This window comes from Camelina sativa, chromosome 5 (genome assembly GCF_030686135.1).
Source record: "Camelina sativa cultivar CO46 ecotype springtype chromosome 5, ASM3068613v1".
NCBI lineage: Eukaryota > Viridiplantae > Streptophyta > Magnoliopsida > Brassicales > Brassicaceae > Camelina > Camelina sativa.
Window position 1 is genome coordinate 30,957,612 of NC_141884.1, and position 60,948 is coordinate 31,018,559.

At 41.1% G+C, this 60,948-nt stretch overlaps 2 protein-coding genes, 1 long non-coding RNA gene and 1 other non-coding gene across 4 annotated transcripts; all 4 read right to left on the minus strand.

Annotated features, from left to right (window-relative positions):
- Positions 1–25,952: 25,952 nt before the first annotated feature.
- On the minus strand, positions 25,953–26,565 carry LOC104787536 (serine rich endogenous peptide 17-like). Its single transcript, XM_010513143.3, has 2 exons — positions 26,419–26,565; positions 25,953–26,214 (listed from the first exon to the last, which is right to left on the minus strand). Exons 1-2 carry the CDS (start codon positions 26,537–26,539, stop codon positions 26,069–26,071), a joined length of 267 nt encoding a protein of 88 aa, XP_010511445.3. The 5' UTR covers positions 26,540–26,565; the 3' UTR covers positions 25,953–26,068.
- Positions 26,566–29,842: 3,277 nt separating this feature from the next.
- On the minus strand, positions 29,843–31,018 carry LOC104787537 (uncharacterized). The gene is made up of 3 exons (XR_767958.2): positions 30,894–31,018; positions 30,456–30,618; positions 29,843–30,256 (listed from the first exon to the last, which is right to left on the minus strand). It is a non-coding gene; the product is annotated as an uncharacterized LOC104787537 (long non-coding RNA).
- An 18,433-nt stretch (positions 31,019–49,451) lies between these two features.
- On the minus strand, positions 49,452–49,558 carry LOC147944522 (small nucleolar RNA R71). The gene has a single exon (XR_015558731.1). It is a non-coding gene; the product is annotated as a small nucleolar RNA R71 (small nucleolar RNA).
- Positions 49,559–58,828: 9,270 nt separating this feature from the next.
- Positions 58,829–60,213, minus strand: LOC147944523 (uncharacterized). The gene is made up of 3 exons (XM_087512623.1): positions 59,317–60,213; positions 58,960–59,208; positions 58,829–58,894 (listed from the first exon to the last, which is right to left on the minus strand). The coding sequence occupies exons 1-3, from the start codon at positions 60,211–60,213 to the stop codon at positions 58,829–58,831; spliced, it is 1,212 nt and encodes a 403-aa protein (XP_087368749.1).
- Between the last annotated feature and the right edge of the window lie 735 nt (positions 60,214–60,948).

Consider the following 60,948-nt stretch of genomic DNA (forward strand, 5'->3'; position numbering starts at 1 on the left):
AAGAGGAAAACACCCAAATACACCAAAAACAAAATGTGTGCATCGATGAAAGGGATGAATGAAGAAGGATAACAAGCATCAAATAAATAGTTTCAAAACTCTTATTGTCTTGTAGATCGCAAAAATGACTTCTCTGCTATCCCTTCACGAGGCATTACATTTTCTAAGGGAACAAAATCATTCCAACCTCAATAACATACCACTAAATACCCAATAGACCAACACAATTTTAAGGCTTACAGAAAATAAGGCCAAACGGCAGAAGCATAAAAAAAAACAAAAAAAAACAATGAAAACAAAATTGTAAGTAACTGAAACTTTTAAACATTTTTAATCGAAAACCACTAACTAATCACTACAAACACAAACGTATTGACAAAAAAAGCTACTTGCACAGGTGACTAATTAAATAATTAAATAATTAAATAATTAAATAATTAAAAAATTACCTACAACTACATATAATAATACCAAATAACAATCCAACGACAAAATAACAATTTTTTAATTAAAGTAACAACTAAAGCGGGACAACAACTATTACTATACAAACTTAACTTCTAATTCTATATTTTTTGGGAAATTGCAATCTGTACCCCCAGAAGAATCGATAATTAACTGACACAAACAAACACTGTTCTGTCAGTATTTGTGCAAATAATTTTACGTTATTGTCCCTCCCATTTTCTTTTCATAATTTGTTTTAACTTCTCATCTCTTCTCTCTCCTTGCCTCTTTCTCCGACGAAGAGTTTGTTTTTTTCCCCAAGAAATTGACAGCAACAAATGTTTCAAGGCAAAACAAAATTAAGTTAAATCAAAACTGATTTTCAATGATGGTTCCGATTTTGACAGTGGACTAGTGGTGGTTCCGATTTTGATTCTGTTGATGTGATGATGGGGTGGTGATACAATTTGGATTCCATGAAAATCAAGGCCAAGCGGTGGCCGTGGCGAGTTCAAATCTCGGTGGTGGTTTCAATTCTGATTGAAATCGTGCAGAGAGATGGCGACGGAGGAGTTGTGATGGTTGAATATTATGACGGTGGTGGTCTCATAGATAATGTATGTGATACTCTTCTTTGTTTTTTTTAAATTATTTCTTATAAAAACTGAGAATGAGATTATTGAGATGTTATTTTCATCACCAGATTTTATGGGTTTCTTTTGGCTGCTTAATCTCTGATCGGTTTGTTCAGGATTCAGTGCATCCATGGTTAAATATGATAACTTGTTTAACATGATAATTCTGTATTTAACAAATAGAATTTTTACGCTACAATAATTGTTATTTGTTAACATGTTAATCTCAGTGAACCCAATAAATATGAGTTTATCACATAAATCTAAACTTATCGCAATATAAAATAACTTAACATGATATATTTATAAACTTATTTACATATATGTATATATATTGTTAACCCAATGTAACATCCGTGAACCGGAATATGCGTTTTTGGTTGGGGTGTCGATCGATACCCTTGTAGCATCGATCGACACCACTAATTCCGGGTTCGTTGGGTTGTTTTAATCGTCGATTTGGTTTGGTTTGGTTTAAGGAAACCATTGAACCGGGTCTTAAAAGGAAGAAAACGACCTAGGTCGTGTTTCAGAGGTTGTTGTGTCGCCGTTGGTGAGTTTTTGAGGAAAAAGAGAGAAAACCTTGTTCTTGAGCTTTTAAGAGAGATTGGTGAGATTCCTTGCTGTTCTTGGGAGATCTAAGGCTGGGAAAGAGCTAGAAGCTTGCTAGGAGTGAGGGAATTCGTTCCTTTGGTCTAAATCTTCCTTCAAAGAAGTGAGTGCATGACCATGGCTTATCTAAGCTAAGATCTCTAGATTTTATGTGATTTGGTGCTTATGTGGTTGTTTCTTTGAGTTCTCTATGGTATTTCGTTGCTGTATTGGCTGGGTTTGGCTTCTGGGAGTGCAAGAAGCGGATTGGAGAAGATTGGAGGCGAGACTCGGAGTTTTTGATCGAAGGAAATCGCTGCTCGGCAACGGTGTCGGTCGACACCAGTTGGGGTGTCGGTCGACACCAACGCGAGGACGGCTCGAGACTTTGGCGAGGGTCGATCGATGCCATGTGGAGGTGTCGGTCGACACAAACTAGAGTTTTCGGGAGTGTCGGACAGGGTGTCGGTCGACACCAGTGTGGTGTCGGTCGACACCAGATTGTCAGTGTCGATCGACACCATCTGGTGTCGGTCGAAACCCTTCTTTCAGCTACGACGGATTGTTGTATGCTTTGTATATTGCCTGGTTTGTTTATTTGATTATTGATTGTGGCTTGTAGAGATCTTATTGCTTGTGTGTATAGCCCAGTAGATGGGAGGATTGCCTCACTAAGTATTTGTGATAATACTTACGCATCTCAATTGTTGTTTGTGGTGTGCAGGTAAAGGCAAAGTGTGATCGTGGAATCAAAGGCAATGAAGGGGAGGATGTTCTAGGGACTCGATTGGATGTTGTCTGGCATTGCTAGGTTGCTAGAGTTGAGTCATTAGAAACATTGCTAGGTTGCTGGTTCCTTGTTTCTGGATTGTTTGGTATTTGATCATTGTTGATGTTATGGTTATTGGATTGTTGTTGGATTATTATTGGTTTATTGGATATTGGTTGTTATTTTTCCGCTGTTGATGGTGAATGATGTTAGGTGGCTAGTGGATATGGGACCACTAGTTGTAGTTTATTTATATATTATATTAATTATTATTTATTAAAAAAAAAAAGGTTGGTCGTTTCATTTTGGTATCAGAGCTCTTACGGTTCTAGGTTTGGGTTCACTAGGTTTCTGTTGTAGATGTTTGGGATTTGCATGCTTGATTGATTATGTGAGTTAGTCAATTGTGTGTGGCATGGAGTCCTAGAACATCCTCTTCGAGCCGATTGTGTGATTCCACGGTGAGTTTATGTTTCCTGTGTTATAATAGAAATTGTTTTGCTTAGCCTTCTGTTCATGGTAGTGCAGATGGTTAGAGATGAGGCTGTGGCTGGTCGAGGTCGTGGGCGCGAACGTGGTCGTGGACGCAGACGTGGTCATGGTAGGGGCAGAGTCCCAGTGGTTAGTGAGACCGAGGACCAGAGTGTGACAGCTGAGGGTGTTGGCGAGTCGCAGGGTGTTCCGGGGGATTCCGTGAGTGTGGCAGGAGGGGGCGGTGTTGATGCTCCAGTGGCCGGTGATGCTAGGGTCCCGAGTGTGGGAGTCCCAGCGGGTGGAGTCCCTGGTACTGACTTTGCGGCTATGCTAGCAGAGGTGTTGGCGCGGTTACCACCAGTGGTACCGGCTCAGGCTCAGGTAGTGCCACCAGTGGTGGCGGAGGAGCGGCAGCCAGTGGCTGCGGATGTGGAGGTCCATGCTCGTTATCTCAGCATGTTGACAGAGATGGGTCGGTTGCATACTGAGCAGTTTTCAGGAGGTGTAGATCCTACTGCTGCGGATGCGTGGAGGACGAGGGTGGAACGTAACTTCCATACTCTGAGATGTCCTGAGGAGTTCTGGGTGGACATAGGGGTCTACTTTTTGAGTGGTGATGCTGAGTTGTGGTGGAGATCTGTGGCTGCTAGGAGGGTGCAGCGGGAGATGACTTGGGCTGACTTTGTTTTGGAGTTCAACCGCAAGTATTTTCCTAGAGAGGCATTGGATCGTTTGGAGGTGCAGTTCCTTCAGTTGTCTCAGGGGACACGGTCAGTGCGGGAGCTGGACTTGGAGTTCAGTCGACTTCTGTGTTATGGGGGTCGGGCTATGGAGCCTGAGGAGGCTCAGGTCAGGAGATTTATGAGGGCTCTACGTGATGATTTGAGAGTTCATTGTAGAGGGAGGTATTATGCTACGCGTGCAGAGCTGGTTGAGACTGCAGCAGAGATTGAGGAGGATATCCGGGCACAGTCAGTGGCGGTAGCTCCAGCAGTTCAGCCTAGTAAGGCTCAACAGCAGGGTGGTTCGAGCAGGGGCGGTAGGCCTGCACAGGGAACCAAGAGGAAGTGGGAGGCTACGTAGAGGCCGAGTGGTGCGAGTTGCTTCGGTTGTGGGAGCAAGGATCACAAGGTTGCTAGTTGTCCCAAGAAGAGTGCTCCGTCGGTAGCGGCCCGTGTATGCTATCATTGTAGGGAGACAGGGCACATCAGGCTTTTTTGTCTCAAGTTGCAGCCGGCAGCAGTGGCAGCGTTGCAGCAGGTGCAGCCTGGAGGTCAGCAGGTGGCACGGATTGAGCAGGGGCCTCGGGTTTACACGACAGTGGAGACTGGTGGAACCAGTGCCGGGGCGATCACAGGTATAATTTCTGGTACTTAATCTTTGTGAATTTTAATAGGGTCAGATTTTATGTTTCCTGTGATAAAGTGTTAGGTTCTCAACACATGAGGTTTGTGTAGGGACCTTGTTGGTGGGCGGGTTTAAGTCCCATGTTATGTTTGATTCTGGAGCTTCGCATAGCTTCATTACTCTAGAGTTTGCAGAGTGTGCGGGGATCCTGGAGAGCATGCAGGAGTTGTCAGGGTTCCGGGAGGTGAGTTCCTGAGAGTGATTGGACGGGCTAGAGGAATTGATATTCAGATCGCAGGAGAGTCATGGCCAGCAGATTTGCTTATCAGTCCAGTGGAGCTGTATGACGTTATTCTCGGGATGGATTGGTTGCATCGACATAGGGTGCACTTGGATTGCCATCGGGGTAGAGTGGAGTTTGAGCGTTCAGGAGGGAAGTTGGTATTCCAGGGTATTAGACCGACTTCGGGGAGTCTCGTGATCTCAGCCATTCAGGCTGGGAAGATGATCGAGAAGGGCCGTGAGGCTTATTTGGTTACTATATCTATGCCAGAGTCAGTGGGGAAGTCTATGATTAGCGGTATTCCGGTAGTGGAGGAGTTTGAGGATGTGTTCAGTCTTTGCAGGAATTACCACCATCTTGGTCGGATCCTTTTACCATTGAACTGGAACCGGGGACGACACCGTTATCCAAGGCTCCTTACAGAATGGCTCCAGCAGAGATGGCAGAGCTGAAGAAGCAGCTAGAGGATCTGTTGAGTAAGGGATTCATCCGTCCTAGTGTATCACCGTGGGGAGCGCCGGTGTTCTTTGTGAAGAAGAAGGATGGGAGTTTCAGGTTGTGTATCGATTATCGGGGTTTGAACCGGGTCACTGTGAAGAACAAGTATCCTCTTCCTAGGATCGATGAGTTGTTGGATCAGTTGAGGGGTGCTACTTGGTTCTCTAAGGTGGATCTGGCTTCAGGTTATCATCAGATACCGATAGATGAGGCAGATGTGAGGAAGACTGCTTTCAGGACGAGGTATGGGCACTATGAGTTTGTGGTAATGCCTTTCGGATTGACTAACGCACCAGCAGCGTTTATGAGATTGATGAACAGTGTGTTTCAGGAGTTTCTGGATGTATCTGTCATCATTTTCATCGACAATATCATGGTTTATTCTAAGAGTCCTGAGGAGCATGCAGTGCATTTGAGGGCAGTTATGGAGAAGCTGCGGGAGCAGAAGTTGTTTGCCAAGTTGAGCAAGTGTAGTTTTTAGCAGCGTGAGATGGGCTTTCTGGGTCACATTGTTTCTGCAGAGGGGGTTTCTGTAGATCCAGAGAAGATTCAGGCTATCAGAGATTGGCCTAGACCGCAGAATGCCACAGAGATCAGAAGTTTCCTTGGATTGGCAGGTTACTACAGGAGGTTTGTGCAGGGGTTTGCAAGCAGAGCACGTCCTATGACTAAGTTGACAGGGATGGATGTTCCTTTTGTCTGGTCAGAAGAGTGTGAGGAAGGCTTTGCAAGCCTGAAGGAGATGTTGACTACTGCGCCAGTGTTGGCTTTGCCTGAGCAGGAAGAACCCTATGTGGTTTATACAGATGCATCTAGAGTTGGTTTGGGGTGTGTTCTGATGCAGCATGGGAAGGTGATTGCCTATGCTTCGCGGCAGTTGTGGGTGCATGAAGGCAACTATCCTACTCATGATTTGGAGATGGGTGCTGTAGTTTTTGCCCTGAAGATTTGGAGATCTTATCTTTATGGTGAAAAGGTACAGGTGTTTACATATCATAAGAGCCTAAAGTATATATTCACTCAGCCTGAGCTGAATTTGAGACAGAGGCGGTGGATGGAGCTTGTGGCAGATTATGATTTGGAGATAGCCTATCATCCTGGTAAGGCTAACATGGTTGCAGATGCTCTGAGTCGGAAGAGGGTAGCTTCGGCTCAGGAGCAGGAGATGGAGTCTCTGGTAGGGGAGATCAGTGCTTTGAGCTTGTGTGCTGTTTCACAGGAACCGTTGGGTTTGGAAGCAGTAGATAGAGCAGATCTTCTGAGTAAGGTGCGGTTGGCTCAGGAGAAGGATTTGGGGCTGGTGAATGCCTCTAAGGATGTGGATTCAGAGTATTAGGTCTCAGATAATGGTACTATCTTGGTGCACGGTCGGGTTGGTGTGCCCAAGGATGAGGAGTTGAGACAGGAGATCCTGAGAGAGGCTCATGCGAGCAAGTTGTCCATTCATCCAGGAGCGACTAAGATGTACCGTGATCTCAAGAGGTACTATCATTGGGTCGGGATGAAGAAGGATGTAGCGGGTTGGGTTTCGAGGTGTGATGTGTGTCAGCTAGTGAAGGTTGAGCATCAGGCTCCTGGTGGGTTACTAAAGAGTTTACCCATTCCTGAGTGGAAGTGGAATATGATCACCATTGATTTCGTGGTAGGATTGCCAGTGTCACGGACTTTTGATGCTATTTGGGTCATTGTGGACCGGTTGACTAAGTCAGCGCACTTTCTGGCCATTAAGAAGACTGATGGAGCAGCAGTCTTCGCTAAGAAGTATGTGAGGGAGATAGTCAGATTGCACGGGGTGCCAGCGCGCAATGTGTATGATAGGGATTCTAAGTTCATTTCGGTGTTTTGGAAGGCATTTCAGGCAGAGATGGGCACTAAGGTGCATATGAGTACAGCTTATCATCCCCAGACTGATGGACAGTCAGAGAGGACCATCCAGACGCTGGAGGATTTGCTGAGGATGTGTGTCTTGGATTGGGGTGGCCATTGGGCAGATCACCTGAACCTGGTAGAGTTTGCTTACAACAACAGCTATCTGGCGAGTATTAAGATGGCTCCTTATGAGGCTCTGTATGGGAGACCATGTTGTACACCATTATGCTGGACTCAGGTGGGGGAGAGGAGCATGTTTGGTGCTAGTTTGTTCAGGAGACCTCAGAGAAGATTCGGGTTCTCAAGCTGAACATGAAGGAGGCTCAGGATAGGCAGAGGAGTTATGCTGATAAGAGGAGGAGAGATCTTGAGTTTCAGGTAGGGGACAGAGTGTACCTCAAGATGGCCATATTGTAGGGTCCGAACAGGTCATTGTCAGAGACTAAGTTGAGTCCGAGGTATATGGGTCCATTCAGAGTGATTGAGCGGATTGGACCAGTGGCATATAGATTGGAGTTACCTGAGGTTATGCGTGTATTCCATAAGGTTTTCCATGTGTCTATGTTGCGGAAGTGTCTCCGTGAGGGTGAGCAGGTGTTGGCTAAGATTCCTGAGGATCTTCAGCCTAACATGACTGTGGAGGCGAGACCAGTGAGGGTTCTTGAGAGGAGGATCAAGGAACTTCGGAAGAAGAAGATTCCTTTGATGAGACTCCTGTGGGACTGTGATGGTGTTGAGGAGCAGACTTGGGAGCCTGAGGCAAAGATGAAGGCAAGGTTCAAGAAGTGGTATGAGAAGCAAGCCGCGTCTTGAGCTTGTTTAGCCTGGTCCCATCTGTAATCCGTGGCTGGAGCGGGAATGGAGTATTCCAGCCCATCTCTCTTGTTACTCGGTCGCTTAGGGTGGTTGGTTGTGCGACTCAGTAACAAGATGAGGTAGTGTTTGGGGTACAAAGTTTCCGTGAGGCGGGGTTGTGAAGAGAAGTTTCCAAAAGTGGAAAGTTTCCAAAAATGGAAAGTGCTAAATATGGAAAGTTTTGCGGGAGTCAGAATTTGTCCATTTTAGCGGTGGGAAGCCTTGGAGGGGCTTTTGTGGCCTTTGTGGCGGACTTTCGAGTCAGTGTGCCTGTGTGTGGCGGTCTTTTTAGACATTGTGTGGCCTTTGTGGCGGGCTTTTAGCCAATTGTTGGCCTTTGTGGCGGGCTGTTTTAGCCAGACTGTCTTTGTGACGGTCCTTTGGGACGGATGGTCTTTGTGACGGTCCTTCGGGACGGATGGTCTTTGTGACGGTCCTTCGGGACAGATGGTCTTTGTGACGGTCCTTTGGGATAGATGGTCTTTGTGACGGTCCTTCGGGACGAGTGGCCTTGGTGGCGGTCCTCTTTAGGACATTTGTTTAGCCTTGGTGGCGGTCCTCGTTAGGACATTTTGTGAGCCTTTGTGGCGGCCCTTGTGGCGGGTATATGATCCTTGTGTGGTCTTGGGGTATCCCGGAGAGGGGGATATGTGGTTGGTAGGACATTGAGATGTTTTTACGCAAGCCACGGGAAGGAAACCTGGATAGGGATAGGACTCAGACGTGTTCAGAATCGTTTGCTCGCAACTCTTAGGGGACTTAGGTTCTCTTAGTACTGCCATATTCAGAGACTTTGTGGCTCGGGAGTATGGTTGGTATATCGACTTCGGATGACGATCATGGGGCGCGCTGTAGGGTGGCAACCCGAGAGACGAGTTTGGACTCTTCCTTATATATTTTGGCATGCAGACTTAGGTCTGATGAGGAGCCAATAGAACTCAAGGTTTAGGCCTATGAGTAAAGGAAAGTCCAAAAAGTCAAGAGCAAATGACGCCTGGAGCGTGAGTCTATTGCCTAGAGGTGACCTTCTGTAGATCGGTCGGAGGAGTGCAGGCCGTGGAGATGGTTGCACGGGAGTCCTTGGCTGATGGTTGTTCGAGATTCGAGGACGAATCTAGATTGGTAGGGGAGAATTGTAACATCTGCGAACCAGAATATGCGTTTTTGGTTGGGGTGTCGATCGATACCCTTGTAGCATCGATCGACACCACTAATTCCGGGTTCGTCGGGTTGTTTTAATCGTCGATTTGGTTCGGTTTGGTTTAAGGAAACCATTGAACCGGGTCTTAAAAGGAAGAAAATGACCTAGGTCGTGTTTCAGAGGTTATTGTGTCGCCGTTGGTGAGTTTTTGAGGAAAAAGAGAGAAAACCTTGTTCTTGAGCTTTTGAGAGAGATTGGTGAGATTCCTTGCTGTTCTTGGGAGATCTAAGGCTGGGAAGGAGCTAGAAGCTTGCTAGGAGTGAGGGAATTCGTTCCTTTGGTCTAAATCTTCCTTCAAAGAGGTGAGTGCATGACCATGGCTTATCTAAGCTAAGATCTCTAGATTTTATGTGATTTGGTGCTTATGTGGTTGTTTCTTTGAGTTCTCTATGGTATTTCGTCGCTTTATTGGCTGGGTTTGGCTTCTGGGAGTGCAAGAAGCGGATTGGAGAAGATTGGAGGCGAGACTCGGAGTTTTTGATCGAAGGAAATCGCTGCTCGGCAACGGTGTCGGTCGACACCAGTTGGGGTGTCGGTCGACACCAACGCGAAGACGGCTCGAGACTTTGGCGAGGGTCGATCGATGCCATGTGGAGGTGTCGGTCGACACAAACTAGGGTTTTCGGGAGTGTCGGGCAGGGTGTCGGTCGACACCAGTGTGGTGTCGGTCGACACCAGATTGTCAGTGTCGATCGACACCATCTGGTGTCGGTCGACACCCTTCTTTCAGCTACGACGGATTGTTGTATGCTTTGTATATTGCCTGGTTTGTTTATTTGATTATTGATTGTGGCTTGTAGAGATCTTATTGCTTGTGTGTATAGCCCAGTAGATGGGAGGATTGCCTCACTAAGTATTTGTGATAATACTTACGCATCTCAATTGTTGTTTGTGGTGTGCAGGTAAAGGCAAAATATGATCGTGGAATCAAAAGCAATGAAGGGGAGGATGTTCTAGGGACTCGATTGGATGTTGTCTGGCATTGCTAGGTTGCTAGAGTTGAGTCATTAGAAACATTGCTAGGTTGCTGGTTCCTTGTTTCTGGATTGTTTGGTATTTGATCATTGTTGATGTTATGGTTATTGGATTGTTGTTGGATTATTATTGGTTTATTGGATATTGGTTGTTATTTTTTCGCTGTTGATGGTGAATGTGGTTAGGTGGCTAGTGGATATGGGACCACTAGTTGTACTTTATTTATATATTATATTAATTATTATTTATTAAAAAAAGGGTTGGTCGTTTCACCCAATAAATCTCAGTGAACCCAATAAATATGAGTTTATCACATAAATCTAAACTTATCGCAATATAAAATAACTTAACATGATATATTTATAAACTTATTTACTTATATGTATATATATTGTTAACCCAATAAATATGAGTTTATCACATAAATCTAGACTTATCGCAATAGAAAATGATTTAACATGGTACATCTATAAACTTATTTACATATATGTATGTATATATATATATTCATATATATATTTTTAACCCAATAAATATGTGTTTATCACATAAATCTAAACTTATTGCGATATAAAATGACTTAACATGATATATTTATAAACTTATTTACATATATATATATATATATGTATTGTTAACCCAATAAATATGACTTTATCACATAAATCTAAATTTATTGTGATATAAAATGACTTAACATGATATATTTATAAACTTATTTACATATATATATATATATATTGTTATCGTGTTAATCTAATAAATAATTATCTAACAGACTCATAATGTATTCTTACAGATGCATTTGATGAAAATATTGTCAAAATTTGATTTAAAATTTATGAATATTAACATGTAATCTTATCCTGATAACATATTATTTAACATGATAAATAAATAATTATACATTTGTGTTGGCAATCTCATATGAAAAAAACGGTTCCAAACAGTGTTTGTTGATGGGAACAAAGTTTCTGATCGGTATATGAACAGTATCACCAATGGCAGTTTTGTAGTTAACATAGAAAAGAAGGATAACTATGGAAAGAGAAAATTAATGGCAGGAGAGAGAACTAATTATCAAAGATAGAGGGGTACAGATTTAATTTTCCATTCAACTGTGTGTACAGATTAATATAGCCCTATTTTTTTAAACGAAAAAGAGATCATGATTATTTAAATTAATTAAAAATAAAAAATTGACTACATTGTACTAGCTGAAAAAACATACAGAAAAAAATAAATCAACTAAAGAGCAAAGGAAAACATACGGACAACCTAACCAGACGAAAAGATGAAAAATACATACCAAAAAATCAAATTAATAAAACAACCGAAAACACCCTTATCTAACTTCCGCGCGTAGCACGGGTCAAATTCTAGTATATATATATGTTCTTCTTTTGTGAACAGTTGTATTTTTTCGTTATACCTTTTCATAAAATATTTTATTTATTTATAATAAATTCTAAGGTTACATCTCTTTAAAAAGTTGCATTTGTTGAATGTAAAATTGTGTCTTTTACAAATAGTTGTGTCTATTCAAAATGTTCACATCTTTAAAAATATAAATATATGTATATATATATTTATATATGTTCTTCTTTTGTGAAAATTCGATATTTTCTTTTCAATTCACAGGTACACATCTTTAAAAATTTATATATTTGTTTTTCTTTTACATAATTTTCAAACTTCCTATTCAACAATGATTTTTCATAAATTTGAATAAATACGAAGAACAGTTGCATCTTTTATACATTTTCATAAATATTTTATTTATTTATTTTTAGACAGAAACTTCTACAGTTGTGTCTCTTTACAAAATTTGCGTCTGTTGAATGTAAAGGTGTGTCTCTTACAAAGAATTGTGTCTATTCAAATGTTCACATCTTTAGATATCTATATATTTGTTCATTTTTAATAAATCTTTAAACATCTATATATATGTTTTTCTTTTGTTAAATTTTCAAACTTTCTTTTCAATTTAAAGGTACACATCTTTAAAATTTTATATATTTGTTTTTCTTTTAGAAAATAATCAATCTTTCTATTCAACACAGATTGTTTTCATAAATCTGAATAAATGCAAATAACAATTGCATCTTTTCGTTATACCTTTTCATCAAATATTTTATTTATTTACTTTTTGACAGAAACTTTTACGGTTGCGTCTCTTTAAAAATTTACGTCTCTTCATAATATGATGAATCAAAATAATTTGAAATTCAATTTTCAAGGTCATTCTCTACTCTACAAATTATTTATCAACATACATAACTTTAACAATGATGTAAAAATGACTTCTCATCACTGTGAGAAATCTATTGCAATTTTGATTTATTTTATGAATCGTTGTACTCCCTATGTCTCTAATAGATTGATGTTTTGACCATTTCACATATATTAAGAAAAATTAAATTTTATCTATAAGTTCATTTATAAATACTTTTTGATAGAAAGAAAAAATATAAACCTTAGATAACATGTTATGTGGAGAAAAATATAAAGTAAAAAAATTAATTTAGTATCTTAATGTACAACATCAATCTTTTAAGAATAAGGAAAATATTAAAACATCAATCGACAGATGAAATAATTATTAATTATATTCAGTATCTGAGTATAATTCTTCATAAACTATGAATTTTTATTTATTAAAATATATTAAACTAAATTTTTCTAACCTATTTAATTGAATCATTGCAACATTTTCTATATTTAATATTTAAGATCATATCACTTGGATAAAATCTTCATAAATTATTATTTACTATATTTTAATTACAAAAATATATTTAAATGAATTATTTAACACCAGAGGGGTGTCGGTAGACACCAACCTTTTCAGCAGGCAGCTGATATTTGTTTTCCTGGTTTGTTTGTGTTTGTTTGTTGTTTGTTAAACATTGGTTTCTTAGTTGCTTGTGTGTATAGCCCAGTAGATGGGAGGATTGCCTCACTAGGTATTTATACTTACGCATCTCAATTGTTTTTTATGGTGTGCAGATATGTGATGTGGAATCATAGCGATGAGGAGGAAGATGAACTAGGGTCTCAGTTATATGTTGTTGGTCTTGGCTATGTTTACTAGTGTTGGAACCTGGTCTAGTAGCATGCTAGGTTGTTGGTTAGAATGAATAGGAATGTTGTATTGTTGGTATGTTTCCGCTGTGCATATTGGTTGTTGTTGGTTTAATGATGATTTGTGATTTGGTGGGTTTAATTAAGCCGACACCGACTCCGCAGACACATTCTGCTCGAAGCCGAAAGTCGAAGAACCATTTTCCATCTGCCTCAAATCATCCAAAAGCCCTGGAAACTTATGGGAACCACAATCCAACCAAAAGCATACAAAAACACACCACAAACAACCATAAATCAAGCAAAACAAAGGATTCTCAGGTTTAGATCAACCATGGTCATGCACTCACCTCTTTTGTAGAAAGTTTCTGACCCAAACTGACAAATCCAACACTTAGAAGGATTCTCCTTCGTTCCTAGCACCAAATCTCCTCTCCACAGGAACATATCTCACCAAACCAGCTTAGAATCTCCAAAATCTCCAAAGAACACTCTCTCTTCTCTCTTTTCTCTCTAGAAACGGCAAAACAACTTCTTTCCACGACCTAGGTCGAGTTCTGCCTTAAATACGATGGTTAGGGGTTTCCAATTAAACTAAACCAAACCAAAACGACAATTTAAATCAACCTGGTCGAACCAGAATTTATGGTGTCGATCGACACCGGAGTGTCAATCGACACCCACTCAAAAAACCCTCAATTTGGTTTGCAGATGTTACAATTCTCCCCCTCTAACAAAAGATTCATCCTCGAATCCGCAAAACACTATCACTGAAACACCGTCTGGGGGGTCAAGTCGAATGGGAAGTGGTGTCCAAATGTACACGGCTTCTGGCTCGATCAAGTGCTCGATTACTGCTCGGTCGAGTGGTGGTCGAGTGACTGGTCGAGTGGTACCTGAAATGGAACTTCAACCCAGGAACAGAAGATTCAAGTGTATAAACGAACTTAATCTTAGACTAATATGGATCCTAAATGTCACAAAAACACACTCAAATGGGCAACGGCGCCAAATTGAAACAAGGTTTATTATGGTGGTGTATGATGATGAATGTATGCAATGGTGAGATATGAATGGAATGATGGATGGGTGTTTCAATTCCCCTTATGCTGTTGCAGTATAAGAGGTATCAATCCTAAATGAGTGTTTGTGAACAATTAAGATATGCATATGAATCTAAGTTAAGACAAATGTAAAGATTGCTTGTCACTAACAATCCTAAGATGGAAATGTAAAGATGCAAAGAGTAAACTACAAGAACTAAGAACTAAATGCAAATGAAACTGAATGATTGTAACAGTAATGAAGCAAGAACAGAAATAGAAACTACTACTAATGAACTAATGCAAGACAATTAATGAACTGAAAACTAAATGAATGCAACTAGAATGATACAGGAATGAAACAGGAATAAAACAGGACAATCACAAATCATAAACCAGAGTTCTGGGGATGAACTCGAGCAAGCACTCGACCGAGTGTAGGTCGAGTGGGAGGTCGAGTTGGTTAAATCCGGAAAACAGAGCAACACAATAAAAACAGAGCAATGCAAATACGAATCAAACAACAAGCAAGCAACATGATTAAGACTTTAAAATCAATAAACAAAGAAGGTCCTGAGGATGGATTCATGGGATGAACTAATCATTGTGGTTATCTAACTTGGTCAACAAATCTCAAGCAAACTTTGAGCTAACCTCTAGACATATAAATCTAAGACAAGTTTCTCCCACTCTCATGGTCAAGAAACAATCAAACCTATGCAATTCTAGACTTGTTCTCACACAGTAAAGAATCTACACAAGCAGGCACTAAGCAATACATCTCAAACCAAACAAGACCTCTAATCTCTTAGCAAGCCTAATGGTAAGCTCTAGATCTAGCCTTATCTATGCTTCTTAAACATTGGTGTGATGCTAAGAAGCTTGAAATCAGATCCTACCCTCTCAGATATAGGATCAGCATTAAGAACATCTAGCCTAGAAGAGATCTACAACAATCAAGCTTGACCAAATCACACAAACCACAAGATCAATCCATCCTAACCCATCCTCAAGATCCTAAGCAAACTACTCACAACAATACATGATGAACAAAGTCAAAAACCCAGAAAATATTGAAACTTGCATTATTAGAAAGATAAAACAAAGATCTTCAATATTGATGAAAGGATCAAACTCAAATTCTCAATATTAAGAAAGTTATGAAACCAACAATATTGAGGAATTTAGTCTTTTTCAAGTACAAGATCTAAGAAAAATAAAAGTGCAAAAAAAATAATTTCCAAAAGGGTAAAAACTAGGTTTAGAGAATATCTAAAAAGCTGGACTCTTTTGGTGGCTGCAGGTACAAGGCTTTATATAGTAGGGGAGTGGAAGCCCTAAAAATACAAAAAGTCAAAGTAGTCAACGGCTCGGTCAACTCGACCAGTGCTCGGTCGAGTGGCTGGTCGAGCTGGCTTCTCTCGTGCAATCTCCACTCGGTCGAGTCCTCCTCAGCACACGGTCGAGTGTCTGGTCGAGTGTGTGGTCGAGTTGGACTCTAGACCTTGGTTCTTCAGCCTTAACTCCCTTGTTTCCTCCTCATGATTGCTTCACATCTCTCCTCCATTGCTTCCATGCTCCTTAAGCTCCAAAATCACCTGTTTATGCATGAAAAGATGCAAATGCAATGCAACTAAACTCTAATGCATGATTGGTCCTAAAGCTATGCAATAATGGTTAAAATGGATAGCAAAAGATGCAAAAGATGTGAATAAACTAAGGGAAAACAAGGTAAAATATATGAACATCAGTCACTCGTCTACAACACTCATCCAACCACCGTCGCAAAAATTCTCACCATCCAACCATCCGGTCTGCCGCAACCAGGACTCCACTGGTCCAAACCACCCTAACCCCACTGGTCAACACAAACCTGACTCTTCAAATCACCACAACTCTGCCCCCCAGCCAGCATAAACCTGACCCTCCCGGTCAACACACAGAAACCCTCGAGATTGAACCCCCATCATTCCCGATATCCACATCCAGTCAAAACATGAAACCTGAGATTGAACGCCCATCAATCTCCTAAATCCACATCCGGTCACACTACTTATCCCCACGTTTGTGACACTTTTGCCCCCAAATCATCTGCTCTTAGGTCGCAACATTCAAGCCATATCGATCACACTCTCAGATCCCCCATCTTTGAGCCATACCGTCTCACCCTCGGGTCGTCACCCTCGAGATCTCAGTACCAGGATAACCCCCATCTCCTCAGGGGAACCCCCATCTCCTCTGCCACCCTCAGAACTGCAGTCCCTCAAGCTATCGGTATCTAGGAACCCCCCGTCCCAGTGACAACCCATCCCGTGGACCCCACTAGCCTCACTGCTAGCCCACTAGCCTCAGTGCTAGCCGCCCCAACGGACCCCAAGCTGGCCCTGCAGGGCATCGATCCTAACCCATCACTGTGGATATCCCAATCCACCAGTAGGTTATTGGTGCGTCAGGCGTTCCTCAAACCATGGTCCCCACCAATTGACCTGTAGATCAATTGGTGACAGCTTGTCATGTGGGAAGGTTGTTAAAGGGTGAGGACCAGAGTTCATGGAACGCCTGGCGCACCAATAACCTACTGGTGAATTAGGATATCCATAGTGATGGGTTAGGATCGATGCCCTGCAGGGCCAGCTTGGGGTCCATTGGGGCGGCTAGCACTAAGGCTAGTGGGCTAGTAGTGAGGCTAGTGGGGTCCACAGGACGGGTTGTTACAGTCCCCCTAGGAGAACTCCCTTCTCCTCATGAGTTGTTCAGGACCCTCCGCTTTTACAGCAAACGGTCATAATGTCTATACGCATTTTTTCAACCAGGAACACCCATGTGTTCCTCGTAAAAACTTGCAATGTTTTACCAACCACCATATTCCCTCCCGGAATATAACCACCGCCATGGCCACCCCCAGGCCTCACTCCAAAACATCCCAACCACTTGGATGTCCCCACGCATCCTTTAAAAAAATAGACATGTTCTGACTATTCATAAAACTTCCTATTTTTGCAACCGAACTTTCCAAAAATAGCAAAGCTCTAACTCACATAAAACTTTCCATATTTAGAAAATATCTATTTATGGCAACTTTCCATATATAGAACTACTGAGCAATTTCCTTTTCCACGAGACCCACAAATCACACGTCCCAAAGAACTCCATCTTTATTAAAACCTCAAATGCAATAATCGTTTACAACTCCACTTAGGACAGAAAGGCCTGATATGCCCTCCTCCCCACAAATGATGATATTCTTGCGGGTCACTTTTCTTGGGACAGTCTGCCAACCTGTGATCCCTGCCTCCACATCCAAAACACCCTCGTGCCCCTTGCCGCATACCTGATGTGACTTTCGGCTTCCTCTTTTGTCCCTGTGCCGGTTTCCTGCCTTTGATAGGGACAATCTTCTCTGGCGTCTCCTCTGTCCGAACTGTTGGGCTAACCACCACGATCTACTCCCTTAGGTCTTCCTCGATCTCAGCTGCGGTCTCCAGTAGCTCCGCCCTCGTGGTGTAACTCCTCCCTCTGCAATGGACCCTCAAGTCCTCACGAAGCGCCCTCATGAACCTCCTAACTTGAGCCTCTTCGGACTCCATCACCCGACCCCCATACATCAGAAGTCGACTGAACTCCACATCTAACTCCTGCACCGACCGAGTCCCCTGAGATATCTATAGGAATTGCACCTCCAACCGGTCTAATGCTTTTCTAGGAAAGTACTTCCGGTTAAACTCCTCTACAAAATCCACCCAAGTTATCTCCCTCTGCACCCTCCTGGCCGCCACTAATCTCCACCACAAGTGAGCATCACCTATCAGGTTGTGGATCCTTATGTCCACCCAAAACTTCTGAGGACATCTAAGAGACTGGAAGTCACGTTCCGCTATCGTCCTCCATGCATCTACAGCAGTAGGGTCGGTACCATCCAAAAACCACTCTGTACCGATCTTGCTCATCTTCCTTAGTATGGTCACGTAAAGGGAATGAGCTCCCTCACCCGCAGCCACTGGCTGCTGCCCCTTCTCCACCACAGGTGGTACAACCCGGAGCCTGCGCTGGTACCACTGCCGGCAACTGCTCCAACATCCGCGCCAACAAGTCCGCAATCACATCATCTCTACCAAGGGCTCCACCTACTGGAACTCCCACACCCGAAACTCCAGTACAACCGGCCAACCCGGCACCGACACCGCCCACACCGACCCCCTTAGTGCCAACGGTCATATCGACACCACCACCAGCCACACTCACAGACCCCTCCTAGAATGCATGCGACTCTCCAAGGCCCTCTACCGTCACACTCGGGTCCACGGTAACACTAGCAACTGGGCCTCTGCCCCTACCACGATCACGTGTGCGTCCACGACCATGTCCGTGTCCCCGACTAGTAACAGCTCCACCTCTAACCATCTGCACTACCCAGAATATATTAAGATGGTCGTTATTACAAACATTTATTCGAACATCGCATGCAAATTGCTTACGCAATCCTCCACAATAGAAGAAAGAACGATGAACACCAAATAATTAACGTGTTTTTTGAATTCACAAAACATGTTTTCTAGTACATATGAAAATAAATTTGGTGTAACATCCCGGTTTTATATTGGTAATTGGGCTAATTTGTTTTTTTCAAGCCCATTAAAGTGTGCATTACGTTAAACGACAAAGGCCATGTCGTTTGTGTAATCGTGGATGTATACACTACTTCAGCCGTAAAACAGAAAGACTCGCAAACTAAAACCCTAAAACTAGACCAGCAGCCACCGAGTGTGGGAGAGAGACAGCTGAGCCATTGTGGTTGTTGTTGTTGTTCTGTCATGGTGTTGTGTTCGAAAGAATCCGAGAACGTTGAGAAGCGAGACAAGATTGTTGCCGTCGACACCACCGCCACCGTGAGTTGCGCTAGAGGTTGCAACCATGAGTCACCGGATGACCGCCGCTGTCATCGGCGTAGTCGTGGTCCATCGGAGATGTCGTTAAGGGTAAGGAAACCTAATTAATTATGTAGCTTGCGGAATAAGTTTATGATATTGTCTTGATGGATCTGTTGCTTTGTTGTTGTTTATTTGTTGAGAGATGAGGACGTGACAACTATGGACTTGAAGCTTTGTTGATCGGCGTTGCTGATCCGTCAAGAATCATTGAGTGTAAACGTCGAGAAAGGTAAACGGCGAAACTCTTTCTCGTGTCTGTCGTTGTGTTGCATTGATTATTGAACCGAGAAGCTTAACCAACTAAACCAGAGGATTTAAGTCCAGAACCGAAACTTGTTTATCGAACGTGCATGAGTTGATTTGTGGTGTCATGCATGGTTAGTGGTTACGTACGTTGTCGATGACGTTGTGTATTGTGGCTGGTTGAGGAATTGGTATTGTGGGAGCATGTGATCGTAAGTGGACTAAATTGTGGTGTTATGAATTATTAGACTGTTGGTTTGATTTAATTATTAAACTACATCTAATTAATTTATTTGAGAAACATCAGCACATTAAATCGGGTTTGATAAATTAGATTAATTCATAGATTATTATTGGAAAATAATCTTTGATTGTTTAATCTAAACCGTTGCAGACCATGATTATTCTTGAAGCGATTTCTGTTGGAGCTTGTACTAAATCGAGGATTCTATTTATGTGGCAAAGGTGAGGACTAGTTAGTGTCTTTTTCATATGTCGATATGTTTAGATAGTTACTTAATTTAAGGTTAAGCCAAGTATACCTATGGATTATATATAAATAATCTTAGTTGATTGTTGAGTGTATAATAATACATATATATATATATATTATATATTTACTAAATAAAATGTAAGGAAAAAGAATTAGTAATAGGATTTGAAAGTTAAAAGAACTAGATGTTTTAAAACGGATTGCGTGGTGTGTGATATGCATGTTTGTATGATTAAATAAATTGTTTAAGTGTGAGGAGAAAATGTTCCAAGAGGCACGAGAGTCCTACAAGGAATTTTTCCTTGTAGTTGTGTGGTGATCTACGGGCGCGGAATGCGGGTAGATCAGGATTGGCTGACGAGCCAACGCGTTGTGCGTGGAAGAAGTGCGAGAAGCATGAAGAATCCGGATACGCAAGTGAAAATGTGCAGGAAGAAGTGCGAAAGCATGAGGAATCCCGTAATGCACGGTAATGAAAATGTGCAGGAAGAAGTGCGAAAGCATGAGGAATCCCGTAATGCACGGCGACAAAAATGTGCAGGAAGAAGTGCGAAAGCATGAGGAATCCCATAATGCACAGCATTGTCTATGGGACGTAGTCTCATTTGTTTGATGTTTGAGTGTCGTTGACACGTGATTGATTGCTTGTCTTAGGTTTAGACTTTGTGATGGTCTAAGCATGTTTGTGTATGAACACTTTGTGAGCCCTAAGGCTTGCCCTCGCTGAGTAATCTTAGATTACTCATCCCTCTCTTTCTCTTGCAGGTAACCATGAGGAGTAGATGATAGAGTTGGTGTTGGTGCTAGGAGCTGGAGATTATTCTTTTATTTTCCACTGTTGGTTTATCGAACTGGTTGTTAGTTTCAGTTTAACGTTTAAATGATGGTTTGAAAGACGTTTAAATTGAATTAATGGATTTTTCGGTTATTTTCGGTTAAGTATGGTTTACTTGTGGTATAAGTTAACCTGTGACTTGCCATGGAAATTGGGTGTTACAATTTTGGTATCAGAGCCCATGGTTATTTCAAACCGGTTCCGACCCGGGAGGCAGTCCTGAGGGGCGTGTAGACTTAGTAGTTGAAGTGATAAGTTGACTTGGAGAAGTTAACGTTGATGGATAAGAATGCTACTAAGGTCCGTAGTTTTTCTTGGAGTCGTATGTAACAGCTGGAAGTTGGTAAAGTGTTTGCTAGTATTGTTAAACCAATTACTTGACACACATGGAATGACCTGTTGTTCGAGTGGACGAAGGTGTGGGATACTAGCTTCTAAATGTCAAATGGACATTTGACGAATATCCAAGTTAATATTTTTGAATAACGCTTATCGGGATGGGCCACAAAGTTTAAAGATGAGTTATTGTATAACGATCACCAGTCGAGATTATTCTAGTGCTTGGAGAGCACAAAAGAGAATTGCAGCGGAGGAAGTGAAAAGGAGCAGTGTGGGAGGATACCACACATTAATGTAGATTATTGGCTTCTACATAGTATTGTGTGTAAGCGTTGTTAAAGATTAAAAAAAAAAGGGGAATGTGTCGTGACAGTGGAGATATATATGTTGCTTATAATTTGAAGTTATCTTAAACCGAATGGAAAAAGTGTGGTGATCATGGAGATTGTCGGACTACTATAGATGACTAGAAGTAAGGACGCAACTTGGATAGTTGTAGAATATGATGAGTCAAGACGGAAGATGTTTAAAAGAAAAAAAGGGAGATGGATAATTCCTATATTGTGGCTTTGGAGGAGTCTTAGAAAATAGATATTATTTCGGAGGGGAAAAAATGGTTTGAAGAATTAAGATAGGGTGAAGTGTTCACAAATCATTAATTCTGTTATGTGGTAATGGAACCCACTAAAGATAGTGAAATGGAGATCACTAGGAACGAGGAGGAGGCATTACTATTTGGTGTTCGATAAATGAAGAACTATGTGGTGAATGTGGATTACATGAGAAGTACTACTTAAAAAAAATGCATGGAAGTGTGAAACCCAAAATGAACAAGAACCGTAAGAGAGTGTTAGGAAAACACTATGTTAATTTTAAAATTGGGAAACCTTCAAAGGGATGTTAACTTTACAGAGTGAGCGCAGCGGAAGCTTGGTGGATTATGTAACTAGGTGTTGGAAAAAACCGTAATGGTCACGGTTAATGTGCACACTTCATAACATTATTAGACAAGGTCGTATGTTGGTGAATAGGTTATTTTCACAAGTCTAAGGTAATGGAAAAACCTTTGTTGGAAATCGGAATATTCTTTCAAGTTTCATAATTATTTGAGGGATGTATATTATGCCTAAGCGATGGAAAGCTAAAGGAACTATGACACTTGGCGTCCCATGTTGTCATACGGTTAAGCGTGGATTAAATCATAATAAGTAAAGAGTTGGGTTTCATTGAATCAAAAGCTAAGAATGAGGAGCAAGGAGAAATTATTTCTAGTAAATGGAAACTAGAATATTGTATCCAAACCAAGTGGAAACTTGTGATTCGTTGTTGATAAAAAAGTGCATAAAAGTGAACAGAGCATCTCAGAGAAGGATACTACAAGTTAGGACGAAAACTAAGTGCGGGAAAAACAAATTCGCAAATTCGAGGACGAATTTATTTTAAGTGGGGGAGAATTGTAACATCCCGGTTTTATATTGGTAATTGGGCTAATTTGTTTTTTTCAAGCCCATTAAAGTGTGCATTACGTTAAACGATAAAGGCCATGTCGTTTGTGTAATCGTGGATGTATACACTACTTCAGCCGTAAAACAGAAAGACTCGCAAACTAAAACCCTAAAACTAGACCAGTAGCCACCGAGTGTGGGAGAGAGACAGCTGAGCCATTGTGGTTGTTGTTGTTGTTCTGTCATGGTGTTGTGTTTGAAAGAATCCGAGAACCTTGAGAAGCGAGACAAGATTGTTGCCGTCGATACCACCGCCACCGTGAGTTGCTGCTAGAGGTTGCAACCATGAGTCACCAGATGACCGCCGCTGTCATCGGCGTAGTCGTGGTCCATCGGAGATGTCGTTAAGGGTAAGGAAACCTAATTAATTATGTAGCTTGCGGAATAAGTTTATGATATTGTCTTGATGGATCTGTTGCTTTGTTGTTGTTTGATTGTTGAGAGATGAGGACGTGACAACTGTGGACTTGAAGCTTTGTTGATCGGCGTTGCTGATCCGTCAAGAATCGTTGAGTGTAAACACCGAGAAAGGTAAACGGCGAAACTCTTTCTCGTGTATGTCGTTGTGTTGCATTGATTATTGAACCGAGAAGCTTAACCAACTAAACCAGAGGATTTAAGTCCAGAACCGAAACTTGTTTATCGAACGTGCATGAGTTGATTTGTGGTGTCATGCATGGTTAGTGGTTACGTACGTTGTCGATGACGTTGTGTATTGTGGCTGGTTGAGGAATTGGTATTGTGGGAGCATGTGATCGTAAGTGGACTAAATTGTGGTGTTATGAATTATTAGACTGTTGGTTTGTTTTAATTATTAAACTACATCTAATTAATTTATTTGAGAAACATCAGCACATTAAATCGGGTTTGATAAATTAGATTAATTCATAGATTATTATTGGAAAATAATCTTTGATTGTTTAATCTAAACCGTTGCAGACCATGATTATTATTGAAGCGATTTCTGTTGGAGCTTGTACTAAATCGAGGATTCTATTCGTGTGGCAAAGGTGAGGACTAGTTAGTGTCTTTTTCATATGTCGATATGTTTAGATAGTTACTTAATTTAAGGTTAAGCCAAGTATACCTATGGATTATATATAAATAATCTTAGTTGATTGTTGAGTGTATAATAATACATATACATATATATATATATATTATATATTTACTAAATAAAATGTAAGGAAAAAGAATTAGTAATAGGATTTGAAAGTTAAAAGAACTAGATGTTTTAAAACGGATTGCGTGGTGTGTGATATGCATGTTTGTATGATTAAATAAATTGTTTAAGTGTAAGGAGAAAATGTGCCAAGAGGCACGAAGAAGCGGGAGAACCGCAGAGAGTCCTACAAGGAATTTTTCCTTGTAGTTGTGTGGTGGTCTACGGGCGCGGAATGCGGGTAGATCAGGATTGGCTGACGAGCCAACGCGTTGTGCGTGGAAGAAGTGCGAGAAGCATGAGGAATCCGGATACGCAAGTGAAAATGTGCAGGAAGAAGTGCGAAAGCATGAGGAATCCCGTAATGCACGGCGACAGAAATGTGCAGGAAGAAGTGCGAAAGCATGAGGAATCCCGTAATGCACAGCGTTGTCTATGGGACGTAGTCTCATTTGTTTGATGTTTGAGTGTCGTTGACACGTGATTGATTGCTTGTCTTAGGTTTAGACTTTGTGATGGTCTAAGCATGTTTGTGTATGAAGACTTTGTGAGCCCTAAGGCTTGTCCTCGCTGAGTAATCTTAGATTGCTCATCCCTCTCTTTCTCTTGCAGGTAACCATGAGGAGTAGATGATAGAGTTGGTGTTGGTGTTAGGAGCTGGAGATTATTCTTTTATTTTCCACTGTTGGATTTATCGAACTGGTTGTTAGTTTCAGTTTAACGTTTAAAGGATGGTTTGAAAGACATTTAAATTGAATTAATGGATTTTTTGGTTATTTTCGGTTAAATATGGTTTACTTGTGGTATAAGCTAACCTGTAACATGCCATAGAAATTGGGTGTTACATTTGGTATCAACCGTTATATATGAACTTGAAGAAATTGCGTCCTACACTCCTACTAGGATATAGTCACCTCTCCATGGCCCTCAAACCTTAAAGTGTTGATGATGATTTGGAAAATTTAAAATGCAGGATTTGCTTTCCAATCTGTAACTCTTTACATTTTGATAATATCTATCTGAGTTTGTTAGCCCTTATTTATTATTTATTATTTATGTTGGCATAATACGACACTGGAATTAATTACGAAATAAAGTTAAACATGCTCTCTCTGTAACTCAAAATTATTGCAGAAAAATATAACCACCCTTGACAGTTGATCCACTTCTTGGCAGAGTGGGTACTGCCACAAGATATAAATATTCATCAAAATAGCAGAACTTACAAAGTACAACATATATCTAAGCAAAAGAGAAGAAGCTACCTATGGGTGTTTGGTGTATACTGATCCGAACTACATAAACATATTACAAGAAAAAAGAGTCACTACTCACTCTCTTTGATCGAATATTCACCAGGCCAAAGAAAAGCTTTGACCCTTACCAATTTTTCATATATAAGAACCATGTTTAAAATTTTTTCACTTGGAGCTCTAGAATACTGAGATTATATGCCTTCGGGGTATTGTAACATCTTGGAACAAACCTCTTAAACCGGTCTGGTTTCTTTTGGCTAGTTTAGGCCTAATTTTAGTCTAAAGTCTAAACCTTAAATCTCAATAGTTCAAACCAATCATATATAGTTTTAAATGAAACGATTAGGTCGTCCTCCTCTTCACTTTCGTGCCTCCTAGACCTATATAAAGAGAGGAAAATTAAAATCATATGAGGAAAGAAGAGAAGGAACCGTTGGTGAGATCAAAGAAAAATATGATCAGTCGTTTTTTAGATGATGTAAACGGAGGAGAAAACAAACTCTTTTAAGGACGATATATTTGGCGGGTAGTTTTCCAACTCATAGATCTAGGTTTTCTCCAAATTGTTTAATTACTTTGTGATTGTTGAGATACAATCCAAGTCCCACATCTGAAGTTTAAAGGGATTATCATTAATATATAAAGGTTAGGGTCAATCTACTAATTGCCAATTGGTTTTTAGTTAGAAACCCAAGATAAGCCCAAATTTAACATGGTATCAGAGCCCAAGGTTAAAATTCTGGTGGACCTAGAAAAGTGGATACAGACATGCCTCTTGTTAACCCGAGTAAAAGGGACCCAAGAAGGGGTTTATTGTCGGTCTAAGTGGGATCGGTTCCAGATAGAGTTATCATCTCGAGGAGGCGTGTTAATATCCCACATGTGGTCCTTGGTTTGAAGGGGAGATTGTTGGGATACAATCCAAGTCCCACATCTGAAGTTTAAAGGGATTATCATTAATATATAAAAGGTTAGGGTCAATCTACTAATTGCCAATTGGTTTTTAGTTAGAAACCAAGATAAGCCTAAATTTAACAGTGATCTCGATCAAACTTGTGATTCCTATGTATTATGAATTCAAACATAAGAATAGACAGTTACATAGATATTTTAGAAGGAATAAAAAAATAAACGTTTATTCTTCGGGTTGAAATTTCGTGGTATACATACGTTTGGTTGTTTTACTAAGTACAAATTCTAAAGAAAAAGGAGACAATATAATAGCCTAATGATGTCTTATGCTGGATGAGTTGGGGGCTTGCAAGGTGGCTTCTTATATGGTTCCTTCTTTTGGGGTCCCCTTCTTGACTTGCTTCGCTTCACTCTCGCTTTTATTTGGACAACAATTTCATTCCTCCTATTTCGCTCTCCTTCTGTATTCCCTAATTTATAATTTAGAGAAAGAAAAACATAGCACAAAAGAGTTAAGGAATTTTGATAAAAAGAAAATAATTAGGCCCCTTCACATGCGATTAAATGATCTTACTAAACCTAAAATTTCCTTAACATTCTAAGTGGATGTTATTCGTTCTGATCTAGCAAGCGTTCATGAAAAACAAAAGATTTAATAAACTGTTTCGACTTACTGAGCTTCCGATGCTCTGGTTGTTTGGTCGTTGTTGCTTCTAACTGTCCGAAGAAGAGAGGAGACAAAAGAAGCAACGCTACCGTGAAAATGACGAAGAATGGTGCCTTTACTAGCGTCATTGGATCTCTTAGTTCCTGTCTAAAAAGCATATGTCTTCTACCTTATCCAGTCTTATATCTTTATAGTTAAAAATAGCCACCAACCCAATTTGTTTTCACACTATATTGTTGAAAAGCAATATATATTCTGGCTCCCAACATTAAAAAAATGTCGAAATTATCACATATATCAATTACCAATCCAGTTGATATATATTAAGGTTTCTGATTTTTTGTAGTTCACTTTTTTCTTTACATACTTACGATTACTATATTCTGGCCACCATCATGAGAGTTTTATTTAATTTTGTTTTGGATTTTGCTGTTTGTAATCTTTGTTTGCTTCAATTTCTGATTTATTGTTTAACTAGGTAGTAACCCGTGCTATAGCACGGACAAAATATTTTATATAATTATATTATTTTAAATATCTAATTTATGTTTGGTTTTACTTTGGATTATTACACGTATATAATATATAACCTAGAGGAACGGGAAACACGTCTTTGTCCCGTTTTATCATGTCCCGTTCCATCTCCTATCTTCCCATATCTATCATAATTTTTTGTCTTATTGTAACGCTCTGATCATCACCTTAGTGGGCCCACTCATATCCATTCCCGATCCATAGGCCCACCTCGCTTAGTGGGCCCACATCCATTCCCGGCCAGTGGGCCCATCCATATCCAACAGTCGATTTGTTACGTCCAGGAGGCTTTAAAGAATTATTTACCATCCCTACAAATTACCACATGATCTTTCCATGTGTTTTGTCTCCACTCGCACAGTTCCGACAATCACTTTCCGGATGGTCACCCATCCTGAAACTACTCCAGCTCAAACATGCTTAACTCTAGAGTTCTCTCAGGACCTTTGACCGAAAAGAAAACCGCACTTTGGTGACATAGGTGACCAAATCAATTTTTTTAAACCTCTCCGCAAACCGGGATGTCACAATTATGATCATTCTCTTTTACATAATTACTTGGTAGACAATATTTTTAATAGAGATTAGGTAAGAAATTTAGATGGGATACCCATATTCTTCTTGAATATATTTTTTATTTATTTAGTTAGTTTTTACTATCAAAAAAATACAATATTAACAAACTATCTAACTGTTTTAAAAAAATACTAAAATATTGAAGTTACCCGTTCCAAAGTGGAGAATTACTTCACGAAATATATAAAATCTCCATTTGAATATTTTCAACCAAAATTTCAAAATATCCATCTCATATTAGTTCTTTATATGTCACATAGTGAATTTTTTTAAGAAAATCGTTTAAGTGCAATCTTTTCTATTATACGAATTACCCATTTCCATTGCATATCCAAAAAGACAGTGGCTTTCAACAAAGACAGTGATGATGAATCAAAAAGTTTTTAATCATGGACTGCTGATTGTGGAAAAATAAGAGACTTATTTGTCATTTTTTTGGTCATCAGATATAACCAAAAATAGTTTGAGAATCGAAAGTAACCAAGAACAATAATAAACACCAACAACATTATTCATCAACATGCACTTGATCATGAAGTCAAGATGGCCCACAGTGCTAAATATGACTAAAATCTACCATTTCTCGTGACACTACTCGCGATAACAATCGTCACTTTATTCGCCAGAACAGCCACCTTATGAAAGTCTCTACAATTGAAGCCATCCAGCCACCTTATTCTCATATTTATTTATGGTTTTGTTTTTTTCTTCTTTCAAATTTTTGACAAACATTAATAACATGATGTCGTGTTTTTTTTTTTACTTAAATCTTTCATATAAATTAATTTAGTATTAAATTTTCTCATATAAATTTTAAATTTGAAAAAATGAGTTAGAATCTTATTATTTTAAATATATAAAACTATTTGTAAGATATTGATAATAAATATGAATATTGGATTTCAATTTCATTTTAGTTTGAATTATTGTTCATATAAATCCAAACATATCTACTTTGTAATAGGAAACATTTCCCGTCTCGTTCCATCCCATCCCGTCCCATCCTGTCCCGTCTTGTCTTTCTCTCTTTATCCATCATAATTTTTTTGTCCTATGATCGTTCTCTTTCAATAAATACTCATTAAGCAATGTTTATTAATATGTATTTGGTAAGAAATTTAGACATAATACTCGAATTCTCCATTGTATATTTAATTTTTAGTTAGGTAGTAAAATTATCCAAAAACAAATTATAATTCTGAAAAACATCTAATTATTTTGATTAGAACTAAATTAGCTGTAGAATTACGGGAAGTAACATCAAAATTAAGATCCCAATACAATAAAAGAAAAACCCGTGCTACAGCACGGGACAAAATATTTTTATAAACGTTATTTTTCATGTAAATTAAAAAAAAAAACCCTAGTAAAATACATCCTATCCTGTCCTGTCCCCTCATGTCCCAACCCATCTCCTCTCTTTCCGTCTCATCTGTTTCATATCGTCTCGTCTCATCCAGTCTCGTCTTGTCCCGTATCCATCAGAATTTTTTGTCTGATGTTCTTTCTCCTTTAAATAACTACTCGGTAGACAATTTTACTAAACAGTTTGGGTAAGAAATTGGGATAGCAGAGTTCTCCATTGAATATTTTTTTATTTAGTTAGTTGAAATTATCCAAATTTATAATTTTTCAAAAAGATAATTGTTTTCAAAATTAGCAAAATTTTCAAAAATCCCATTCCAAAGTGGTGAAAATTAGTGAAAATTTGACAATTGAATTTATTTATCTATATTTTCTGATTTGTACTTTTATCTAAAATTTATGTCTCTCTTTTTCTAAAAAAATTGATCAAAATATTTTTTTTCATTATTCGTATTACCCATTTCAGTTTACTTATACTATTTAAGTATATGTACTTAATTAGTAAATTAAATTACTTGAAAACACTGATAAAACATATATTTAGTCAAATAATTAACATTTTTAGGTTGTAAAACTTTAATTGTCTAATATTAATATTTTTCACAAAAATTAGGTTGCCATTCTTTTAAGGTGTTTTGTTAATATTTTGGTGTATATGTAGAATTCTCCAACCCGTACAGAAAATAAATATGATCATCATCTTCATCAGCTGGAAAATATACATTTTTTGCAATCCATCCATAATAATCAAGCACAAACCGTGTTTGTTAAAAGTTTTAAAGTAATTTTGTTAACTCAAAGTAAGTGTTTGTATATAATAAAACCGTGTTTGTATTGGAAACTGTGAACACTCAAAGTAAGTGTCTACCTCGCATAAGAGAGATGATGATCCGTAATACTATGGCACAAACCATGGGTTAACAGTTCCCTACTGGTTCTAATAGTGAATGTAAACGGATTGAAAAGCCAAACCATTACAGAATAATGTATGTACATATCTTCTCAGGCACCTTACGTTCTTTCAAAATAGTAAGGATAGCCTACCCACAAATATGAAACATGAAAATAAAATTCAGAATGACCAAAGAACAAATCATCAAACAAATCAGAAGCTAAGAAGAGAAACTTTCCAAGTGACCAATGAAAGAAAGAATTAGGAGTTAGACATTGTTTAGCAAAGGCGAATATCGGTATGTGGTTCTCTTGTAAGGAGATTCACCAGATGCCATCAACAAAGCAGCATTAAAAAAAAACAATGTAATCAACATCAATGTACCGAACCTCCATGAGAGCATCTTGCCATTCTCCATAGACAATCAAAAAGACTTGGAAAAACATGGAGAATACCAGCAGAGACCGGAAACTCATCCCTACAAATCAGAACTCAAAAACCCCAAATTATTCCTAATTGCAAAGAAGAAGCAACAATGTCGAAGTTCAACAGCTCCAAGACTGTACTATGCAATTAACAGTCTAATTACAGAGAGATTTGTGTCATTCATTCCATCTTTAAACTTTTTACAGATCCTAAAAAGAGAAAGGGAACATTGAGAGAAACGAAATACATACATTTCGGTGGTTCATCATCATTGTTCTCTGAACCACGTCTTCTGAGTCTTCAAACCTTGACTCATAAACTTAGGCCCTTGAAATTTTACGTTCTTCAAGGCGTTTACAATGATGATTGAAGTCGCCGGTGTATGCTTCTCCTCCCGGACATCTCCGATCCAACCTTTTTAAAAAAAAAAATAGATCGAGAGCAATGAGCGCTACTTCTCTCTCTTTATATATATATATATATATATATATATAGCAAAAGAAGAACAATACTACGGAATAAAGCAAAATATAATCAAGTTTCATCTGCAAACATTGACAAAATCCAAACCAAAAATTCAATCAGAATTACTCATCCATAATACAAACAGATCTCGCAAAACATATCTTACATATCTATTAGTGAACGAAAGAAAAAGAAGCAATTAGAATACAAAAAACTGATCTTACATATTGTCGAAAGAGACATATTTCTATGTACTGCAGCAATCCGGAACCTCTTCCTCTATGCTTTTGCTAAAAATAGAGAGAGAGGCGAGAGAAAAAGAAGAATCTGAGTAAGGGTTTTGTTTTTTTGTAAGAAATTAAAAGGATCTCAAAATATACGGTCAGGATTTTAAAAAACTTAGAGAATGAATGGCTGAGATTATAACATGAAACGGGTCAAATTACCGGGTTAAATGACCCGCGTGTTTATCCGTTTTTCAGTAAGGGTTTAATGACAATTTTATCCTGCAGGAAAAATATTAAAATGGTCATAATTACAATGGTATTGTATTGTAAATTTTTACAAAACTAAGGTTTTTTTCAGGTAATGTTTTACGATTAATAGTAGGGATTTTAATGCTTTGTCCACAGCAAAAATCAGACATTTATTTTCCTGATCTTTCCTATTGTAATATTGAGATACAATGTAATATAATAAATTCATAAAGAATACTCGAAAATGTTAATTTTCTGGGTTCCGCACTTCTTTTTTATTATATTAGAGAAAAAGAAAGTTGACTTTAGATTTTTTTATTTTTTTATTTTTTTGTAGATTTTTAATTTTATATCTAATATAGAATAGAGAACGTTGAAGAAATTTACACGAAGGTTTGGCAGACGAGTTATGATATGTATGACAGAGAAAGTCAAATTCATTGACAAACTGGTTTCTTCAAATGATTAATATAAAATTTACGAATCCTTCTGTGTTTAATTTACGCTGACAAATTATAATGCAAGTTCAATCGCTAGCTCACTCAATATAATGATAGAGTTCTGTTTATTTATTTTTTTTTTTAATTTTGAAAATAAATATTAACAAAAAAGTTTTTAATTCATTTTATACGACTAAAGAGCAAGAAAAAAAGTTTGATGTATGTGATATTTATGTTTTGTCTTCTATAATTTTTTATGTTCATTTTCAACGGTTATACCAGTCTTCTTTTAATTCTCCAACATTCTCTATACATTATTCTTCCTAATATATAATTTACATTGCATTCACAAATTTCCTATTCCACTTATTCCCATTTGCCATCAGATAGCCATCAGTTTATATGATAAAACATAAATAAGTAATACTTTTAACAAAAAAGTCTTTCCAATACAAATCACGGTTTTGTTTTTCATATTATTGTAAATTTCAAAAAGTAAAAATCTTGCAGATTTAGGCAAACTCGAGATAACCAAAATGAGTTTAATAAAATTTTAGATGTACAACCTAGATTTACAGTATATATTTATTTTTAATGGTTAGTATTCACTTTCATATGTATAGTATGCAACATGAATTTCAAAACATATGTTGTAGTTTAGATATCGTCTCTTAAGTCTTAACTTAGATAAATCTCTAAACATCATATGTGATATGAGTCTTTTTACTTATAATTCCATGACTGGATTTGATGAATTGTTTTTTTTTTTTTATAAAAATATATTTTATTTAAAGCATGAGAGCAAATGTCTTACAGGACCAAAAGCCCAGATGTGGAAGCCCAAAATCCAAAGATATAAAATACAATAAAAACAATTACGAAACTAATAGTTAAAAAGGAACAGCATGTTGAACCAAATACAGTTGTAACTGAACCAGAAAATCGGTTGGGGAAATAGAACCACTCCAAACCACCGATTGTTGCCATCAATGATTGGTAGTTAATATCATTAAGGTTTTCACGTGATACACCTCAGAACCAGAGAACCAAAGGTGTATCAGATTCGATGATGTTTTGGTTTTTACTTTGTGTTAGCTCAAACAAACAATATAATTGAAATAAATCACGGGTGTGTATTGGCCTCATTCTCTAAAGTATATAAGTAACCCTGGGCATATTATTCGGACCCGAATCCTGAATCCAAATCCGACCCGAAGTAAATGGTTCAGTTCGAATATTGTATAAAACCCGATCGGGTTTAGTATCTCTGAGGTTTGGATATCCGATCGGGTTCGGGTAATATCCAAATCCGAACGCCCACCCAAACTAAATGTAAAAATACATTTAAAGGGATTTGAACCCAATATCTTAAACATTTAAGGGTACATCTTTAACCATTTTAACATCTTAGTTTTTCTGTCCTAATATGAAACGTTAATTCTACAATTTATAAAAAATAAAAATTAGCTTTTTTTTTGGTTCATGGTTTGTCTGAGTTCGGGTATACCCAAATTACCCGAATCCAAACGGGTAATATCCATACCCGACCTGATAGTATAAAAACCCGAATGGATTCTATATGTCTAAACCCAAAAACTCAAAAACCCAAAAACCCGAACCCAATCGGGTTTGGGAACTCGAATGCTCAGGACTAAATTATAACTCGCTTAATTAAGCAACATATTCTCAAACAAGTATCAATCAAGGTTTAAGACACATAGGGGTAAAACTGAAATTTTCTCTAAGCCAAAATGCCTATATCTGGGAGTATGGACAATAATCCTTATTTCAAAGATTTGGTCCAATAAAAGCCCAAATCAATAAATATCCCATGTATATACGCAACCTATAGGCTGAAACTGGTCCAACCTTCTAAAAATTTGCATTCGTTTTAAAGGAATACAATATTTAAATGTTTACTCTGTTTTAAAATATGACAGATATTCGAATATTGTGGATATATCTACGTTAAGTATGAATATATAGAAAGACCACCAAAAGTCATTTAACCACTATTGGTAATTTGTAAGAAAAAATGACATGAAAATACATGGTTGAAAGCAAAACACGTTTTTGAACATTAGCCAACACCACCAGCATCCACCATGATTGATATTTATTTTGTTAGTACCTCGTAACATCTTCCAGTGTTTCAGTCTTAATTATAGAACATGTTAACCCAATTTCATTCAGTAGCCATGTACTATTTATACTTGGCAATTTCGGAGACAAAAAGACTTATGTAACAAGATTCTTGTAACAGAATCTCAGAGACGACGAAGAACAAGAGAGAGACGTTGAGCTGAAGAGAGAGATTGAAAAATATTTTCGTATTCTCATTAATGAATTTCATGTACAAGTTGTATACTATATACAACATCTAAGAATATAGTTTAAGTTAATAATGACTTAACCTATACTCTAAACCATATAAACCGCATATAAACTATATAACCCAAGTATCAAATACACTTATACTCATGATAGACTCCCGCGAACCTTAGAATCTTGAACAGGTGAAGGATTGTAAAGGTTTGATAAAGACATCCGAGTAAGTAAAGAGTGAACCGGAATCCCGGTTTAGGGGATGTATTGATCGATGCAAAGTTGGTTTTCACGGACGAGTTTAAGTTAAACGTAGTGTTTTGGGGTTGGGAAAACCCTGGAATCTTATAAAAGCAGAAACTCGAGGGTTTCGCCGAGTTTGGCCATTTCTACGAAAAAGTAAAGAGAGTAAGTGTTCTTGAGTGTTCTTGGTGAGATTCTTGGAATTTGGTGGATTGTTCATGCGAGATCTGTAGCTGGGATCGTTGTAGGAGCTTCCTAGGAGTGTAGATCTTCGTGTTTAAGGTTCAGAATCTTCTTGGCAAAGGTGATCGCATGACCATGGCTTATCTAAGCTTGAGATTTCTCTGATCTGCTTGTTTATGTGTTTTATTGGCTCGTTAGAACGTTATTTGGGACTTTGTGAAGCTTTCTTGTGGCTTGGGATTGAGTTTTGATGGTTTAGGAATGGTGATCCGGTGAGACACTTCGGGGAAAAACGATGCTTGGCAGTTGCATCGGTCGATGCACTTTGGGTGTCAGTCGATGCAAATACGAGGACGGCGCGATTTGACCTAGGAGCATCGGTCGATGCCATGTGGAGGCGTCGGTTGATGCAACTAGGGTTTTTTGTGAAATGTCGAGCATGCGTCGGTCGATGCAGGCTAGTCTTGTATCGGTCGATGCAGACTAGTCTTGTATCGGTCAATGCAAGCTTGTGTCGGTCGATGCATCCCCTGTTGGTATCGGTCGATGCATCCTCTGTTGGTGTCGGTCGATGCATTGTTGGTGTCGGTCGATGCAGTTCCTGGTTTCTTTGTTGATTGTTGTTTGATGGTTAGAATATCTCAATTGCTTGTGTGTATAGCCCAGTAGATGGGAGGATTGCCTCACTGGATGTTTATAAAATACTCATGCATCTCAACTTGTGTTTGTGGTGCAGGTAAAGGCAAAGTGTGATCGTGGAATCAAGACAATGAAGAGGAGGATGTTCTAGTGACTCGCTTGGTTGCTTTCTGGCTTTTGTTAGGTTGCTAGAGTTGATAGGTTGCTAGAGTTGAGTACTAATGTGTTGTCTAGGATTGCTGGTTATTTGTTTTATGTTGATTGATTTTTTTAGACTATTTATTATGGAGTTAATATTAGTTTATTGGTTTAATGGTATTGATTATTATCCGCTGTTTGGTTTGGTTGTGGTGAGGTGACTAGTGGATATGAAACCACTAGTTTTAGAGTATTTATTATTATTAATTATTTATTAAAAAAAATAAACGGGTCCAGTCGTTTCAATATACACTAAAAGAGAACATGATACCTTAAAATATATATATGTAATATATTTTATTCAAAAGTCAAACAATACGTGTTCTTTCATCATACTATATTCATAACTATTATGTGTTGTAATATATACATACAACGTAAACAATTTTACATCTCTGCATGTATCGATTATTCATTCATCAAACATGATAATCGGATTTAACAAACAAAACAAAATTATTTGTATATCAAATATGAACAATAAATTAGATTTAATTCAAAATTATACATGTAGGCTCTGATACTACTGTTGGAATTTATACTGGTTTATAACTATTTATAAAATAGTCATAAATTCAATTGCCAAGATTCATGTAAGTATTGAAACAAATCTATGTCACTAGATTATGAATATATCTGGATAGTTCGCAGCGGAAAGATGAACTAAAATAAACCAAGGTTGTAAAACACTTCAAACATCGTACTTCTACTGGTATCCACACGCACATAAACTGGATTGAACGGGATGCTAGTGCCGTATAGAGATCAGATCTCAAACGTGACAAACACTTTGTCTCAGATTAGATTTCGGCGAGAATATCAGTCTTTCTCATAATCAAACGCAAAGCGTCATTATATATCGATCGACAATAAACCTAACTCGTTTAGCTTTTGATAATGGGCCAAGCCCAATTCTCCTACGTGCACATTAATATATATATGTAGATCGTATATAATATAGTATAAACATTTTATTCTAAGTGCACAAATATAAATATATGTATATCTTATATGACATATGTTATATTGTAATTAAACCCAATATTAATTCAATCTTCTTAGAATTCTGTAGGATCGCATAATATTAGTAATGAACTTCTAAAGTCATTAATTATAAGAAGTTTTTAGCAAAACGTTATAATCATCTAATATTATACGACTTTCGAATCTTGACTATAAAAAAATAAATACAAATGATTTCAGGACGTTCCCAATAATATGTTACTTCAGTGATATCCGTACAGTTTCTATAGTAGTCCAATGAGCTCAATTTCAATATTATTGTAGAGTTGACATAGATTTATTTCTTCCGAGGAATCTATTTGGTTAACATATTTCCATCCCAAAATGTTTTGGGAGTTTAAAAATTAAAACCCATAAAGAATAAAAACTAATGTTTTTGTTTATAATGAAGATTATGTTTTGTTGTTTTGGGTGAAAAATTGTTGTATTTGTATATTTAAATTTCAAAAAGAAAAAAAGATGAATACACAAGATTAGTGCAAAACTCCATTTTGAAAGTCTTTTACCTCTTATACGAGGCCAGTTTATCTTTTATAAATTAAGTTATGAGTCTTATGACTTCTATGAGTTTAATAGAATGAATTAGAGGCCTTGAGTTGATTTAATCAAACTAACTAACTATTAGAGATGCCACACTGTGTTGTAGTGTGTACACGCTAAAGCATTAGTAAAATAATAAACACTTTATATAATATTATTGGAACCTACATTATTCTTTTTTCCAAAAAATTTATGGATTAATAATTTCTTAATAAATAATAGATGACTTTAGTTTCTTATCAGCCAGATATTGCTATTCAAACTTACCTTCATTTGTTAACTATAGACTTGGCAATAAAAAATTACACGACATAGAAATACCCTTATCATTATTGAAAGGACGAAAATGACTTGTCTATGTATATATGTATATGGTACGTTAGGCTAGGTTGAGCCCCTTGGTGAGATGATTGTCTAACGAACCTGTTGATGCAGTTGTGGGAGCGGTTATCGGGAGTAGTCATGGATGCGTGGACATTCCGGAGTGGAATTATGAATGGACATGTATGACATTGCAATGTTATACTCGAACCACGAGAGGTACTTTTGGTTTAGAGATGTTTATAAACATTGTTGTTTGTTGCTCTTAAAGCGATGGTGTTTCCCTTGGATACCAATAGCTCGAGGCGCTGTGGGGCCTGAGAGAGGCATAGAGGATGTCGTTCCTCTAAGGGGATGAATAATTCTCCTAATACCGAGATTTCAAGGATTATGGTCCAAGAATGAGACGGTATTACTCAAAGACGGTGGTATGAGAGTGAGATCGGTATGACTCGAAGGTTGTGACCTAAGGGTGGATGAGTTGGGAGCAAGCAATGTCTAGACGTGAGTAGATGCATAACGATTGAATGTAAGCCTTGGGAGATTGATGGTTGTTTAATCTCGGGTTTTGGTTGTGCTGGCTGGTGGGGCTAGGGTTGTGATAATTGTTGCGGTCAGGATTGTGTGGCCGGTGGTGCTGGAGCTGGCTTAAGCCGGTAAGGGCATGAATGCCAGGTACATAATTTTACGAGAAGTCTTCGAGGTGGGATAAATTAATCGCTGCAACAATAGTTGTTAAAGTTCATTGGAGATGGACGGGGTTTCTAGGTTCAAGGATTTGGTAAGCTTACTCGGGGAAGTAGGTCAAGTGGCTTGAGTTGGCGGTTTGCAAAGCATTTGATGCGGTGAATCAGAATATGCAAACGTATGGTACTTGTATGTTTTACTACGCTCGTATTGATAATTTGCTATGGAGAATTGCCAGGCGGAAAAGCTATTTTGGAATAAGCAATCATGTGCAAGTTTTCCTAAGAGACAAGTTACTAGAGGTTCTTGGACGGGGAAAAGTTTTTGATATTCAGGTGATGGGTGAGTTGATGCCAGCATACCAGATGGATCAATCTAGTAAAGTTGTATGACGTTATATTGGTTATGGATTGGTTGCATCGGTTCAAAGTACATTTGGATTTTCATCGGGGTAGAGTAGTGTTTGAGCAGCCCGGAGGGAAGCGGTTGGTTTATCAAGGAGTGAAACCAACTTCGGGGAGTTTGGTTATCTCAGCTGTGCAGGCAGAGAAGATGATCAAGAAGGGTCGGAAGGAGTACCTGGCTACTATTTCTATGCCAGAGTTTGTAGGGCAGGTTGATGTAGGTGAGATCCTGTGGTTCGGGAGTTTGAGGACGTATTTTAGTCATTGCATAGGTTACCACCATCTCGGTCTGATCACTTGACGACTGAATTGGAGCAAGGGACGACACCTGTTTCTAAGACCCCCTACAGGATGACTCCAACAAAGATGGAGGAGCCTAAGAAGCAATTTGAGGATTTGTTAGACAAAGGATTCATTCGTCCTAGCACTTCAGCATGGGGAGCGCCGGTGTTGTTTGTTAAGAAGAAGGACAGGAATTTTTGCTTGTGCATAGACTATCGGGTCTGAACCGGATCGCTGTAAAAAACAAGTATCCTCTTCCGCAGATTGATGAGTTGTTTGATCAGTTGAGGGGTGCTACTTGGTTCTCTAAGATTGACTTGGCGTTAGGTTACCATTAGATTCCGATAGACGAGGTGGACGTCAGGAAGACGGATTTCAGTACGAGGTATGGACACTATGAGTTTGTGGTGATGCCCTTTGGTTTGATTAATTCGCCAGCTGCGTTTATGAGGTTGATGAATAATATGTTCCAGGAGTTTCTGGATGAGTTTGTCATCATCTTAATCGATGATATTATGGTGTAGTTTCTGGTAGATGGAGAGCAGTTCTGAAGAAGCTGCAAGATCATAAGTTGTTTGCTAAGCTGAGCTAGTGTAGTTTCTGGCATATGGAGATGGGTTTTCTTGGCCATGTGGTTTATGCAGTGGGAGTCTCTTTTGACCCAGAGAAGATACATGCTATCAGGGATTGGCCTACACTTAGTAATGCCACTGAGATCAGAAATTTTCTTGGATTGGCAGGATACTATAGGAAGTTTGTGAAGGATTTTGCGAGTATGGCACAGCCGATGACTAAGCTGACGGGGAAAGACGTTCCTTTAGTATGGTGACCGAAGTGTGAGGCTGCTTTTGCAAGCTTGAAGCAGATGTTGACGAGTACACCAGTATTGGCATTATCGGAGCAGGATAAGCCATACATGGTGTATACAGATGCTTCCAGAGTTGGTTTGGGGTGTGTGCTGATGTAGGAGGGGAAGGTTATTGCCTATGCTTCACGGTAGCTACCACCCCGGTAAAGCTAACTTGGTGGCAGAAGCTCTAAGCAGGAAGCGGGCGGCTTTTGCTCAGGAGCATGTTATAGAGTCCTTGGTGAGTGAGATTAGTACCTTGAGGTTGTGTGTTATTTCACAAGAGCCATTGGGTTTGGAGGCAGCTGATAGAGCGGATCTTCTGAGTAGAGTTTGGTTGGCTCTAGAGAGTGACGTGGGGATAGTGAATGCTTCTAAGGATGCAGATTCTGAGTATCAGGATGAAGAAGGATGTAGCTAGTTGGGTCGCGAAGTGCGATGTTTGCCCGCTACTGAAGGCTGAGCATCAGGTTATGGGCGGCTTGTTGTAGAGTTTGCCCATTCTAGAGTGGAAGTGGGACATGATCTTGATGGATTTCGTGGTAGGATTGCCAATATCTCGGACCTTTGATGCGATTTGGGTCATTATGGACCGGTTGACTAAGTCCGCACATTTTGTGGCTAACAAGAAGGCCGATGGAGCAGCGATCTTGGCTAAGAAAAATGTGAAGGAGATAGTCAGATTGCACTGGGTGCTGGCGATCATCATGTGTGATAGAGATTACAAGTTCACTTTAATGTTTCGGAGGGTTTTTTTAGGTAGAGATGGGCACTAATGTGCATATGAGTACATCCTACCATCCTCAGACAGATTGACAGTCAGAGAAGATGATTCAGACGTTGAAGGATTTGCTGAGGATGTATGTGTTGCACTGGAGTGGTCACTAGGCCAGATCATCTGAGCTTGGTAGAGTTTGCTTACAACAACAGCTACACGGCGAGTATCGAGATGGCTCCTTATGAGGCGTTGTACAGGAGGCCATGTCGTACACCGTTATGCTTGACTCATGTGGGGGATAGGAGCATATATGGTGCAAGTTTTGTTCATGAGACCTCAGAGAAGATTCAGGTTTTGAAGCTGAACATGAAGGAGGCTCAAGATGGACATAGGAGCTATGCTGATAAAAAGAGGAAGGATCTTGAGTTTCAGGTTGGTGATAGAGTGTACCTCAAGATGGATATGTTGCAAGGTCCGAACAGGTCATTGACAGAGAGTTGAGTCTGAGGTACATGGGTCCGTTCAGAGTGGTTGAGCGGATGGGACCGGTAACATATAGCCTGCAGTTGTCTGATGTTATGCGTGCGTTCCATACGGTCTTTCATGTGTCGATCCTGAGGAAGTGTCTTCACGAGGATCAGTTGTTGGCTTAGATTCCTGAGGATTTTCAGCCCAACATGACTCTGGAGGCGAGACCGGTGAGGGTTCTCGAGGGGAGAGTCAAAGAACTTCAGAAGAAGAAGGTTCCTTAGATGAGAGTCCTATGGGACTATAATGGTTCTGAGGAGCAGATTTGGGAGCCAGAGTTGAGGATGAAGACAAGGTTCAAGAAGTGGTTCGAGAAGCAGGTCGAGGCTTGAGCTTGCCTAGCCGTGGTCCCAGTAGTTGTGGTAAGTTGGTGGTGCGGTGTAGTCCACGGCTGGAGCAAAATAGAGTATTCCAACCCATCTCTCTAGATACTTGGTCGCTTAGGGGTGGTTGGTTGTGCGACTAAGTACCAAAATGAGGTGGTGCTCGGGATACGTGGTTTCGTGAAGCTTGTGCTAAAAGTGGGAAGTTTCCTGAAATGGAAGGTTCTATAACTCGAAAATTTCAAAAAATGGAAAGTTTTTGGGAGTTAGAATTTGTTCATTTTTAGTGGTTGTAGGCCTTGGTGGCAGACTTTAGAGTCAGACTATGGCCCTTGGGGCATGCTATTGAGACATTGTGTGGCCTTTGTGACAGGCTGTTTAGCCAATTGTGTGGTCTTCGTGACAATGTTTCGGGATGTGTGGTTTTTGTGACGGTCCTTCAGGATGTATGGTCTTTGTGATGGCCCTTCATGATGTATGGTCTTTGTGACGGTCCTTCGAGATGTATGGTCTTCATGACGGTCTTTCGAGATGTATGGTCTTTGTGACGGCCCTTCGGAATGTATGGTCTTCATGACGGTCCTTCTGGATATATGGTATTCGTGATGGTCCTTCAGGACGTGTGGTCTTCGTGACGGTCCTTTCGGATGTGTGGTTTTCGTGACAGTCCTTCGGGATGTTTGGCCTTGGTGGCGGTCCTTGTTAGGAAAATTGTTTGGCTTTCGTGGCGGTCTGATTAGACATTTGTTTGGTCTTTGTGGCGGTCGTGTGTAGGACATTTGTTGGCTTTAGAGCGGTCTTTGTGGAATTTTGATGATCCTTGTGTGGTCATGAGGTATTCTAGTGAGGGAATCTATGGTTGGTAGGACATTATGATGTTTTACGCGAGCTACGAGAGGGAGACATGGTTGGTCTAAGCATAGTTGGTCCTGAACGACTCTTTGGAGAGCTTTAGTTCTCCTAGTACTGTCATATTCTAAGACTTTATGGCTTGACAGTATGGCTGGTATATCGACTTTGGATGACGATCCGGGGGAACGCTGTTGGGTGGCAACCTGAGAGACAAATATTGGACTTTCCTTATATATTATGGCATGCAGGCTTAGGCCCGTTGAGAAGCCAATATTATGGTATGCAGGCTAGGGCCTAATGAGGAGGTAATAAAAACTCAAGGTTGAGGCCTATGAGTCGAGGAAAGCCCAAAAGTCGGAAGCAAATAATGCGTGGAACATGAGTCTATTGCCTGGAGGTAACCTTCGTAGATTGGTTGAAGGAAGTGCGGGTCGTGGAGACGGTTGCACAGGAGTCCTTGGCTGATGGTTGTTCAAGATTCAATGACAAATCTATATTGGTGTGGGAGAGTTGTAATGCCAGTAAACAAAAATCCCGGTTTGGGATGTGCATCTTTTGATGCAGGTTTCGCATCGGTCGATGAAAGGTCTGTTTTGGTGGGACGACTTAAGTGAAACGCTCGTTTGGTTGCGTTTTTGGGTTAAGGAAACCCTAGGATTCGAGTATAAAAGAATACTTTGACGTCTTTGGCCGAGTTTTGGTCATTCGTTATTCTGTAAAGAGTGAAAAACTTCTAAAAGTTCCTGAGAACGTTCTTGGTGAGTTCTAAGCCATTTTTGGAGAGATATGATGTAACGCCCACAAGCCAGAATCCCAGTTTAGGGGGTGCATCGATCGGTGCAGGTTGTGCATCAGTCCATGCAAGGTTTGGTTTAAGCAGAACAATTAAGGGAAACGTTCGTTTCTGTTGCGTTTTGTATTGGGAAACTTCAGGGCCGAGTATATAAGGTCGAGACTCGACGTCCTTGAGGGTTTTTGGCCGTTCTTAAGAGAGAGAAAAGGAGAGAAGGTTTACATTGAGTTTTGGGGAGATTTTGGTGCCATTCTTGAGAGATTCTTTTGTGGGATTGGACATCCGAGTTTGGAGAGTGTGTTGGGGCTTTTTCTGGTGTGTTTTCGTGCTTGTAGAGTCAGATCCGTCATTCTCAAGGTGAGTGCATGACCATAGCATATATGAGCATGAGATCTCCGAGGTTATGTGTTTTCTCTGTGATTTGGTGAATTGATACCTTGTTTATTGTGTTTTTCGTGGTTCCTATATCTTGATTAGATCTTTGTGATTTTCTTGGACGAACCACGGTGTTGGAGGATCATTCAGGGTCGATGACGGTGTCAGGAATTAACGCTAGGGATTTGAAGAATTGCATTGGTCGTTGCAAGTGGGCATCGGTCGATGCAAAGTGTTATGCACCAGTCGATGCAAGGCGTGCATCGGTCGATGTAAGGGAAGTTGCAACGGTCGATGCAAGGCGTGTGTCGGTAAATGCAGTCCTCAACCGAGGACTGTTATGTGTGCTTTGTAGTTTGGTTGATTATGCTTTATTTGTGATTGTTTTTTGTGCTTGGAGTTCTTTTTGCTTGTGTGTATAGCCCAGTAGGCGGGACGATTACATCACTAAGTATTTCTAGTAATACTTACTCTTCTCTTTTGTGTTGTGGTGCAGGTAAAGGCAAAGTGTAATCTTGGAATAGGGGCAATGAAGAGGAGGATGTTCTAGAGGTTTGAATGATTGTGGTCTAGGTTTTGTTAGGTTGCTAGAGTTGAATCATTTGAACATTGTAGGATGCTGGTGATTGCTTCATGACTTTGTTGGTCTTGGATTGCTAGGGATTCGATTGGATTATTTATTAACGAAATTATTTGTTGGATTATTTGGTATTGTTTACATTATCCGCGGATGTTGAGTGTTGCTAGGTTATTAGTGGGTATGGGACCACTAGAGATTTTAAAAAAAATGGGATAGGTTGTTTTATTTTGATATCAGAGCCCTTACGGTTCTAGCTTTAGGGTTCACTGTAGCTTTTGCTATTGATGTTTAGGATTGCATGCTAGAGTTGATTATGTGATTTGGTCAATTGTGTGTGTGGCATGGGGTCCTAGTACATCCTCTTTGAGCCTTCAATGAGATACCACAATAAGTTGTGTGTTTTATTTTGCGGTTTGTTTGTGTCCTTAACCTGTCTTTGGTAGTGCATATGGTTAGAGGTGGAGCTGTTGCTGCTAGTGGTCGTAGACGCGATCGTGATCGCAGTCATGGTCGTGGTAGGGGCAAAGGCCCAGTTGCTAGTGAGACTGTGGACTAGAGTGTGACAACTGAGGGCGTCAGCAAGTCGAAGGCATTTCAGGAGGGATCAGTGGGTGTGGCCGGTAGTGGTACCAATGGGGCCGTAAGAGCCGGTGAAGCCGGTGAGGGTGGTGTTGGTGCCGAGTTGGCCAGTGCTGCTGGGCTTCCAGGTGTGGGGGTTGCAGCAGATGGAGTCCCTGGTCGAGATGATTCCATTGTGGACTTGTTGACGCTGGTGCTAGAGCGGTTGGCGAGAGCTGTCCCGGTGCAGGCTCCAATGGTGCCCCCAGTTGTGGCGGAGGTGCAGCAGTCGAGGGATGCTGGAGCAGCAGGTGATTCCTAGTACGTTGGTATGCTGCGGGAGAAGGGAAGGATCGGTACGACGTTGTTCTTGGGCGATACCGACCCTACAATGGCTGATGCATGGAGGACGAGGCTGGAACGCATTTTCCAGTCTCTCATGTGTCTTGAGGAGTATCGGGTGGACATAGGGGTCCATCACTTGGCACAAGCCGCTCATGTGTGGAGGAGGTCGGTGACTGCCAGGAGAGTGCAGAGGGACATGACTTAGGTTGACTTCATGGAGGGGTTCAACCGCAAGTACTTCCCACGGAAGGCACCAGACCGGATGGGGGTTCAGTTCATGCAGCTGACACAGGGTTCTTGGTTGGTTCGTTAGCTGGATATGGAGTTTAGTCGGCTTCTTGTGTCCGGGGGCCAGGCCATGGCATTCGAGGAGTCGCAGGTCAGGAGGTTTCTGAGGGTGCTTTGGGACAACTTGCAGGTCCATTGCGGAGGGTAGAGTTACGCCTAGAGAGCAAAGTTGGTTCAGGCCGCAACCGAGATTGAGGAGTACATGAAGGCTCAAGTAGTGGCAGCAGGTCCATCGGTTTAGCTAAGGATAGTTCGGCATCAAGGAGGTTCTAGCAAGTGCGGCAAGCCTGCACCTGGAACCAAGAGAAAGTGGGATGCTACTCAGAGACCTAGTGGTACGAGATGCTACGGGTGCGATAGCATGAACCACAAAGTGTTCAACCGTCCGTAGAGGGTCTAGCAGCGAGCAGTGACGGAGCAGTGGACGGATACCCGAGTGTGCTACCATTGGAGGGAGACGGGGCATATCAAGCCTCGTTGTCCCAAGTTACAGGAGATGGCAGTAGCATCACTAGCAGAAGTGCAAGCTAGAGGACAGCCAGAAGTGCAGCTGGTGTGCAGCCGATGGGACGGATTGAGCCGAGGTCACGGGTGTACTCGACCGTGGAGACTGGTGGAACCAGTGCGGAAGCGATCACGGGTATAACGTCTGAGACTCAGACTTAGTAAATTAAGTAGTTTAGATTTTATGTTTTTGTCTGTGATAGAATGTTAGGGTTCTCAGCACATGAGGTTTGTGTAGGGACCTTAGTGGTGGACGTGTTTATGTCCCATGTCTAGTTTGATTATAGAGCAACTCATTGCTTCATTACCCAGGAGTGCGCCGAGAGCACCAGTATCAGAAGAGATCCCGGTGAGCGAGCGAGGGTTGTCAGAGTAGTGGGAGGAGTGTGGATATTCAGATCGCGGGGAAGGTGAGGCCAGCGGATTTGATTATCAGTCCCGTGGAGTCATATGATTTCATCTTGGAGATGGATTGGTTGCATCGTCACAAGGTACATCTGGACTGTTATCGGGGTAGAGTGATCTTTTTGCGTCCAGAAGAGAAGTTGGTTTTTGAGGGGGTGAGACCGACTTTGAGGAATCTCGTGATCTCTGTCGTGCAGGCCAGGAAGATGATCAAGAAGGGGCGCAAAGCCTATTTGGTTACCATTTCGATGCTGGAGACATTGGGGCAGTTTACGGTGGGAGGTATTCGCGTGGTAGGGGAGTTTGAGGATGTGTTTTAGTCGTTGCAGGGATTACTACCATCTCGGTCTGACCCCTTCACGATGAAACTGGAACCAGGGAAAACGCCGTTGTCTAAGGCACCTTATAGGATGGCTCCAACAGAGATGGCAGAGCTGAAGAATCAACTGAAAGATTTGTTGGGTAAGGGTTTCAATCATCCTAGTTGTTCACCATGGGGAGCACCGATGTTGTTTGTTAAGAAGAAGGACGCATGTTTTCGCTTGTGTACTGACTATGGGAGTCTAAACCGTGTCACTGTGAAGAACAATACCCTCTCCCGAGGATTGATGAGCTGTTGGATCAGTTGAGAGGTGCTACTTAGTTCTCCAAGATTGACTTGGCGTCGGGTTATCATCAGATCCTGATAATTGAGGTAGATGTGGGGAAGATGGCTTTGAGGATGAGATATGAGAATTATGAGTAAGTGGTGATGTCGTTTGTTTTGACGAACGCGCCAGTGGCGTTTATGAGATTGATGAACAATGTGTTTCAGGAGTTTCTCAACGTATCTGTCGTTATTTTCATCGACGATATCCTGGTATACTCAAAGAGTCCTGAGGAGCATGCGGTGCATCTGAGAGCAGTTCTAGAGAAGCTGCGAGAGCAGAAGTTGTTTGCTAAGCTGAGTAAGTGCAGTTTTTGGAAGCGGGAGATGGGATTCTTTGGTCACATTGTTTATGTAGAGGGAGTTTCAGTGGACCCATAAAAGATTCAGACCATTAGAGAGTGGCTAAGACCGCGGAGTGCCACTGAGATCATGAGTTTCCTGGGGTTGGCGGGATACTACAGGAGATTTGTTCCGGGTTTTGTTAGAATGGCACAGCCAATGACCAAACTTACGGGAAAGGATGTTTCATTTGTGTGGTCACCGGAGTGTTAGGCGAATTTTGCAAGCCTTAAGCAGATGCTGACTACCACGCCGATGGTTGCACTGCCAGAGCAGAATGAGCCTTATGTTGTGTATACAGATGACCATGGCTATCTGAACATGAGATCTCCAAGTTTCTGTATTTTCTTTGTGAGTAATCGATATGATGCATCGGTCGATGCAAGCAGTATGAACTTGTGATATGTCTATATTTTGCATCTCTTTAGCGTGTATTTGTAATGCATTTAGCTAGGACAACTAGTCATTTTGCATCATTTTAGAACCTCTTTTATACACTTTGCATTTTTAGGAAGTTTTTGCATCATCTTTGCATACATTGTGCATTTCGGAGTATTTCAGGTGTCTAAGAGACGTCGGACACGCAGACGATCGAGTCAAGCAATCGAGCCACTCTAAGCAGCACCAATCGAGCCACTCTCAGCTGCACCAATCCAGCCACTCTCAGCTGCACCAATCGAGCCACTCTCAGCTGCACCAATCGAGCCACTCTCAGTGGCACCAATCGAGTCACTCTCAGAAGCACCAATCGAGCCACTCTCAGCTGCACCAATCGAGCCACTCTCAGCTGCACCAATCGAGCCAATCTCAGCAGCACCAATCGAGCCACTCTCGAGTCACCACTCGAGTCACCACTCGAGTTGCCACTCGAGCCATCATTCGAGCCACCGGTCGAGGGATTCAGCTTTTGACGTCTTCATCAAAGTTGTGGATAATTGAGTCATCTTCCCAATGCCGTTTATTTCAAGTCAATCGGAGGCGTGGTTCAAGAGTTATCACCGTTTTAGTTAATACATATAAATTCAGCTCGAGTCGCATCACCTCCACTCGATCCAGCTCGAGTCGCATCACCTCCACTCGACCCACATCGAGTCGTATGACCTCGACTTGATCCGTTCCACTCGACCGTACCCTAGGGAGAGACAACATGCGGCTCGACCGCACATGTTTGGTTTCACACGCTTCAGGAGATTCCCGAACCGACGCTCTATCTTGTCGTTTTAAGTTTTAGGGATTCGCACGTTTTTACTATATATACATTTTGTTAAGTCTTGGTTTGCGGACATCTTATCTTTTATCTAGTATTGTTTCTTTTCCTTAAAGTTGACCTAGCCACCAAAAAACGTTCTCAGACTTGTAATCCGACCCCTTTTAGTTTATTCAGTATTTTTCATTTGATTTCTTCTACAAACTTGTTCATCTCATTATTATCTATCTTATTATGCTTGATTCAATGTTTTCTGGATTTGTATCTTTGGTGATGATATCCGGATCTGAGTAGTTCGTTAGTTCTTGAGGATGGGATAGATTAGGTGGAGGATCTTAGGATGTAGAGTGTTTAAGCTTTGATTGTATGATTCTTTTCTATACTAGAGTTAGAAATACTAGTTTCTCTCTGATCAATTGAGACTAGGTTCGAGACATTTCCACACCCAAAAGGTGTTTGATGAAATGTCTGACCAACTAGTGTCGGAGACTTACGTTCCTAGCCTAAGAGATTAGTTGTCTAGGATGTTTGTTGACGTGAATGAACTTGTTTGTCATGCCTGCTCGACCATGTTTCTCTAGCGAGAGCTAGGTATGGAAGTGGTTGAGTCTGAGTAGCTTTTGCCAAGAGATTGAATTAGCTAAGTTGTGATGCTCATTGTTTAGGGATGGTTTTCTTGTGGTATGTTAAACACTCTGTAGACTAGGATACTCCACCGACATCAATTACTCTCATCCTTAGGACTTTTATCTTTTTGATTGATATTACATTCCCGAGACTGTTTCGTTTGTTCATGCTTAGAATTATTTTTGGTTTCACTTATTCTTGTTCGCTTCTTGTCATATATTTTCGTTTCTGGTTCTGTGACTCATTTCCGTTTTGTATTTTGACCATTCTAGGATTGTCAGAAAAACACTCTTTTTGAATTGGTTTAACTTGTGACATCTTGATTGCTAGCAACATCCCATTTGGATTGACACCTTAAGTACTACAACTACATAAGATTAATTGAACCTACTAGGAGACACACAAATCCTAGTATCAATTTGGCACCGTTGCCATTTGGGATTCATTTTGCTACATTTAAGATTTCAAGTTTTGCAAGATTAAGTTCTTTTACACTTCTCATTCTGAGTACTGACTTGTTTGGGTTTTCTGCTTGTTTGTTTTGCATCTCAGGAACCTGTTGATTGCAACGTTGCATGCACACCAGATCAAGAGGACATCAGAATCTTCTTCATGTTATCGACGACATCAATCGGTTACAAAGACCACGAAAAGCTCGTACTTCCAACGATCATCCCGTACCAGTCACCATTGAACAACCGAATGGACCACATCCGGGACCGCAAAACATTGGTGCTGGGGATGCACGAACACTCATACTCAGCGTGCTGGAATCGTCCTTCCCGCCGTGCAGAACAACAACTTTAAAATCAAAGTGGTCTGATCTCCATGATCCAAGGAAACAAGTTCCACGGGTTGCCTATGGAGGATCCACTCTACCACCTGGACGAGTTCGACCATATGTGCAGTCTCACCAAGATCAATGGCGTGAGTGAGGATGGTTACAAGTTGCGCCTCTTCCCATTCTCCCTGGGAGACAAAGCTCATCAATGGGAGAAAAACCTTCCCAAGGGATTAATCACCACCTGGGATGGTTGCAAAAAAGCATTCTTGGCCAAGTTCTTCTCCAACTCCAGAACAGCACGTCTCAGGAATGAGATTTCTAGCTTTACTCAGAAGAGCTCAGAATCATTCTGTGAAGCCTAGGAGCGTTTCAAGGGTTACCACAGCCAGTGTTCATACCATGGTTTCAGCAACGAGTCACTGCTAAGCATTCTATACCGTGGTGTACTTCCAAAAATTCGCATGCTGCTTGACACTGCTTCTAACGGTAACTTCCTGAACAAAGACGTTGATGAAGGATGGCAACTGGTTGAGAATCTCTCCCAGTCTGACGGTAACTACAATGAAGACTATGACCGCACAGTTAGAAGTGACGCTGGGTCTGAGGAGAAGTACAAGTGGGAGCTTAATAATGTCAATGAGAAGCTTGACCGCCTCTTGCTAACTCAGCAGCAGACTGTCAACAAGTTCAACCTACTCAAGCTCCAGATCAAGAAATGAAGCACATGCTGCAACAACTTCTTCAAGGTCAAGCTAGTGGTTCTCTGATACTGCTAAGAAATTTGCTGAACTCAGTCAGCGGATGGAATGCTCTTACAATGATCTGAATGTCAAGTTTGAAGCTCTTAACTCCAAGATGAAGTACATGGAAGGCAATACTGTTTCTACTTCTACCCCAACAACTGGCCAACTACCCGGAAAAGCAGTTCAAAAACCCCAAGGACTATGCTACTATCCATGCCATCACCACCTATGTTGTAGATGTACGGCTCACTGAGGATACTGAGAGTTTAAATGGGGAGGATTTTCTTCAAGATGAAGTTCAGATAAAGGATCCTGTCGAGGTGCTCAAGGATCCAATTAAGTCAGCCAAGCAATCTGATCCTGAAGCTACTAAAGAATCCGCTGCTCCCAAGGATAAACCTGTGAGATTCATTCCTCCACTATACAAGCCACCTCTACCATTTCCAGTGAGGTTTAAGAAGCAGCTTACTGAGAAGTATAAAGCTCTGTTCGAAAAACAAGTCAAGGAGATTGAACTTAGGATGCCTTTGCTTGATGCATTTGCACTTGTGCCTCAATATCAAAAGTTTTTAACTGACTTGGTAACCGAAAAGACCAAAGAGAAGGAGGAGATAGCTAGAGGAGCTCAAGCTAAGGCTCTGGAAGATGAGAGGGTAGTGCATGACATAGGTGGGGTTATTCATGAATGCAAGGTTGTTATTCAGAAGATGATTATCCCAAAGAAGCTAGAGGACCCTGGTTCTTTCACCTTGCCTTGTTCTCTAGGTCCATTGGCATTCAAAAAGTGCCTATGTGACCTTGGTGCTTCAGTAAGCCTCATGCCACTCTCTGTAGCTCAGAGGCTAGGATTCAACGAATACAAGTCATGCAACCTCCGCTTAATATTGGCTGATAGGACTACTAGATTACCTCATGGTCTATTAGAGAACCTGCCCATCAAAATTGGACAAGCTGAGATTCCTACTGACTTTGTGGTGCTGGGAATGGAGCAGTCATTGATGTCAAGAAGGGGATGATTGATCTCAATCTGGGTAAAAACTTCAAGATGAAGTTTGATATCAAGGATTCTAGGAAGAAACCAACTATTGATGGACAGACCTTCGTGATTGAAGAGAAAGATCAGAAATCTGGGTTTGACATCTTTGAGGATGTGAATGAGGCAGAAACAGAGGTTTTGGTAACCAAAGAGAAAACTCAAAGTGTCACTCAACCATTCTCCAACTCGTGTGCAGTCGTTACCCTCCCTAAGCGTCGAGACTTACTTCCTAATCACCAACCGCAAGAGACAAGTCCTCCCACGCTTGACAGTTTGTCTGAACCCCAAACAACCAAGATTTTAAGGGATACAGTGACGGAGTTAACAGCCATGTTGGAGGAGATGAGAGGGCAAATCATGCAGCTCCAGGATAAAGTTAAAATTTCTTCTCCAAGAAAAGCAAGACAGAGGTTGGGGATAATGAAGAAGAGAAGTTTTTTTCTTATTGAACCTGGGTAGAATGCTAAAGAGTATATGGTTAGACAATATATTCTAGAGGGGTCTACAAAACCTCTCTATGACCCTCGCAAAGCATAAGAAATATGAAAAGTCAAGCATGAGACTTTAAACAAGCTCACTTGGGAGGAAGTCCCAAAGGTATCATTGTAAATATTTTTTAGGATCCTTGTGTTTTTGATTTTGGTTTTTAGTTTTATTGTGTTCAGGAATCTACAGAACGGAGTATGAGCAATACAAAAGGAAAAGTGAAAGTAGCAGTCAAAAGACCCAATCGACCAGGAAGCTTAACATGCGCGGAAATTGACTAGACCGTCAACTCATCTCACCCGTGACCTGTGCACTAGACCACCATCTTCACTTGTCATTCCAGTCTATCATCTCCTACTCGACCGGCGAGCTCAACACAAGTATCACTTCCGTTGCTACCGTTCACCACCACTCGAGTCGGCACCATGCGACTAGACCCATCTGGCGATCCCAGCTCGCTACACGACTCGACCGACGCAACTTGATCCTTTGTTCCGAAGTATCCCGCTCGAGTCAACTCTACTCACTCGACCAGGCTAACTCGAGTCGTCCATCTCCCACTCGACCGACAAGCTCATCACACGTCCCGTCATTGCTGCTGTTTGTCACCCACGACCAGTTATGACTTGATCCCTCCGAAGCTTTAGTCGCAGTCCCGGAGAATAAACACGCATCTGTCACCCTTCGACTCGACCCTCATTGTTACACCACACAAGCTGAACGACTCGACTACCAAATCATCCAACTCGCTCGAGTCGATGTGCGTACACTCGACCCACATTGACCTGCTCTCCACACGACCTGCACGAAGATCCACTCCTGTATCATCACGGTGTTGCGACTCGACCGGACCATCTAACCCAAGTCGACGACATGCATTACGACGAGCAGCTGATCACTTATCAGAACACGCAAGCAGTTGAGCAGCAAGTTGACCAATCAACTGAGACCACTCCCACGGACCCCGAACACGGTGAAGGGCAGAGCCAGTATTACGCACCAACTCCTTGGACGAGTTCCGACTCCTTCTTTTACTACTGAGGTACTCCTATATTTCCTTTGTACATACCATTTCATTCCTGCATTGTTCCTGTTGTGATTCTTAGATCCTCCTGCAAATTTTTCTTACACAGGGGACTGTGTAATTTAAGTTTGAGGGAGGGTTTGAGATGATGTATCTGATGTTGTGTCTTGTGATTCTTGTTTCAAATTTTTGCATCATATCATGTTTAAGTCTGCATTCATTTATTTGGATAGAAAAATCAAAAAAAAAATTTGAAAAAAAATTTCGAAAATTTCCATAAAAACAGAGTGTTCATGTAGTTTGCATTTGCATATTAGGATTGAGTCTAGTGTTGTTCATATAGGGTTGGTGCATTTAGCATAGAGGTTGATGATGATTGTAACATTGTTAGCATGTTGAATTCAATAGGATAGGATCAAGGCCCTTGTTATTAGTTCTTTGATGCATGTTGATTGAACTTGAAATTGTAAGATTGAAGCATGTTTTGAATTGATATCATCCCCTATCTACCTGAACCTAATCCTGACTTACAATTATCCTGTTATACATTGAAATTGAACTCATGGATACCACATACATACTTTGATTATCTTTCCCATTTTTACCACCCTTGTTAATCCAAGTAGTTGATTCCCATCTTTGGAACAGTTCCCCGCGCCCTTAACCAACCCTTCTTTCAAGCCAATTGTATTCTTAAGTGTCAGGCCTTTTTCTGAGTTGAGCTTGTTAGAAAGTGTTAGGTTCTAACCGACAAGAGTAGGATCCTGTGTAGTTCTAGTTCGCGTTATCCGGACTAGTAGGACTAGGTGAGAACTCGATTTTGGACATTGGGTATGGATTTGTGCAGAAAAGTGAAGAGTAAAAAGTAAGTAAAGGGGGGAAAGTCTTTAGGAGGGGGATGTGTTTTCAAAGTTTACAAGTCTAGTAAAAGATTTGGGTTGAGCAAAATAATGAGTTACTAGTTCTGGGCATAAAATGAAAAGATAAGACAAAGAAAAGAAGGCAAAATCTCTAAGATGTCTAGAGTCCTTAGAAGAAAAGAAAAAGAACCTTATTGATAATAAAGATTTCCCAATCCGCTAGAGTGATAAGAAGTGAACTCCTCCTAAGACCAAATCTAATGAATGAAAGAATGGGTTTGAGATGAAGTTTCTGATGAAGGGTAGAGATAGGACCAACTTTGGTTTGGAATGTTTTTTGGGTAGACAGGGCGCTGCTCTTGTATGTATCAGTTGGTTTCAACATTTTGCCTTCTCTTAAGCTCAACTCCTTTTCGTGAGAGAACCTTGTTCTGTATTGATAAAACAACTTGATGAGGAGACCATCTATGTCTCTAACCTTTAACCCTAGCCAAATGAGTTCAATGACATTGCTTAGCTTGATTCACGGTTCTCTGTTAATGAATGTTAAAGGGGATGATTGACAGGATTGCATTTGTAGATTTGAGATAAAGTTCCTTCACCATGCATCATAGAACTAAAAACAAGGACCTTGATTCTAACTACTCTATTCAGCATGTTTTAGGTTCTGAAACCCTATCTTCACACCTCTCTTCCATACTTTGTTCTTGATAGTTTGCTTGAGGGCAAGCAAAAAATAAGTTTGGGGGAGTTGATATGTCTATATCTCCTTAGCCTGTATTTTTCATGCATTTAGCTAGGACAACTAGTCGTTTTGCATCATTTTAGAACCTCTTTTATACACTTTACATTTTTAGGAAGTTTTTGCATCATCTTTGCATACATTGTGCATTTCGGAGTATTTCAGGTGTCTAGGAGACATCGGACACGCAGACGATCGAGCCAAGCAATTGAGCCACTCTCAGCAGCACCAATCGAGCCACTCTCAGCTGCACCAATCGAGCCACTCTCAGCTGCACCAATCGAGCCACTTTCATCGGCACCAATCGAGCCACTCTCAGCTGCACCAATCGAGCCAATCTCAGCTGTACCAATCGAGCCACTCCCAGCTGCACCAATCGAGCCACTCTCAGCGGCACCAATCGAGCCACTCTCGAGTCACCACTCGAGTCGCCACTCGAGCCATCATTCGAGCCACCGGTCGAGGGATTCAGATTTTAGCGTCTTCATCAAAGTTGTAGAGAATTGAGTCATCTTTCCAATGCCGTTTATTTCAAGTCAATCGGAGGCGTGGTTCAAGAGTTATCACCGTTTTAGTGGATACATATACACCCAGCTCGAGTCGCATCACCTCCACTCGACCCAGCTCGAGTCGCATCACCTCCAATCGACCCACATCGAGTCGTATGACCTCGACTCGATCCGTTCTACTCGACCACAAAAACACAAACATACACTGATTATTCAAATATCCCTAATTTTCAAAAATCAAAGAACCCTAATTTTTAAACCCTCAATAAACAAGAATTCATACAATCAAAAAGAGACTCATACCACGAGAAAGAGATTGCTGAAGGAGATTCACCGATTGGTTCCGATTTGAGAGAAAAATCTCTTCCGATTGCAAAGGCGAAAGAAAGAGAGAGAAGAGGAAGAAAAAGAAACACGAGAAGTTTTTTTTTTTCATAACAAAACTTTCGTCCAATCAGAAATCAATACGTCACCACCTCTTAGAGATTCTTTTTTTTTTTTTTTTGGTGAGAAAACGGGAGGAATCTCCCGTTATTTATTAAAAGAAAATATGAAGCAACTACAAATGAATAAGTCTAGGACACGCAGGTCCAACCAAGTCCTCCTAAATGATCGAATCAACAACCACCGGGGCCGTCTCAAAAACATATAAACCAAAAGGTAGAGAGAAAGCATAGGAAGCTAATCTATCCGCTAGACGATTAGCCTCTCTATACACATGTGAAACCCGGACTATCCAGTTCCTTGTAAGAAAGTCATGGTACAAACGCACCAGGAAGGACAGAGGATGAGCATCGCCAATCCCTGTTTGTAAGAACTCCACCACCATAGCTGAATCAATCTCCAGTTTAAGCCTCGTTATCTGGCGGTCCCAAGCAACGCATAAACCATAGTAAACTCCCCATAGCTCTGCCAATGGAGCTGAGCACCGCCCCACTTGTACAGCAAAGCCACCACACCACTCGCCTGCTTCGTTTCGAAGAACTCCTCCCGCAGATGCTAAACCCGGGTTACCTTGCGCAGCTCCATCAGTGTTAAGCTTATACCAACCACTTCTCGGTGCTCTCCACTTGATCAATCGTTTCTCCCTCAAACCATTACCTAAAACATGATGGTTAGTCAGATTAGCCAGACGTACCTCCTTGGCTAAATCTCGAATGAACCAGACTCTATCCCGCCAAACTCGTGTGTCACCAAAGATGTTCCCACATCGCCATTTCCAGGCCCACCAGACAGCCATTGAGAACATTATCACCCAAGAGGTGTCCACATCACTCCCTCCACTGAGATTTTCATACAGCCATTCCAATAAAGACGCATTAAAGAACCGTTGCCTTCTCCTTGGTGGTATTATCCGACTCCACAGCCCAGCCATCGCCTGACAGTCTCTGAGAACATGAATTATAGTCTCCACCCCTCCCTTACAAACCTGACAAACCTCTGTATCCCCCAAATGTCGCCGATACCTCTCTGTATTCGTCAGTATAGCTTGATTTCCTACCAGCCAAAGAAAAACTCGAACTCGTTCCAGGACCGGAGCTCTCCATATCCTACTAAAGATCGTTTCCATACTTGGTTTGGACTGTTTATCGTTAGTCAATAAGGCATATGCTAACTTTACGGTGAAGCAACCATCTGTAGTATTCGCCCAGGACAGTCTATCTCGTGCTCCAGTGACACAATCCAGAACCACAGCTGCAAGAGCAAGTCTCTGATTCTCAGATACATAGGGTATGATCCTAGATAGATCCCAACCCTCTCATTCTCTCCAAAGGTCTCGGGCAGTCAACCTTTCCGACTCAGGTGGTAACATATGCACTACTAGTTCTGCCAAAGGTTTCTCCAACAGCCATTTATCAGACCAAAAACGAATACTTTGACCATCCCCCGACACCCATCTAACTCCCGGATACACCACCTCCCTCAGCCCAACTCCCACGCTTCTCCAAGTCGAAGACCAGTTACTCTTCACCACAGACCAACTTCGATCTTGAACATCCCCAACCCGATACTTACTACGTACCACCTTTGCCCATAGACTATCTTTATCCTGCAGTAATCTCCATCCTATCTTTGCAATCAAAGCTTTATTCATCTCACATGCCATTCTGATCCCTAACCCACCCTCAAATTTAGGTACACACACTCGTTTCCAGCCTATAAAATGTAACTTCCTCTTAGTTGCATCACTGCCCCACAAGAAGTTCCTGAAAATTTTATCCAACTCACGTAGAGTAGACGCTGGGAGTTTTATCGTACTCATTGAGTGCACCGGAATCGATGATAACACAGCCTTAGTAAGAGTGATTCGTCCAGCAAAACTTAACATTCGCCCCTTCCATCCTGCTAAACGGCTAGAAACCTTTTCAAGGACTTCTCCAAACGTTTCCTTGTTAATACGCTTCTGTAAGATAGGCATACCAAGATACTTACCCAACTCTCTTGTTGATTTAGTCCCGCTTCCATCACTAATCAACTTCCCTAATTCCCGAGAGACATTATCTGAGAAGAAGATTTTAGATTTCTCCAAACTGACCTTCTGACCAGATATCAAACAAAACTGCTCCAGGACACATCAAATGACCTTAATCTGGCTTACCAAAGCTTATGCAAACAGGATAAGGTCATCCGCAAAGCATATGTGAGAGAGCTTTGGACCCCCGTGAGAAAGGCTTATCGGTTTCCAGGCTTTACTCGCAATCTCAGCTTCAATCATGTGGCATAATCTCTCCATACACAACACAAACAAGTATGGTGATAAAGGATCTCCTTGACGGAGACCCCGCAGAGGTTTAAACGCTTCTGTCTGCTCCCCATTCCATAGGACCTTCATTATGGGACCAGTAACACATTGCAAGATCCATTCAACCCATAGATTTGAAAGACCCACAGCCTTTAGAGTATCCACCAAAATATCTCATTTGATACGATCACAAGCTTTTTCCAAATCCAGCTTCAAGAGCATCCATCCCTTCCTACCCTTCTTGCGTCTCATTGAATGCACCGCCTCTTGAACCACAACAATATTGTTTGTGCTAAGGCAACCCGGAATGAAACTAGACTGTGCATGACCCACCAACTTCGACATAACTGGTTTCAACCGTTCCACCATCGTCTTGGTAATAGTTTTAAACAAAACATTACACAAGCTTATCGGTCTAAATTGAGTGATCTTCTCCGGTCTCCCCACCTTAGGGATGAGAACCACCAGTACATCATTTGTATTTGCAGGTAGCTGGCCCGTATTAAAAAAGTCTAGTACAAACGGGTAACAGATTCTCCTACCTCCTCCCAGCACTTCTGATAGAATATTGGTTGGAAACCATCCAGTCCTGGTGCTTTATAGCCTCCCATACTACGAATAGCGTGTTCCACTTCCCTTGCAGTAAAACATCGACTCATATCAATACTTTCCGAGTGAGACAACCTCGCAAAACCCACCATTGGTAACGTCTCATCCGTTGGTTCTAAATCATCTAGCGAGTATAACCGCTTGAAGTACTCCACTACAAGCATCTCAAGCTCTGGAGAACTAGTAACCCACTCACCAGTTTCATCCTTAAGCATCTCAATACGATTCCGCCGTCTTCGAATAATAGTGGATGTATTAAAAAACTTTGTATTCTGATCCCCATGTGTAGTGCATTTCTCACGTGACTTCTGGTACCACAACATTTCCTCCTGTTCTAGCACAAACTCGAACTCCTTCAACAAACCCTCCTCCCTCTGCAGCAGTTCATCTGTTTGGTGTTGAGCAATAGCTCCTTGAATATCCGTAACCTCTCCAATCAGTTGTTCCTTGCGTCTATGAACATCCCCAAACACCTCTTTGTTCCAACTCCGCAATTTAGCTTGAAGTTTATGCAAAGCCTCCTTGGTACTTATATTACGGTCCCAAGAGGAAACCAATAAGTCTTTAAACCCAGGGTGACTTAACCACGCAGCTTCGAACCGGAAGGGTCGTCTGCGGGGATTCACCGAACTCTGTGGAATCAACTGCACATAAAGTGGGGCATGGTCTGAAGCCAAAAAAGGCAAATGTGTCACCCTAGCTTCATGCCACTTAAGACGTGCCTCTGGGCAACAGAGAACCTTATCTAACCTTTTTGCAACAAACGAGCCTTCAGCTCTCCCTCGTCTCCAAGTATACTGACTGCCCCGGAATCCCATATCGACTAACGAGAGTTCATTAATCCACTCCCCAAAGGCCACTGAATCCGCAGATAAGCGACCATTACCACTAATACGTTCATCAAGTCTAACGATCGTATTATAATCACCCCCCAAAATCACTTGACCATTCACACCTCTGACAACCGCCTGCAAACATTCCCAAAGTCCACTGCAACGCCCAACAGTCGGGGCAGCATAGACCACGATTAAATTAAGGGTTTTAGATCCATTTACCACCAAAGCATGGATGAATTGATCCGAAGATTCCAAAATTTCAACTTCACCGAGACCAGATCTCCACAACAACCAAAGACCCCAGCTCTGTCCCACAGCATCCACACGAAACATGTTCTCAAAGCCCAGCCCTCGACAGATACGACCTGCTCTGTCACCTCCAGCATGAGTTTCAAAGACCGCTAACACATCCGTACAATACTTCTTCAAAAGATAACACACCGGTCGTCGGAATTGAGGTTTATTTGCCTCCCGGCAATTCCACAAGACACAATTAATCATTTATAACGTAAGCATAAGTAGAACCACCGGGGCGCGTCGTTACGCATCCACCCGACACGACTCCACCATAGTCACCTCTGCAGACACCCCCAATACTTGACCATTAGGAGATTCGGCCAACCCCAACTCCGCAGGCCGTCCCGCATCACCCCAGATTTGAGTTCCGGTACCCAGATCCCGAACCCCATGATCCTCCGTCGCAAAGGACCCACCTGGTCTTCTTATGCTTTCTCGTTCGATCCGCAATCTTTTCCCACTAGCCGACAATTCGACTTCCCCTTTAGTCGGGCCATACACTAAACCCTTCATGGGCTTATTCATATTTTTTGGTTTGGACCTAGATGGACCATTCTCCACTCCCTTAGACTTAAACCCCCGCTTCACCAATCCATCACGAGGCTCATTCCCAACAAAGCCCACATCAGCCCCAAAAATTAATGCCTTATTCGCCTCATGTCTAACCCCTCCTTCCTTAGGCTCTGGAGTTGCCAAATCTGCAGCCAACCTACCAAAACTGTTCGAAATGGGAATATTCGTTGCATTCTTCTCCTGAGAATCACGCAACCTAGTTTCCTTATTCAACATACTAGCCTCAGCCACCGGAGCCGTGTTAATCTTCGGCAAGTCCGCTCTCTGCCCCCGTGAACATACCGGAGTAAAACCATCGGCTCTCGGACCCTCTGTTGCAACTGGCACCGTGTTCCCCTCCACCGGCGGAGCTGCTACAACACTTCTCTCCTTAACACCTTGAGGGCATGAGTGCACCAAGTGCCCATACATCCCGCATAACGAACAAACTGCGGAAAGACCCTCATATGAAACAAAGTATCTCTCCATGTTGACTAAAATTGTACCCTTCAGAGATCTGGTAAGATCAATCTCCACACAAACTCTCGCAAAACGTGCCCTTTCAAAGCCTAACGTGGTGACATCCACCCTAAGGGGATTCCCCAACCCGCCGGCGATCCCCATCAAAATAGCTCTATGGTACAAAGTGATCGGGAGGTTAGATATCCTAACCCATACGGGTGTCGTGGCAATCTTATCCCGCAAAGGATCAAACTCCGGCGACCAGGCTTGCACCAACCATTAGGTAACTCCCAAAAATCCTCCAGGGTCCTCCTGTTAACGCTGCCAGATACTCTTCCTCCTCGGCAAAACCAACCAGGAAGAACTGACGTGGAAGATCCATGACATACATAGCACCACTCGGCTTCCACATTTCTCTCAACCGACGACTCAGACTCGCGATCGGAACAGACCGCCCCAACACCTTCACGATCATGCTGTTTTTCCACATGCTTTCCATCGCATCCATAACTTTTTTACCGATCGTAACAACTGGTTCTCCATCTTCCCCATCAGGAAACTCCAGTGAAAGTCTCTCGAACACAAACACATCATCCACCACTGACTCCGGCTTTGGCATCCCACCCGCAGCCGTACGCACCACTTTCTTCATCCATTCCCTCGAGACATCAGGGGGATCACCCGGTGGTCGAGTTCTCTCTCCGATATAATCCATAGTTGCATCTTGATCAGTGTTCACCAAAACCCTAGGCACACCCGCCGTTGCCATTGTTCTTGGCCTGGATACAATCTGAAACTTTACTCTCTTTTTTTCTCTATTTTTTGTTTACCTCTTAGGGATTCTTAAACCTCTTAAATAACAACCGAATTCTTATTATTTTCCTATTTTTGATTTAT

What these genes read in the sequence shown, in the direction of transcription:
- LOC104787536 (XM_010513143.3), bottom strand. Translation starts at nt 26,539, where the DNA reads ATGACGCTAGTAAAGGCACCATTCTTCGTCATTTTCACGGTAGCGTTG. An exon ending in ACCAGAGCATCGGAAGCTCA is followed by an intron (nt 26,215 to 26,418) that starts GTAAGTCGAAAC and finishes ATTATAAATTAG; the next exon opens with GGAATACAGAAGGAGAGCGA.
- LOC147944523 (XM_087512623.1), bottom strand. Translation starts at nt 60,213, where the DNA reads ATGGGGATCGCCGGCGGGTTGGGGAATCCCCTTAGGGTGGATGTCACC. An exon ending in TATTGGGGGTGTCTGCAGAG is followed by an intron (nt 59,209 to 59,316) that starts GTGACTATGGTG and finishes AATTGCCGGGAG; the next exon opens with GCAAATAAACCTCAATTCCG. An exon ending in AATTCATCCATGCTTTGGTG is followed by an intron (nt 58,895 to 58,959) that starts GTAAATGGATCT and finishes TGGGCGTTGCAG; the next exon opens with TGGACTTTGGGAATGTTTGC.